This window comes from Lygodium microphyllum, chromosome 10 (assembly GCF_053477565.2).
Source record: "Lygodium microphyllum isolate KBCC chromosome 10, Lygodium_microphyllum_v1.1.10, whole genome shotgun sequence".
In the NCBI taxonomy this organism is placed as follows: Eukaryota; Viridiplantae; Streptophyta; class Polypodiopsida; order Schizaeales; family Lygodiaceae; genus Lygodium; species Lygodium microphyllum.
In genome coordinates, this window is record NC_141144.1 from 112836170 (window position 1) to 112908258 (window position 72089).

Consider the following 72089-nt stretch of genomic DNA (forward strand, 5'->3'; position numbering starts at 1 on the left):
TCACACATTGGAAAGGTTCCCTTGTCCTTGTATGATGGCTAGACAAAGAGTCTGACAGATGTATTACATGTGCCATCGATTACAAAGAATCTAGTGTCTGTTGGCCAAATGGTAGAGCAGGGGTTGCAGGTCCGATTCAATGCAAAAGGTTATTTTATAGAAGACTTTAATGATAAGTGCAAGTTGGCTGCAAAAGGAAGTAGAGTTGGCCGAATGTTTCACTTTAGATGCTGGAATTCCTACAATGGATGCTACTATGTATGCTAAAAGAAAAGGAGTAGTTGCAGATATTGAAATATAGCATAAATGTATTGGACATGCAAATGTGCAAAGGCTGAAATTGATACAGTCCAGAGGATTGGTTACAGGGTTGCCTTCTTTTAGAGTTGCAGAATTGCATAAAGTTTGTGAAGCATGCCAATTTGGTAAGCAGGCAAGACAACCCTTCTCACATGATAGAGAAGTGAGCAGAAATATACTTGATGTAGTGCATATAGATGTTTGGGGGTCTACACAGAATGTATCTCTTGGTGGTAGCAAATACTTTGTCACATTTATTGATAACTATTCAAGGAAGTTATGGGTATACTTTATGAAGGAAAAAAGTGATGTGTTTGAGCACTTTAAATCTTTTAAGGCAGTTGTTGAAACAGAAACATACTTAAAAGTAAAGTGCTTGAGATCATACGGAGGGGGAGAGTACCTCTCTAATGAGTTTAGTAGCTTCTTGAGGACTCATGGGATAAAGAGGCAATTTACTTGCACGTGTACCCCACAGCAAAATGGTGTTGTAGAAAGAAAAAATAGGCATATTGCAGAAGTTGCACGTGCATTAATGGCTGAAAAGAATATGCCTAAACATTTTTTGTCTGAGGCTGTCCATACTGCTATTTACATTATGAACAGAACTCCCACAGCTGCAGTTCATGGGATGACTCTTGAAAAATGCTTTATTGGCAAGAAGCCTGATGTATTGCACTTGAAGGTATTTGACTGTGTTGCATACGTTCATGTGCCAAATGAGCTACGAAAGAAGCTTAATCCAAAGGCAGAAAAATGTGTTTTTATTGGATACTCTTTAGAACAAAAAGGGTATTGCTGTTATAACCCTGTCACAGGTGAGTTCAGAGTGAGCAGGGATGTTATCTTTAATGAGATGGGAAGTTGGTATACACATGCTGGTGATGTTTTGGATGATGATAATGATTAGGACAGCTATGTGCAGAAAGATAAACAAGAATCACGGAGTCTTAGTGGACCAGAAACATCATTTGGTACTACACCTACAGTGAGCCCTTGGTCTGGGAGACTAAGGAGTAGCCCCACATCTTCAGGTGGATCTATAAGTGTTGCAGGGAAGAAGGACAAAGAAAAGAAGAAAGTGTTGGATGGTAATGATGCATCTACCAGTCATTTGGGATTTGATGGAGATTCTAGTGGTTCGGAGAGTTTGGATGATGAGCTTGGCATTCCTTCAATCAGGATGGCAGGTGTACAGGGAGCTCGTAGTAATGTAAAGGCTCCATTGAGTGATCTGATGGTATGCACATCCAACAAGGTCAGGTACTCTGTTAAAAGATTTGGTTTTGAAGGTTATGCAGCTCACCATTATGCTTATATGGTGAAACTAGTTGAGGATGTTGAGCCCACTTGTTTTGAGGATGTTGTTGGTCATGCTCATTGGGATGCAGCAATGGATGAGCAGATGGTTGCATTAGAAGCCAATAAGACTTGGGATTTGGTACCCTTACCTAAGGATAAGAAAGCTATTGGCTGTAAGTGGGTCTACAAAGTCAAGCATAATGTAGACAATTCAGTTAGCAGGTATAAGGCTAGGCTGGTTGCAAAAGGCTATGCTCAAACATATGGCATAGATTATGAAGAGACATTCAGTCCAGTTGCTAGGATGGCAACTATTAGGTGTGTGATTGCCTTGGCAGCAGCCAAAGGTTGGAGTTTGTAGCAAATGGATGTTAAGAATGCCTTCTTGCATGGTGAATTGCAAGAAGTGTATATGGAGCAGCCAGCAGGTTATGAGGATTTAGAGCATCCCACATAGGTGTGCAGGTTAAAGAAGGTGCTCTATGGGCTGAAGCAAGCACCTAGAGCATGGTCTGACAAGATTGGAGAGTATCTTGTCAATATTGGATTTTGTATTTCTGATGCTGATCACTCACTTTATGTGAGAAAGTGAATACAGGTTTGGTCATTATAGTCATCTATGTGGATGACTTGATTATTACAGGTGACAGTGACAATGGAATTGCTGAAGTTAAGGACTCCTTGAAGAAGAAGTGTGAGATGAAAGATTTAGGTGAGCTGAGATACTTTCTTGGTATTGAGGTGATCGGATGTGATGATGGTATATGGCTATCCCAAAGGCAGTATGGCTTGGATATGTTATCCAAGTATTGTATGACAGCATGTAAGCCTTTTTCAGTACCATTGGAGCAAGAGTGTTGATGTTGGGGATGAGATAGAAGACCCTACTATGTTCAAGATGATAGTAGGAAGTTTGATTTACATGACTATCACAAGGCCAGACTTGAGCTATGTTGTTGGCCTTGTCAGTTAGTTTATGCAGATGCCTAGAAAGGCTCATTTGGATGTAGTTAGACATATATTGAGGTACATGAAGTCCACTTTATATTATGGACTTTTTTATGAGGCAGGTAAGGACTACAGGTCTTCGGATACACAGATGCAGATTGGGCTGCTAGCATGTCAGACAGAAGATCTACAAGTGGATTCATGTTTTCCCTTGGTAGTGCAGCAGTTACATGGAGCAGCAAAAATCAACCTACATTTGCTTTATCGAGTACAGAGGCTGAGTACAGAGGTGCTGCTATGGCAGCATGTGAGGTGGTATGGTTGCAAAAGTTATTAGTAGATTTGGATGTGCAGGAAGATGGTCCATTTGTCATTCATTGTGACAGCATGAGCAGCATACATCTAGCTAGGAATGTAGTGTTCCATGCTAGGACAAAACACATTGAGGTGCACTACCACTTTGTGAGAGAGAAGGTACTTACAGGAGAGATTGACTTGGTATATGTCAGCACACAGGATCAGATAGCTGACATTTTCACAAAGGCATTGGGTGCAAAGAAGTTTCGAAAGTTCTGAAGCTTACTTGGAGTTGCAGAGATAGAGTTGAGCTTGAGGGGGAGTGTTGAGATGGCAAGCTCAACACGTGCGGACATTAATGATGGACTACCTAGCTAGATGGGTCCGCACGTCTACACTTAGCACGTTGGTGGTCATTATGATACTCACATGGCCACTGACTTATCACTTATTATATTTAGTTTGTTACACCTACCTACAGCTGGCAAAGACGTAGCGCCAGTCGATTAGTGTAGTCGGTTATGCACTGTTTGACTTAGTAGGCCACTTTCCTTTATGTTGTATCTTATCTATACTTTATGTACATTGTATAGTGTGTGAAAGAAGAAGAAGAAACCAGCAAGAAAACGTTTTGGCCTCCATCTCTCTTATTGTGTTTTTGAGTGAGCTTCCTCTTGTGTATACAGTGTGTGTTTGGCACAGCAGCTCAAGCAAGTCCCCCCACCATACGATTCTTGACAATATGGACAAGGCAAGTGTAAAACAACTCCCACATCCACTTTTTTCGGAAGGAGTTACACAAAGCCCCATTTCTTAAAATATATTAATGACATTGATTGACCACACTTCAACCCAACAATAATCCTATTTGTGGATTAATAGCATGGAGAAGATGCAAAGGAACCCACCCAATGTCTTTATATACCTACCCCTGTTTGAGAGAAGCCCCATGGACATAATCCTCCTAAAGCACATGCTTCCCTACACTTGACCAAGCTAGTATACTTCCATGGTTGGTTTAGTCTTAGAATTTTTTAGGGATTACCCATTCCACCCTCCTCCAGCAAATGGAACTCAATTGATATTTGATGTGGATGATGAATATGTACTTTTAGAATTATTTGATTGTGCTGATTTTCAAGTGCAATAAAATGAGAATGAGAGAGAATAGGAGAAAGAGAGGAATGTGCAAGTGGAGGAGATTATGTACAGGCATTCACTGAATTGCAATACTATAAGATGTGTAAAAAAAGCACATGCAAAATATCTAGGGAAGGGTGGAGTGTAGATGCATGCGCACATGTAAATGTATATGTGCACAATGGATCGAGTAACAATGAGGTAATATTGTTGTCTCAATACTAACTATTTGAACAATTTAAAAAACAACAAATATCACACGTTATTATAGTATGTGTAACAAACTGTTTGATATCGTATTCTCTTGTGGTAAGTCCACACAATAATGCTCAATTGAATGTAGCGAAAACATGTGCGATGTAGTTTCACTTATGTGTGCACAATGGAAGTGATGATATATTGGGATATAATAGCAAATCATGCACATAAAAGAGAGAGGTACGTGAATGTATATATGAATGTGGGGATAACATTGTGATATTACTTTCATCTTGATGTTAACTACTAAAAGTGTCTAAGACAACGAATCTCATGCAAACCCTTGATCCTTGCAAAGTTAAGAGGGTTGTGAAAAATGAATGCATGACCCTTGCAAAATTAAGAGGGAGGAGAAAGAGACAAGTTGCTAATTTTGAGAGAGAGAGAGAGTGTGTGTGTGTGTGTAAGAGGGGGTGAAAGAGAAAATTTGCTAATTGAGAGAGAGAGAGAGAGAGAGAGAGAGAGAGAGAGAGAGAGACACAGAGAGAGAGAGAGAGAGTAAGGGGAGAGAGAGAGAGAGTATGTGTGTGTCTTTGTGAGTGACACAAGGAGAGAGAGAGACACAGAGAGAGAGAGAGTAAGGGGAGAGAGAGAGAGAGTAAGAGAAGGAGAAAGTGAGAAGTTGCTAATTGAGAGAGAGAGGGGGGAGGGAGGGAGAGAGAGGGAGAGAGAGAGAGAGAGGGAGCGAGAGGGAGAGGGAGAGGGAGAGAGAGAGAGAGATTGCTACATGGGACTGGGAGAGAGAGAGAGAGAGAGAGAGAGAGAGAGAGAGAGAGAGAGAGAGAGAGAGAGAGAGACCTAACTTGAGGTACTTAACATAGGGGGAGAAACATGGGTGGGAACAATGGTGGTGGAAGTAGTGGAGGTGGTGACGGTGGAGGTGATAGTGGCAGTTGCAATAGAGGTGGTGGTAGTGGTAACGATAGTGGTGGTGGTGGTGAACATGGTGGTAGCAGTGGTAGGGAGTAGTGGTGCTTAATATATGCCCATGAGAAGAGGAGGAATAAGTAGACTATGTGGAACAAGAAATGGAGGTTGCCCAGAAAAGCTCTCTCAAATGCTTGCTCAAAAAACTAACTTCTCATACATCCTCCAACAAGACCTACAAGAATAGAAGGGTAGATTGCAAATTAAAATTGTTGAAATAATTATCATTCATTATATTGATCATCAAGATTTGCAAATGCTTGATTAGTTCCAAATGCATGTAAACATAGTACATGGACTAAATCGAATCTCAATTAGAGCTACCTACTAAAAGATAAGATCTATAATATCAATCATGCAATCTAATTGTGCATCCCTTCAACAAACATCAAAATCAAATTCATCATTTGTGCAAGGGCATGATCAATCATGCCAGGGATGCATGTGTGCGACAATGATGATGTGCCTCTAGGTATAAGTAACTTATGACATGATATTAAGATTCTCTTTCTATTTGGGCACGACCCGATTCCCTAAACCCTGCATCAATTGTGTAACAAGCAAGCTTAATACTATTTTGCTAATATTTCCAATCAAATCTAATCAGTCAACATGTGTATTGTACGAGCAATAATGGCAGGGAAGACCTGATCAATACTAGGAGGAAAGAGGAGGCATGACCAATCATGCTAGGGGAAGAAGAGGAGATAGGAAAGAGGTAGCATGATCAATCATGGCGGATAAATAAAAGTCAATGTGGCAGGGAATGAAAGTGCATACCTTACATTGCAATTGTAGCAGCAAAACATAAATCAATCGTTCAGCAGTAATCGATCATCAATCAAATGAAAATTAAATGGAAAAGGTGTTGAAACAAGAGAGATTACATTACTTACAACCCTAAATAACAAGATGGAGAAAATGGCCAGAAATGTAGCCGATGGCAAACGGTATCCTGCACAAACGCACGGAACCCTACAAGGATATCCTCCATGTGACAATAGGCTATTGTATGTCCTAATCAAATGGACTCTTGCATGCATATATCCATGGCTACATTCCGTTAGGTGTAGGGGAGGTCCAAACAGGCATGGCTACATTCTGTTAGGTGTAGGGGAGGTCCAAACAGGCATGTGTCTGGGTGAGAGAGTGTGTGAGAGTGTGAAAAAGAGAGGGGCAAGAAATGGGGAGAGAGAGAGAGAGAGAGAGAGAGAGAGAGAGAGAGAGAGAGAGAGAGAGAGAGGAGAAAAAGAGAGTACATCAAAATTTAAAATTAGTTCGGACAATTGCCAATCACATAACAAAGAAACACACAAAGTATTTCAAATTTTAAAAGTGGTTTGAGCATATCATCTAGGCTTTAAAAGCTCTTTGGAGGTTTCAAACTTCCCTTAGGTATAACCAAAATAATATTGTATAGATAGATAGAATAAATAGGATTGAGAATAAGACAACGTATGTACAATCATTCCTGTCCATAAGGGGTGGCCTTCATTTTATGTATTATTTGACTGAGCCAAAACATGAATAAATAACTCTCAAATAACAAAAGCATCATGGAGCATGAAATGCTTTCTCAAATTTGAAGTTTTTAGCTATCAAAGCTTCTCCTTCTAAATATAAAATAGCCATACAATATAAGACATCCTATGAAATGTTGCACATGAAAGCCCAAGGCTTTTGTGAAGCATATTTTGCATTAGGGTTTGATCATGTACCAACGATCCCAAAACACTTTTGCACCATTATAGATCCTTCAAACCATGCTAATGGCATATTCCACCTTTATACCTCTCCTCAACTTGGGTTTAGCCCATAGGCTATCCCTATGCTTGAGAAAGTGTTGAGGGCTGTAAAACCTAACACACCCACTAAAAATCCAAAATTGAGGAGATTTTGTGGCTCTTAAGTTGGTTGGAACTTGCCTTAGAATCAAGATTTGAATATGCCAAGTGTTATAGACACACGCTCATAGTGCTTGCAAGTGCTCAAAATAATCATTAGGCCAAATTCATTGGCATAGTCTAAATCCATAAGAGACCCATTCAAATTCAACCAAGGGAAAAAACATGATGTTTACCTAGTGGCAAGAGATAAAACCAAATTAAACTAACTTTATGTCTAAAAATGATTGCAGAGCACAAGAGTATGGGTTGTTGTAATCACAAAAAAACAGCCCCAAAGCAAGGATTTGACAACCTAGAACTTGACTGAACCAAGTTATCCAAGAACATACATGTTGTTTGTTTCTGTAAACCTACTAATCTTGCTTGTCAAGAAGAAATTATGAAGAGTCTTCTATCTTTAATATGGCCAAGGACTAAAAATACTCGAGGTAGATGCACAACAAAAGGCAAATAGGCACAAGATATGGAGGCTCGATCCATCTTCTTCTTCTTCATTCCTCATTAAATTCTTCTTCCATGTCTTGTTCTCTACAATGAGTATCTCTAAAAGTGGATTGATAGTATTTTGACTTAAAGTCACTTTACACATAGTATCCCTTTGTCTGATGTATGCACAAGCTATGACCATAAGCTAAGACACATTTCTAAACACCCCCCTCAAGTTAAGAATGAGCTTGCAAAATATAATACTCCAAGTGCACTTCCAAAATACTCAAACCTATCTTCACCTAATGCTTTGGTAAAGATATCCACGACTTGGTTGTTGATTTTGACATGTATCAAGCTTATCTCTCCATCCATGATCTTCTCTCAAATAAAGCGATAGGGCACTTCATGTGTTTTGTTCTAGCATGATAGTTCTTTGCAAGCATAATATCACATAGAAGTAGTCTCAGTCATGTTTGCTCACAAGCTACCAATGCTACTCCTCTATTCTCTACTTCAATGCTTGATAATACTATTGCAAGTTGTTTCTTGTGTTGCTCCAACTTGCCATGGCTAAACCAAAAGAAAAAGAATATCAACTAGTAGATCTCCTATCCATTATGCTTTCTACCTAGTCTACATCTATATATCCAAACAAAGTAGGCTTCGTTACTTTCTCATAGAACAAGTCATAACTCACTATCTTCTTCGCATGCCTTAGCACCCTTCTAAGTGTATCCAAGTGTGATTTGCATGTCTGTTGCATGACATGACTTATCACTCCAATTGCATAACTAAAATTTGGTCTTGTTATGGTTAAGTAGATTAGATTACCAACCATCTTTCTCCTGAATATAGTAATATTTTCAACAAAATCCCCATCACCAACCATCCTCACATTTTGGTCCAATCGTGTATCAAGTAGCTTACATGTAATCATCCCATACTTTTCCAACATTTCCAAATAGTATTATCTTTGCATCAGCCAAATTCCATTTGGCATATCTATCACTTCTATGCATAAAAAGTATCTTAGCGGTCCAAGATCCTTGATATCAAACTCCTTGTGTAAGCCATGCTTTACTTCTACAATCTCTTCCCTCAAGAGTGCATGTTATAATGAGATCATCAAAATAGATGACCACAACAACCATACCATCCTCGGAATGTTTGATATGAAAAGAACAATCACCCATACTCTGTTAAAATCCCATGCTGCATAGAAACCCATGAATCTTGTCACGCCAATCTCTAGGTGCTTACTTCAATCCATACAATGCCTTTATCTTGCATACATAATGTGCATCCTTTGGGTGTACATACCCTTTTGGCTACTCCATTTACACCTCCTCTTCCAATCTATCATTTAAGAATGTGTTCTTAACATCTATTCAATATAGATTTTAGCCATAAATAAAAGCCAACATAATCAATGACCATAGTCATTTTGACTCATTGGATTTGAGCTTTTGAATTTCATTTGACACTTTGCAAGCCTCAAAAATATTATTTCTTATCTAAAAACAAACTAACAAAGTGCAAAGGAAGGAAACGTTTGGACTTTTCCTTGAGCTAGGAAATGGACTTTGGGTTTACACTACCACCATGCATGGCAATTAATTCATCTACATTAAATCATCACAAATGGTCTTTCATGAAGGATAGGTAGCAAGGTTGGATTCTTGATAGAAATGAGGCTTGAGTTTTTATCAGAGTATCTTTAAGGAACATATTAAAAGTTAGTCTCTATAAGTTAGTTGGTGCTAGACATTGGATAACAGTGGGTGTGAAAACCAAATCCTAGAAAATAAATTTGAAAATGATTTGGGAAACTAAGTTCCCTTTAAGACTGCATCAACTAATTGGCCAATATCTTCCTCATACATGGAAATAATGCAACATCTTCTTTTGATGTAACATTATGAAAGATTTTTCATGAAATCTATCTACTTTGATTTGACTCAAAATCACAAAGGTGTCATTTCACACATACCTTTAGATGTTTGCTAAATAGCATGCACATTTGGTCATTTTTCATTATTTCTTTATTTGACAAGGTATTGGACTTTATGGTCTATTTAAGTTGATGTCAATCAAAGGAGTTTTGCAGGTTTCCAAATACTTCAATGATTGCTTTAGAATTCAACAAATAAATCAATCTCAACTACATTTTTTCTTTTAATGCTTTTGGTTTCCTTGTGTTTGGGAGGGGTTTACTTTACAAATTGCAAGACAAGTTTATGGGTTTCCACCTCTTTTGGGGCTTTCAATCAATGATATAAGTGTTACAAGAGAAAACAGTCGTCCCATAAACCATGTCTCACACTAATAGTACTCTTACTTGTGCAAGGTTTGGAATTATCTTATTACTACTAGATAGGGAATTGATTCTAGTCATGTCAACATTTGCTCGCATTTTGATGGGTGTAAACATTTGAAGCATCACTCACACCCGTGGTGTAAGTTTTCTCATGGCCATATATTTAGGTTTGCATGGCATAAATGATATTTTATACTTCAATACACTTGTACTATTTTTTAAGTAGGCTGTTGATGGACATATTTGACAACTTCAAGCTTTATATTGTCAAAAGCTACACCATACACATCTGTTGGATGTCACATTGCTAACTTCATATACCTAGATAACTTCGGGTGCTTTTAAGAAGTTTCACAATTTTTGAGCTGCACATGATATACACTATGAATGTTTACTTGTATCATATCATTACATATATTTCCATGGTTATGTACAATTGATCATCTATATGCTACCATCTATGCATCAATGCAATGCACATGATGTAAACATTTTGATTAGTATAGTCTTGTGGTACAAAATAAATCATGAGGAATTACTTGTAGATCATTGATTCATCATTTAGAAGATATATTTCATTCAATTAGAGGGAACTAGTTAAGTTGTTTGTTAAATTAGTAGTTTTTTTTGGGAACATGTAAACATGCTAAGGTTTTATGTTCCCTTTCCTTGGGAGCATTAGTTAAATTCATTTCTAGGAAGCAATGTTTATGGAACATGTAGATCTACCAAGTTCTCATGCACCCTTTTTTTGTGAATAGGAAACACAGCGAGGAGTCATGCCAATAAAGGTCAAGGATCATGGAAATTGAAGGGTCATGAAAATGAAAAATTTAAAAACAATGAACAGTCATGCCAACAAAGGTTAAGGCCCATGGAAAGTGAAGGGTCATGAAAATGAGAAGTCAAGAGGTAGAAAATAAAGGATTAAAATTTTGAAAACTCATTAGAATGACTAGTGATGAGCCCTATAAAAGGAGGATTAAGAGGCATACACTAAGACAAAGATAAAAGAATGTTTATATTTAAATCACTAATTTTCTTCATGCACAAGTTCGAATGATAATTAGTGATAATATATTAATGAAATAAGTTTATTTTTATTAATGTTTCTCTCTAAGGTCTTGCTTGTGAGTGCATTATTAATTCCACTTTCTTTGAGGTTTCATTAGAATTGATTAAGAGTAAAACAACGCCCATATATTTGTGCGTATTAAAAGACCCATGAAAAGCACAAGTTAGTAGCCTCCACTCATGCACAAACCTACAATGCAATCTAGTACAAAATTACACATTATAATAGCAACAAACAAGGATACTTGGAAGCACCATTGTCACAATCATTGCACGCAAGACCAACAAGAATACATGCAAGCAACACCCTTGCAATCATGTGACACATGGTGTATCTGATAGAGCACTTAAAGATTCCTAGCATAAGAGAGGAGCTTGCAAAGAGAGAAACTTACGTGTGATAATTATCATTTCTATGTACCATGTGCACAATGTATTGATATAATGTAATGTATTGATGTAATGTAAAATTTATGCTTTCAAGTCATTTTCTAAGAGGCGATTATGGCAACATAGTGACAATGCAAAAGGCATGCAAAATATATTTAATTAAATGATAATAGTAAAGAATAGATCAAACTAATGTGATTTAACAATATGAGAGAACCAAGAGAGACTAGAAACTAGATAATGCTACATTTGACCACTTCTCAATCCAAATAGACTTGGTCAGAGCAAAAACTACATTGATTTTGGGTATCTTGATGCCAGCTTGCAACTTTGGTATCTTAGAATGCATTTTATATTGGTGGTGTTGTAATTTTCTACAATGAGATGAGATGCACATTTACACCCTAATAAAATGCTAAATTGGTGATTGGGCCAACATAAATACGTTTGATGGACTACAATTATCTACAAGTGCAAAAAACTGGGGCTGAGCAGACAAGACAATAGTCTCTAACTAATGAACGTCCTCATGGGTCTTCAATCGACAATCTGTGTGGTGAGAAAAAAGAGAGATGATGGTATGATGATGATGATGGGCTTCTACCAAGCAATCTTACTCTTCACTTTTAGGCATCCTCACAAGTCGAGGTAGGATGCAAATTCCCTCTAGACAAAAGAAAGGGTTTATTGACAATGCATGATGTGATCCAGCAACAGTCCTGAATTTATCCTTCCAGCATGCTTGTCAAGACTCTCAAATTCCTGAGACTAGTAACTGATTTGGTTGAGAAAGAGCAGCGCATTCACCATTCCCCACTACTAGGATTGAAGGATAGGTACACGCTTCTCTAGTGCCTCAAAGTACCAACCATTCCTGGGTTTTGGATAAATTGCCATCAATTGCCTCTTCACAGCCTAGGCATCCCTATCTATTTCATTGTGTGCAATGGGTTGGGCTTTGTAATATCTGGAGGGCTGGTTTCTGGAGATTATCCATGCTTTCCTTCATCACAAAACTGCAGCATGTCTCTTATTTATGTGAGTCATCATGTGGCGTATTAGGTTGCTTCCTTAAGGTACCTATATGGCTTTCATGTTCTGTGGCATTTCCCTTTTCATGAGAAGGCCCTAAGGCCCTCTACCCATATCTATCTCTTAAATCAAATAATCTTCACAAATACATTAGACAGATGACTTCAATGCACACACACCCGAAATGTGTATGCACCAAGCACAAGGCTACTTGATTAAAAGATAGGCAGCATGTTAATGGACTTCTGTGTAGTGAACCTCAAATGCACTACCTTCCATAAATGAAAGTGAGATCAAAGACCCAATGCTATTGGCTGCACAATATATTAGGTCATACAATGGAATAGGTACCACATGTAGAATGCTACAAGAATAGGTACCACATGTAGACTGATTTGACTCTTCAGGATTTTAGCCCTCTACCTAGGTAGACCTAAATAACATGTTGGAGACTATTTAGTAGACATAATATAGAACTCACTTTAGATATCTTTTACAAAGACTTTTTTTCCAGTGATTCTAGCTCTTTGCATTTATATCTACCTGCACATGTTATATTGTACATACCTGATTAACTATGTGATCTACCGTACTTTACATATTCTAGCTCTTTGCATTTATATCTACCTGCACATGTTATATTGTACATACCTGATTAACTACGTGATCTACCGTACTTTACACAGTCACTAGATAGACAACTTGATGATTATAATGAACTTGGGAACAATAAATCTACTTGAAATAGATCTGTTTTGCCACTCTTTTTTTAATTGTAAAGACAACATTTTACCAAACAAGGGTGTTCACTCCAACACTTCCCCACAGCTTTACACAGTCCCAATCTTCTTGCAATTCCATGCAGCTTACGCAATCCCAACCTTACTGCATAGGAGTTCCAACCATGTCTTAAAGACAGCTTAATTCACAAGGCAAAAAAAAAAGCCGTATACACCCACCAACACAGATTGAAAAAACAATAGGTTTTATATGCATCCACATTCGGCACCCAAGTCTAAGACTGTCCTTGTCAGTATCACATCCTGCTAAATAGAGGCCTTCTTCAAGCATAACACTTATCCAGCAATATTCTGAACAAACTTCGAAACTCCTTTGGAAAGGATCAAAGAAACATTCCATGCCTGTAGATACAATCCGAATTACACATGCATTGAGAGAAATCCTGACACAGTACCATAACTATGGTATATCAAACCTCACCATCGTAGTCATTCAACACTCCAAACAAACTTTACCAGGATTCTGACAAGAGTGAGACCTTTAACTGCCTCAGACAAGTCGATCAAAAATGTTCTCACATGCAAGTCTGCCATCCTTCACCACAATATATGTTAGGCAAGTGTACAATTTTGATCTCATCATCATTGACATCCCTCACTTTTTACCCATATACCCAACAGCCCTCCCACAAGAGCTGTTCTGAGAGCTGACCTTAGTTAGAATGCGTTCAATATAAAAAGACCTGTAGTAGGCACACGAATCTATGACACCAGTGTGATGATTGGGGTCCAACTGTCAGTCAGTTGCTTACTCCCATTGACCTGGTTGGCAGCTTTATCAAATTTTGATTAGACTTAGCATCAGCTCAGCAGCTCGCTTTGTCATAGTATTTGGTTGGCAACTGGCTCGTTCATTGATAAGACTAAGGCTTTCATACACAATATCCTGGGCTCCTCAGCTTTGTCAAAGGGACCTTGGATTCAAAATAACAACCCCTCCTCCTGACTCTCAAACCCTATTAAGGGTTAACTTTTGAGACAAGTGACAAAATAAAACAGCCATTACTGCCGAGCATTGCTCATGTTGCGGCTAAGAATTTCCTGTTCCTTCAAATGGCGCTGAAATCTGGCAAGGCGAGCTTGCAAATTGACAATTCCAGCTGCTTTCCTAGAAAGAACATAGCTCAATTGTGAAACATATCGATCAATGCGACTTCCAGGTTGGTCCACCTCCGTAAGAAGCTTCATTTCCTGTATGGATACCACCCAAAAAACAGAACAAATCAGATTCTTGAAGTGCAATAAAAGAGATATCAGCAGACAAACCAGTTTATTTTGAAAATTGACTTCAGAAAGTCCTAAAATGCTTTAGCCTATGAAAGTTAACTGACATTCTTGCACAACACAGACTAGTCACTTTATGAGGCAGATTGCAATGACCATATACCCTTCTACGGATTTTAGTTATGAACATTATCTACAAAATTTACTCATGAATGTTATTTGGATAGTCTAAATACCAACATATTTATGAAAAGCTCATTCAATGGAAGTCAGTAAACGAGAACAAATCTAGTAATAAGAACAAGTCACAAATCGCAGAAGCTACCTGGTAAAACCACACATGACATGGCTCACCTTTTGTGTCTACAACACAATTCCACATCAACTAAAGGCATCATTTCCTGTAGGGGCAACGCACTCTAGCAACAGGTGTTAAGACGTACGGAATTCTACAGCATCTAGCAGTAAGCTAAGCCCAACTTTGAGTGGATATCTAATTTTTTTGGGGTTTGGGGTTCCTGGAACCATTTCTCTAGTCATCCTCATGATTGGGTGCTTGATCATGTTAAGCAAAACAAAGATCTTATCCTAAGTTAATCTCATAATTATTGGCTAATTTCTTCGGCTTCCATACATCCCTAAACAGCAAATCAAGACAATCAATTAATCCAAATGACAAGATTTGAGAAGATTTTAAAGGAAAACTGGCTCAAAAAGTTCTACAGAAGGGCATCATCAGGAGGCCTTCACACTACATTAGCCCTGTTATTTTCCCTTGACAAATAAGTAGTAGTACACTTGAAAGATCGCTCTCAAAGCCATGCACAGTCAGTGTACATTAATTCCTGTTGTATCTCAGGAGAACCTTGGCAAGAGAATTGGTAGGTACAATGTTTGGAGGAATCCAAGGGATGATAAAGAACGTTATATTTTAAACTATGCACCCACAGCATTCTAGTGACATCTACTGCAACTTCATGCTTACATTTTCTATATCCATTTCTTGATAATCACTATAACAGAGCTTTGTGACCTCACAATGTTTTCTTATCTTACTCAAAAACCAAGAGTCATGCTGAACCAGACACTCTTCACAAGTACTCTAAACATTCAAAACCTTTTAGGGAGCACAAGATAGGCATACTACACACTGCTTGTAGGTTCACTCTAAGCACAAGCACATGCAGGTGCACATCAAGACCATTGTCCATATACAAGTCAATGAAAGATGAAAACGAACACCAAACTGTGAAAACGAAAGAAAACCTTTCCAGTTGGTTCACAGTACCTTGCTATTTATATTTTTTGACTGTTCTATTCACACGTCACATGAAATATGAATGCTATGATGAGGAATTACCTCTCGAACCAACTCCATTGTGTCCTCCACTTCCAGCCTATGGGCAGCAATTAAGTCCTCTTCTTCCTGACATAAAAGAGAGAAAAGATTAGGAAGCACTGTGCCAAAGCATGCCACACATCATTCTGTGCATGGCATGTATCATTCTGTGCTTACAGAATGTTTTGAAAATGGTGCCACATGTTTTTTGCATGCTCAGTTTGCTCCATATTATTGAGATTGAAATAATCTCCACCAATAATAACACTAACATTAAGATAAATATTAGCACAACTACCACTATCACCACCACCAGTAGAATTTTGACATCTAGTTGTGCCACTAGAGGAGCCTGGATAAGGATACAGAAACAAAATAAAGCAGGTGCAAATTACTAGTCACAGAGATGAAGCAGGTGCAGATTACTATTCACGTCTATTACGAGGAAGGCCTGGATATAAAAACAGAATAAGAAAACATAGTAGGCCTACAATAAAACAAAGATGGTGCCAACTCCATGGTTCAGACAAAATTTGCATAACCTAGTCACACGCATGCCTAGGGAAAGCTGATTCAAGTTGACAGAAACATAGGTCAATAAACAACACAGTTCTACAATAGCAGCAAGTCAAATAAGACAAAAATATGTGATGTGCTAAACACAAGATCTATCAAGATTCAACATAAGTCCTTGCCTCAAGTATAGCAGTTATATGACCGTCATATCCATTTTGAGAAACCAGTACATCTGGAGTATCCCTGGACCTAAAATTGGAAATGTTTTGAACACTGTCCTCCTTGTTTGAAGCTTGTCTTGCTACTGCACCATTTTTATCAATTCTGCTTTCATCAGTCAAAATCCATGCACGATTTTTCTCTGTCTTTTCATCCCTTACAGTTTTGCGTCCGGGAGGAGAAACTCTCTCTTGGTCAACTCTGTCAGTCGAAGAATCACGTTGGTAATTGAAGCTGTTAGACATGCTATCCTTCAAAATGACTCGATCTTTATCATTAGAGGATGAAGCTGTTCTATTGTCTTCCCTGGTTATAGGACCCCGAGTAGATGCTACTGCAGACCAACCATCAAAATCTCCTTGCCAGTTTGCTTGATCAATAGGTCTCTTACTAATCTCAGCAACCCTGCTATCCATGATCTGATCAGAACTTTCAGGTGATAGCAATGGAGGAGAACTGGTTGCCAGCTCCCTTTGACTTTGCACAACTGTATTTGGGCTGGGATCCCTCTTTGAATTGCTGTTCTTAGATAAACCCTTCACCCTGCCAATCAGATATTTGCAAAGCAAATTATACAGGATTTTGTAATACTCAAATAAACTTCAGTAACACCAATCGCACCCATACAAAATTTCAATTCCATGTCATGGAAGCTCATGCAGAAACTAAGAACTATTCAATCGACTACAAACCTTCAGCAGTCAATCGTGAAAGAAACGTGCAAGTAATGTTTCCACTTGAATCATGTTCAGAGTACATGCTAAGATTAAAAACCATTCCTGTAGAGTTCCATGTATGATACTCCACTGTAAAGAATCTCAGATGGGAAAATTTATTCAGACGTGTAAGCTATCACATTGAAGAATCACTAGCGAAAGACGGCGCTTTGAAAAAGAACATCAACATTCCCTTGCTCCACATACTGAATTCACATGACACAAACTCAGCAGAGAATTTTCTTTAGACTAGTAAAACTAGCAATTACTGAAGAGTGTTAAAGAGTACAATGAAGTGTATGACTTCTGCCTGTAATCAGATATATGAGCAAATAAATCACAGAAAGGTAGAAGACCTTTTGTCGTGTGCAATCCTGCATTTTGAGATCATTACTGTTTTCTCAAAGCATGTTGTTCTGAACAACTGAGATTAGTTATTTTATTTTTGGAACTCTAATCGATATCTAGATTCATGTAACCATCAGATCATCGCAGTCTTAGTGGCTCATGTTTTGCAGCAATCATTTTCAAACTTCAACCTGACACCAATTTCAAATATTATAACTCCACAGCAAGATGGGTGTGTTCAGAAATTGTAAATTGAGCACTGCGATACAGAGAGAAGAATGAAAGAACAGGGAACGACTGAGAATCCACGAGAGCATAGATCACTGCTACATGCAACAGTTATCTTCCAAAAACCATGGGCTGAATAAAAGGGCAAATACAGTACAACCCTCCTTCCATTGTCATCGACAAGTGCTGGTTTGGACTCTGATTTAAATGTCATGGTGTCGAAGGTTGAAGGGTAGGAAGTGTAGAAGGGATGGACTAATGATTAAAAACACCAAGGCTGAAAGTTAGGCTATTACTAGCATTATGGAGTTATTTGTAACTTTGTACCATTACACACAAAGTACAGACAAGCATCTTTACAGATTACACCTCTATTAAAGCAAGAAATGTTCTCTTCAAATCAACTTGGTCCAAGTGATTGAGAACCCCCATTTACATTGGCTTGAGGTGAGCAGGGAATGGTTTAACTCTAGAAGCAGGTCTCTGACTTTGTAGATGCCTGTCATCTAACACTCGCTTCTTGCAGATCTTGAAACCACTATGGCCTGAGATCAAAAAGCGAGTACAATATGACTCTACTGCCTTAAGATGGACAAGTGCTGGTTTGCACTCTGGTTTTGACTTAATATCATGCCCCCAAAGGTGCACAAGGGAATGCACTGACATGCTGGTAAAACAGATGCCAAGATTAAAAGTTTGGGTTATAATATGCAGGCATAGTGAAGTTGTGCATTGGGAGAAGTTGTGTTTGTAGACAAAATACAAACCAAATGCTTTCATGCATATACAAATGATTCTTTCAACGGATGAATTTTTCCTAGATCAGTGTACGTCCACTATCATGAAGCAACTGAGGAGTGATATGCTCAAGATGTAGCTTATTTGACCGAAGAGCCAACTCTACTGATACAGTAGAGCATGCACCAATAGTCTCTGTAAAGAAACAGTGGGATTTGCAGGAAGGAACACAAAGTGCATATGGCAAACACTGTGACAAAGAACTCAAAAACACAAAAGAAAAATGAGCACGGATGAGCACTGAATCATGCTGATATAATGGAGTGAGAGAGAGTGAACAAGATCGGCTATGTCTCCAAGATCAATCCTGAGCAAAGCTCAAAGATGACTGCACTCTCTTGGCTGATCATGTCGTAGCACATGTGAAGGAATGCTTTGCGGAGGGAGAGAAACGCGGTCCTCTTAGCCGTGGGATGTTAAAGAACTTAGAAGACACCAATAATGAAGGGCAGCAATAGAGAGAGCAAAACATTGTTCTCAAGGGCCATCGGTGAAGGAGTGTCGGGAGAAAGCTGTAGCCAGCAAAACATGAAGTATCTGATCATGAAACAGGTCACCGACAGGTGCAGATGTGTCACATATTGATAGAGGACCATCCAGCAACAACATGCAATGTTATTGATGAAGAAGATGATGGTGATGATGATTATACGCAGCAAGGCGGCTGCTGTAGCTGCACCAAACACAAGGCTTTTGGTCGCCTCAAACTGGACAAATGAAAACACAGGTTGGCCAGCAACCTTCAATCAGGGCGGCCAGCTGGGCAACAGCTAGCTGAACATGGCAGCAGTAGAAAGGCTCCAGACGGCAGCAAACAACCACTCCCATAGGGCAGCGTCCACCAAGCATTCAAGAGGTGAAGGTAATCAACAGTTGTTGAAGGGGGGGACTAACCAAGAATGAATGAGATGGTAACAATTCCCAAACCTATAGGTGCGGCTCTATGGAGCTTGAGAGAAGACCAACAAGCTATGATGGATGGAACTCCATGGAAGAGAGAGAGAGAGAGAGAGAGAGAGAGTATACACAAACTGAAAGAGAGAGATTGATAATGATAAGTGTGATAGAAGTACAATTGATAGAGCATGAATATATAGGATAAGGTGCGTACCTAACCCTTCAACCCTTCTTTAATGCTAAGTGTAAAAGGTCGTCACACCTGAACATGCACTCTTACACGTGTGTTCACATGCAAGGATGAATAACAACTAACACCCAAAAAACAACCGTGTGAATCTCCAGCATTTATATAGGCAGCCGAAAACAGAAATGCTGATGAAGAAGATGACAATATGAGCAGCCGGATAAATCCAAAAGGTAAGCAACCAGTAGGGCAGCCTCTCTTGACCAAAAACACAGAAGTGGCAACTCCCAAAGACCTCAAAACAGTAAAATGCAGGGTTGTTGATGCAACTGCAGCTATAAAGACTGTCCACAGTGGCTGGCCAGCTTGCTGCAGCAGGGCGGCTCATTGGCCACAAAACACAGGTGGCAGCTGCTCCAGAATGGTGCCTGGCTGCAAAACACAAGACAACAAGTGATGGTGACAGCTGCTGGTGGCTGTCTGATGGCTAGATGGCAGGTGGCAGCAGTAAACACCGCTGAATCTGGTCCAAACACATAGTCATCAGCACCCAAACATCCTCCATAAATGGAACCTACGTAAGGCAAGACTAGATTGACGAGGTATATATAGCCAAGGTCAAAGTTTCCATAAATCATAAATATCTACCATCATAGGCTGCCTCAATGTGATGTGCTCTGGACATGGTGGATCCACTTACACAATGTTAATGCACAAGTAATGCAAAGGATAATACAAAGTATTATGTTCAAATAGAATGCCATGCATAATGCACTAGGACTACTTAAGCAATGCTCTCATAGGGGAATTATTCACTTGTCCAAGCACTCTTTAACAAGCATGATTATCAAGATGCAAATAAATGATGATACAAAGGTATGAATAGATCAGTAAAATGACCAAGATCATATAAGCACCAAGAGAAGGATACCTCCTCCTCTCACCACCAGATAGTGAAAGAAGAGAGAAACACCTCTTACCCCAACATATAGATGTTGATGGGGGGAGGAGAAGCACCAAAAATAGAAGAGTGAAGCATGAGTCCATCTAAAAAGCTGTGAAATGAAGAGCCTCCATGGTAGCCTCAAGGAAGGCTATAACTCGGCATCAAAAGAAGAAGCCTCCATGCTGGTCCAAAGTGTAAACCAACCAAAGAGGAGAAACCGATATGAGAGTGCCAAACTATCCGAGTCTCCACTCTAATCAAAACAATAGGTCCAAACTATCCGAGTCTCCACTCTAATCAAAACAATAGGTCCCTCCACTCTAATCAAAACAATAGGTCCCTGCACAGGTTAGCTCTGAACTAGAACATTTTACACAAGCAATGAGTGTAAGTACCACACGAGACCATACAACACACATACATCTACTTCCGTGAAAATGCCGCTTTTATAGGAAGGCACACTAGAAGATATAGGATAGTAAAGTACAAAGAGACAATACAAGCTACTAGTAGAATCTCAATCAATGTCACAATCATCTGAACGGAGTGAGGTCAAAGGCTTCATGATCCTCTTGATCAAAGAGTCTCTTAAATTAGTGGGCTCGGCCACTTTTGGCTGCACATTAGACATAGATGGTAACTCAAAAATAGAAGCGAAGGTCACATCCAATCTATCCTCAAGGGAGACAAGTGGCACTTCAAGGCCAAAGTCCATGGGAGGGTTGATGGACCAATCAAGCAACCCCTCGGATGTGGTGGGAGCAAGCTAAGGAGGTGGTCCTAAAGCCATGTGACCTCTTGTCAACACTAATCGAGACATGCACCTTGCCAACATGGATAAGCCGCAAGTGTTGGAGGATGACCCCCTCACAATAGTAGACGAGGGCTAGAAGTGCCCTCTTTGGATGAGGTTGAGTTTCTAGGTGGAGAATGGTAAGCTAAAAAGGTGCATTATAAACCTAAAACCTTCATTAGCTCTTTACAACAGCCCCAAAACTCAAAAGTACCAAACGTTATTAAAATTTACCAAAGTTTCTATGTCCCATAAGCCAACACCCAAACTTGGGAGCATGCAAATCTATAAATAGGAGGCCATCCAGCCACTTTGCCTATCCTTGTTTTGTGGCTTGGCTGTCCAAAAACAAGAGACATAGGAAGCTGATTTGATGTTTTTCCAATTCACTGTTGTCATAGGTTGAAAGGCTGATGTATAGGGTTGAAATAGATGTATTTTGGTGGCCCAGAACAAGGATTTTCATGTCTATGTGGGCTGAATAAGTTCCCAACAATTCATATGTATGCACAGGACTGTTTTTGAACTGCAAATACATTGTTTGATATCCAGAATCGTGTATGGTGTTTTGTTTGGATATGGGACTGAATATAGTCCGGTTTATGCTGAGCAAGAGTCTCAGAACTTAATGTATATAGTGGTGTATATATTGTATATGGTCTGGACACAAGCTTATATAAATTATTCATAAGCTATAGTTAGGGTTGCAATACATTGGCTCCTTGTTACTGCAATCCATTACCTTCTCTCTTTCTTTTCATCTTTTTCTTCAAAAATTCTTGTCTCTGTGGTATGAGCTCATCTTTGTTGAGACCCGGTATCTTTTGGTCATACACACCAAGTCTGTTGACACCAGTGTGTGGTGCATGTGCCAAACAGGTGTAAGTTGGTCCATCAAGCATCGACATATTAGCAAAATGTGTGGCCACCAAGGAGACAGAATGGATATTCCCTTAACCTCTTTCCATAATTGCCTCTTCTTGCATACATACCAGTGTGGGTTTGGATCTACTCGCTGCTTCTATTTAAGAAGGAGAAATCAAAAAGAACTTGCAAAATTTATACCATGCACTCCTTGAGTTACTGAAGGTACTAAGTTGGAGAGACCTTTGTGATTGTAATATTTCAAGTTGGAGGAGAACCATGTTTTGCCCCTCATTTCATTATTCATGTTTTGTGTGTACCCCTCAACTCTTTTTGGATTCTTCTTCCCAAAGATGTCATTGAAAGGAGGTGTTGAGTTTTGGGTGTACAATGTCCAACACTTTATCTAGGCACCCACTACAATGGGCACTACCCCCCACTTAGGCATATCTTGTGCTACTTATGCCATGTCTCACTTAGTGACCAGGTTGGCCATATTTATGGCACCCTAAGGTGTAGGCCAACTAGATCCACAGTCATAGTCAATATATGGCCTCCACGATAGCGCATTCACTCACTCATTTCAGCTTGCAAGCCCAAGGTTTTCTAGCTTCAACCTTCATTCCATTCTTCATTTCTACCCTTTCTTGCATTCTTCTACCTCTTCATAACACAGAGAACTAATAGAAGAACAAGAACACATGAACTTAGAAGTAATGGAATCGGGAAACAAAATCCATATAGCAAAGCACAAGAGCATGTACAAAGGCACGAGCTATAGGCAACCAGCATAGTGCTCTCAAACTCTCCCTCTCCGGTAGGATGCAGTGTGCATGTATCAAATCAATTGTGAGATGGAGGAGAGGTAGTCTTTAAATAGGTTATAGTGTTGAAAAACAATAAACAAGTTGGAACTTGGCCAACATTTACTAAGGCCAAGAATGCAACTCGGCTAGCCATAATCATTGTGCCTACTTGGAAATAAAATGCACTTACATAGTGTGCCTATACAGCTATAATATGCACATCAATAACTCTCGAATCACAGGTGAGATGTCACAGGGACGTGAAATTTAAGATGATTTAATCTTGTCGATAACATTTGATTAAGTTATTAGTCAAATGTGCAAGGTTGTTTAGCACATGATACACATGGCAATTATTTCATGGTAACAAGCCAAGGACCCCAAGGATGTAGTGGATATCAAAGGCAAAAGTTGTGATAAGTTATGCCAGTTGGGCTTTGGGGGTCAATTGGTGCCAGTTTTGATCCTAGGACAGTTATTTGGCCAATAAGTATCAGTGGTGATACTAGGAACTAGCATTAGTTAATTAATTACTACCAATCTAAAGGTCAATAGATGTTGGGGACCACTCCAAGTTGCAAATGGCCTAGCCAATTTAATTATGGATGGACACTTTTAATCTTGGCCAGGGTCAAAAGGACTGAAATTAATTTTCAAGATTATTTAATTTTGAAAAGTAATTAAATGATTGGATGATGCTAAAAAATGGGCTTATAAGGCTGCCACTTGTTAGCAAAAATGTCTTATAAACTAAGAAAACGTTTTTGGGGACTAGGTCTCAACCATTTAGTTAGTTTACAACTTGGGAGAGAGAGAGGGAGGGAGAGAGAGAGAGGGAGGGAGTTGCTGGTTCATTTTCTTATCAAAGAACAGTAATTCACTTGCAAAAGACAACCTTCTAGGAGCCTCAACAAGCAAAGGACAGCAAGGAGACACCTTTCAAGGGTTGGCAACAACATTTATGATCAAGTGACAGCATTTTAGAGGTGTATGGTAGTATGTGACTGCATTAAATTTAGGCTGGAGCAAGCAGCAAGCAGATTTTAGGGTTTTCTCACAAAGAAAATCAGATCTCTCTCTCATCTTGGCTTTCTCTCACCTTCTCCTGCAATTTCTCAAAAGATCTAGCATTTCTCAACCATTTGGAGCAGATCTCAGTCATATTTGGTGAGAGCAAGAGGATTTCCACTATAAAACCTAAATTTTTGCAAAAATTAAGGTTTGACAGCCAATCGAGACTAGTGCCAATAGAAGAAGGCATCATACACTAAATTCAACACCTGAAATTTGTGTAATTGTCAAGGAATTCAAATGCCAACCCATTCCTTGTAAATTGGGCAGCATTTGGCCAATTTGTGGTTCCAATTGTGCAAGTCCTAGTTAAAAAGTCAAGGGGCAAATGGCTCGAATTGCTTATTGATTGTTATTATAGCAAGGGGCTTTTGGAACAGCAAAGGAGATTGTGAAATCTCAACTTGTACTCGTTCCATTAGCAATCAAAGTTAAAAAAAATACCAAAGAAAGCACTAGTTTTGGAGCCAACATTAAGATAAATTGTGCATTTCAATTTATGTTTATTTGTTAATTGTTGTAATTAAGTGCTTAATCAAAGAATTACCACCCTCTCCAAAAAGGAAGACCGGTTTCATGAGAAGTAGAACAAAATATACAATGATAAAAGCCCAACCATAGTAGATATAACAATGACAATCAAATAGAAGCATGGATACCCAAGCAACGGCTAATCAAGCCATCACCAACATGCCTCAAAAAGACATTGACATCAATGTCAATCATACCAATCCCTAACCATAGAGAGCAAAATTAGCTCAATCTCAATGTCTATCACAAACCAGCTCTGCTAAAAGCACATCATGACCAAGAATTCCTCGCCTTCAGTTAGATTGGCAGTGTCTCCTCATATGGCAATAGACTACCAGCAAAGACCACTCGGACACACCTTCTTCTCGTTTTGGTCATCTTATAGATGAAGAGTTTGATGAGTACTTGCACATCACGTACAGTCGCATTTACACCCCTCCAACGAGTGCTACTACTCCATCTAGACCGATTGGTGAGACTAGCCATCTCTCTAATCTTGGAGAGACCATGACATTTGGTGCGTTTGGCGATCCATCTTCTCCATCACGACCAGGTCTTATGTCAGTTTCGTATAACCATTTTGAGTCGTATGAGCCAAAACCCTCTCCTATTTCTCCTTTTGTTGTGCAAGATCTAGATGATTTTCAGCATGTTAACTTCAAGAAAGAAGGCTCTCAAAGTAGATACCCTTCATCAAGTATACATCTACCATCTACTTCATTTGAGCAAGTAAACCACACTTCTCAACTTCCTCCCATCCCACCACTATCTTCTCCACATTTTGATCTACTCACATTTTCATTCCAAAACCTAGGATTACATTCCACTCCCACTCAAATGCCACCCTTTAACACTGTACCTTCCACCTACCCCGACTCTACTACACCCTTTCACTCTAGGACGATTGTGATGAGCATCCCCCTCACTATCCCAAACACTCGCAACCCCCCCCCCCCCCCCACAACCTTTCAAACACAAGGCTATCCATCCTCTGCTTATGGACTGTCGTCACATATCTCTTGGGTCACTCCTCCATAGGGATTTCCATCCACTACTCCACATATCCCTATCCCTCAACCTTCGAAACCACAAGCGATTACCATGCCCATACCCAATTCACCCTTGCCCACATTTCAATCCGCTATCCACACTTCTCGTATGCATGGTGGGCACTCTAGGATTCCTTTCCAAATGTACTCCACTCCCCAACCCTAATCGCTCTATTCACCCTACCCCCATTACACACCTCCATCTTCTACCACTACAACTCCTGTTACAATGGCCAAGAATGCCTTCACAAATAAGAAACGTTTTTAACAGGTCGAATTCCACCACTTGGTCGAACTTCATGCAACAAGTGCTTGAATCTCACAAACTTTGAAACCTCATCATTGGTATTGAGCCACCCTTAATTAGCTTACCTTGATCACATCCGTCCATGGAGAGTCTGCAATGCCACAACCAATGTTAAGTTAATACTGGGGTTTCTTCTTGAATTCCACTCTCAATTACAACATTTCCCCCTCGCATCAGAGCATTGGAGTCATCTCATTGACCACTATGTAGCTCAAGATCACCCTCGACATATCAATCTCGATTTTGAACTTCAAGAGTTACTCATGTTGGGTTCTTCACTTACGCCTCACTTACGCCTACACTCACGTAGGAGTGTCGATGATCACGTAGGAGTGTCGATGATCAGTAGGACATTGGGGCACTTTTTACTCTTGGTACAAGAGCTTTTTTCCCCCAAACTTATTGTCTTATTTCGTACGTCCTAATGTCACAGTTACGAGCACTTACCGTGTTCGAGTGTGAACACTCCCTACAACCCTAATGTTTAAGGGTTGTACCTTGTACTTTCAGATTACACTCTTCCAGTCTATTGCATTGGATGTCGTGCTACACTCTACACACTGTCTATTGCACTCTGACCTCAGCTTCGGTCCTCTCTCCATCTGACATTTGGTATCAAAGCAAAGGCTCTGCTCAGCCTTCGAGAGTTCCTACTCACCTCAACTCTCCTGCTCAAAAGTCCTGGTTCAATACAGATCAACCCTCAATCCACTGTCAACTCTAGGAGCTGCCTTGCTCCCGCTCAATCAGCCTGAGCCCGTCAAAAGCCGTCATCCTGTACCACCAACGCCCAACTGCCCGCCAATCTGCACCCTCCCGCCAAGGTTCTGACACCTGCCACCAGCATGGCTATGATGCCCAATGTCGCTCCTTCGTCTATCAATTCGCCTGTTGCTCCCAGGGCCTGTTGGCGCCACCTATTTGTGCCGCCCACTGCCTAACCTGTATTGCCCTCGCCCTGATCTGCGCTACTCCTTTTGCAATGGTGCCTACTGAGCGTCACTCGTCCTCCTTCAGTCCGACTCTGCCAACAACACCACGTCCACCTCCAGTGCCGCCCGCTTGCGCCACCTTGTCTTCAACGGCCACCCGTCTGAGCTCCTGTGTCCAGCACAGAGCCTGTCGGTCATTTTTCTTGGTCCGCCAACCCGCCATCAGCTCAGCTCGACAAGGTACATTTTTTCTTTTAGAAAATTTTACCTTTTTATTCCAAAATTCATCTTTGGAAAGGGGGGCTTCTACCCAAGCAAGCACAGAATTGTGAGTACATGTCTAGGACACGGTTTATGCAAATTTCTGGGCAAATTTATTAAAAATTTTGGGACTTGAAGACATTGGCACATGTACTACAATCTCAGTCAAAGGATAGATTGTTTTTTACAATTTTGGGGCAAGAAATTTTGGGGTTTTGCTCATACAGTGTTGCTGAACATCGAATGCACCTTGGACTGCATGCATTACAAACAGTTTTGATAGAGTGTACCTCAATGTACTAATTGCAGCAAGCTATTTGCTGTAATTTTTGGAAATTTTGAGATTTCCACTTTGGTCCAGCTTGGACATTGCTCATTTGCTTCTTTTGGCATTGATTATCATGGGAAATCAGGGAGGTGATGTCTTTACCTATGTATCCAAAGAGGACAGATTGAATGGTAACAATTACTCACTCACTTTGGTCCTTCATGATGAAGAATGTGCTTGTTGCGAAAAATCTTTGGGATTATGTCAATGGAAAAGAAGTCAGGCCCAGACTTGTGGCTCCTACTACTCCTCCAGGAGGACGTGGACAACGGGCACCTCAACCTGTCCAACCTACTCCACTTCAGCCACTTCCCCAAAGATCAGCAACTTAAAAAGCATGGGATACACGGGATGCACAAGCTTTGTCGTTGATTGCATTGGTAGTTCAGCGGCCCATCATCCCCCACATTCGTTCAGCAGCTTCTTCACGAGAAGCTTGGCTACCTTTGGAGCAGATATTTACTGGTAAGAATGAGACCCGCACCTCTTTCTTAAAGAAAGAGCTTGAGACATCAAAGATGGACGAGGGTGATTCTATGCAAGATCACTTGAGTAAAATTCAGGACTTGTGTGAGCAACTTATGAATATCGATGAGTACTATTCAAATACATAGCTGATATCTACTACCTTCAACTCATTACCTCCTTTGTACTTGGCTCTCCACATTGCCCTAAACCTCACAATGAGGATAGCCCCTAAGTCTATTTCCTTTCTTCAATTAGTCACTTTGCTTCTAGAGGAGAAGCAAACAAGAAGAAATAGTCGTGTGGATGTCATAGCCTCTAAGCACGCTTTTACGGCTAGACTGAAGGGCAAAGGCAGCCAAGTAAAGAATGCTCTGTAGAGCTGTCGGACTTCTGGCACCTCACAAGGAAGTAAAAAACAAGGGGGCACGCAAGCCAAAAAGGGCAAATGCCATTATTGCAAGAAGCCAAGCCACTACATCACTGAGTGTAGAAAGTGTATCGCCAAGGAGAAGAAAAAAAAGTCAAGAATATCTGTTTCTAATACTTCTTCCACTACACTACTGAGTCCCCGTCCTTTTTTGCAAACAGGGACTATTGCATTTACACAAGCAGTTATGACACTTTTTCGACTGATCGAGCATTTAGCTCTACTGAGGATGCATGCACTTGGTTTTTTTACAATGGTGCTTCTAAACGCATCACATCTCGCAAAGATTTATTTGCTTCTGTTGGTGCAGCTCCAATTGGCAAGTCTGTACAGTGTGCCAACAATGCATCATACCCTGTTAGAGGTATTGGGGAGATTATGCTCACAGCCATTGATAGCTCTATTCTCTGCCTACAAGAAGCTTTGTTTGTTCTCAGTATAAAAAAGAATTTGCTCTCTATTTCTTCTTTAGCACATTGTGAATTGCAGGTCACATTTGATGACGACAAATGCATGGTGAGAGACAAAAAACACATGACTTTGGTCTTGACTAGCACTTTATGTCATGGGTTATATGAGTTGTATGCTCTTTCAATTTATCAGTCAGTGTACATGGCATCCACTATTACCCCTGCTATGATACAGACAGAGTTATGGCATGCTCGCATGAGGCATGCAAAATTTGGTAGCTTGATGCTCTTACAACATACACAGATGCTAGATGAATTACTTCTTCTAGAGAGACCTCCTTAGTACTTGTGCAAGGGATGTATTTTGGGGAAAATGCATCGGTTTTCGTTTCCCCGTGATGTTGCTTTTAGAGCCACAGCCAGGTTACAGTTAGTGCATTCAGATGTATGTGGGCCTATACAGACAAAGTCATTGGGAGAATGTTACTATTTTGTGACTTTTATTGATGATTTTACTCCATTCTGCTGGGTCCATTCTTTGGTAAAAAAGTGTATGATGCATTCTTGGCTTTTGTTGCATTTGTTGAAACCAATATGGCTGCAAAATAAAGACACTCCGTTTGGACCAAGGGGGGGAATATATGTCCTCTATGCTGAATTCTTTTTTGAAGCAAAAGGGCATTATTCATCGGTTCACTACTGCTTATACTCCACAACAAAATGGGGTTGCAGAGAGGAAGAATCGGTCACTCATGGAGATGACCAGATGTATGTTGAAAGCAAAGAGCTTGCCACACAATTTATGGATGAAAGCTGTTATGTGTGCTTGCCATGTTTTGAACAGATACCCCACCGAAGCATTAAAGAAAATTACACCTTTCAAGGCTTGGAATAGTCGGAAACCTTCTATTGGACACTTTCGTACCTTTGGGTGTCTTGGATATACACACATTTCCTAGGTACTCGGAAAAAAGTTGGATAACAAGGCTGTCAAATGCATTTTTATGGAATATAGTAGTGAGAGCAAAGGCTACAAACTCTATGATCCTGACTCTAAAAAGGTGTTTGTCAATAGGGATGTGCTCTTTGATGAAAAATCAGAATTATGCCTTGCTAGTTTAGACACATATCAAGATGCTCGTGATGTATTTGAAGGGCTGCTGCCCATTACATTTGGTGTTTCAGCTAGAGTTTCAGCAAGTGAACTTAATGTTCAACTAGCCGGTCCATTGGAAAATGCAGAAAATCAGCCATTGGCTGATCTGAATAATCAGCAAAGTGCTGAAACTGAAATTCAGCAAGAGCTTATGCATAGTCAGGAGGCAAGACAAATGCCTAGATGGTATTTACAAACTATGAAAGATAGTCATCTGGATGCACCCATGGCTGGTCATACTAAAAGGCAAGCTCATATGCATGATACTGCATATACCATGGAGTTTGTTATGGCAACAAGCACACTTGATGATGAGGAGCCTAAATGTTTTGAGGATGCACAACAAAGTGTGCATTGGATGGCAGCAATGCAAGCGGAATTGGATTCTATCACTAAGAATCAAACATGAGATTTAGTGTCTTTGCCCTTTGCAAAGAAAGCCATTGGAACAAAATGGGTCTACAAGTTGAAACGAAATGTAGATGGATCCATTGACAAATATAAGGCAAGGCTTGCAGCTAAAGGCTATGCACAAAAGAAAGGCAGTGACTATGAGGAGACATTTGCTCCTACCTCCTGAATGGTGACCATCAGGTCTATGGTTTGTTGGGAATAAAGGGCCATCGTGCCTTTTATATGTGCACGGGTGTGAACACACCCTTAGCACGTTATACTTTCATACATATATCTATCTAAAAACCTAAAGTGGTACACTCGTCATTGTACCAAAAAACGTGTTCACTCTCTACTCTGCTCACTCGCACTCTGTTTCTCTCACTGCGCGTAATGACTATCTGCCTCAATCTCCGTGCCTAATCGATTCCTACAAACTGGTATCAGAGCATAAGGTACTGCAGACGATCGTCAGGTTGAAGCAGAAGACCAGCGTGGTAACAAGAGCTCAAAGGTACTACACTCTCAGTCGACAGTCTGGAAACCCAAAGTCTGCACAGGCGACCACATCTGAGACTACGTTGCAGACCAGCGTCGACAGGGCAGCTAGGCAACAGCTTCATCAGGTGGTAGGCGCGACGGTTGTGTGACTGGTGACCGACGCGGCAGCTGCATGACGGGCCACGGGGGCGACCAGCTGACGTGGCGTGAGGGACCGGCGAACAGGCACCGTGTCCAACGGAGCAACCAACGCGAACGGCAAACAGGCGGCGTGACGGTCAGGCGACGCGATTGCAACAGGCACTGATGAGTGCGACCAGCCGACAGGGTTCCAAGCTCATGACGATGCCTAGCAGGTCAACGGACCCGTCAGAACTTTTCAAAAATTTCCTCTTTTTTAAAAAAAATTACTTATACCTACTGACGGGGTTTCGCGCATGTAAGCACAAAATCTCAACTTTGTGCAATTTTGGCCCAGAAATTTGGGGCTTTTCCCAGATTTGGAAAATTTGATGCAGGACAAGCAATTTTGTCTCAGAAATTGCACGAATTTGTGACATTTTGTCCTCGACATTTGGGGCTTTTCATGTACATGCACAAATTAGGCTGAAATTGACCCAATTTCTTGACATTGAGGCACATTGGACCCCGTGCAATTTGGGGCTTTTGCGATTTGGGCAAAATTTGTGCAACATTTAGTCATTTTATGTACATGCAATTTTAATTCCACGCAATTTGGACATCAACACTTAGTAAAATTTGGGGGTTTTTGCTAAAATTGCTTTATTTTGGCAAAATTGGACAGTCCTGTGCATGATAGAGGAAATGCAAATGTGCGTTTGACACTTTGAGCACAAAATTTTGGGGCTTTTGACCGTTCGTGTCAAATTTTATGCCCGTGGGTACATGTACAACGGAAATTGCAGCTGAAATTTTGGGATTTCTCATGTAATGTGATGCACATGCCCTTTGGAATAGCTGTAATCAGTTGGATAATGCTGTAGCACTTGGTTTGGTGCTTCTGAAAACTTAATTACAGATCTGAAATCTTTACTTCTACGTGGTCATTTATTGCTGATTGGTACTTGTTTGTACCTTGGTCACTTGGGTGATAGTTTGGGCTTGCATTTGTTTTTTTTTTTTTTTTTTGTTTTTTTTTTTTTTTGCCACATTTGGGCTGAAAACCATGGCTGGCAGCAATGACAAAAGTAATTTGATGCATATAAAGAAGCTTGAAGGTGCACATAATTTTGCAGTGTGGCAAAAACAGTGCTACAATATCCTGTTACAAAATAAGCAGACAAACCCGATCAAAACTAAAGGGGCAAAGCCTGTGGACATGGATCAGGACGATTGGGATGAGTTAAATGAGCTTGCACGCTCAACCATAGAGCTATCGATTTCTGATGCCTTGCTCTTCAACATTGAAGGTTTGGATTCTGCATATGCTATATGGACTAGACTGGAAGAATTGTATGCACAGAAGAGTGCTGCAAGCGAAGTGTATTGGCTGAAAAAGCTTGTGGATTTGCGTTTGAAAGAAGGTACAGCAATGTCTACTCACTTGAGTGAGTTTAACTCCATTTTCAGCCACCTGATTGCCTTGAAGTTCATGATTGATGAGGAATTTAAGGCTACTTTCTTGCTTTGCACTCTCTACCAGAGAGTTAGGATACATGCAGGACTGCTATGAGCAATTCTAATGTGATCCTTTTGTATACTGATGTAGAGAGTGCTCTACTTATGGAAGAGATGAATCGGCAGAACGATGCAACCACTAAGTCTTCCAGTGCTTTGCATACTAGGGGCAGATCACAGCAAAAGGGCAAATATGATGGCAAGGGACGCAATAAATCACATGGCAAAGATGTTGAATGCCATCATTGTGGCAAGAAGGGTCACTTTAAACGTGACTGCTACAAATGGAAGAAAGAGAAAGGAAAAGGCAAAAAGATTGATGATTGCAAGGAAGAGAAGAAGGACAGTCAGCCTAAGAAGAGCAGTGTAAAAATTGAAGAGGTGAATGTAGTCACTCATGACAGTGACAGTGGGAGTGATGTACTCTTTATCTCTTCACATTTTGGTGCACATGCTCTACTTGCAGATACAGATGATCACATGCATACTTCGATTCTTGATTCAGGTGCTTCCTTTCATGTCACCCCTCATCGTGAGTGGTTTTCCGCCTATACAAGGGGTCGACATGGTGTTGTCCATCTTGGGGACAACTATGCATGTGAGATTGCAAGTATTGGCAGTGTGCAGTTACAGTTTCAGCATGGCTTCGTCTTTACACTTCAGCATGTACGGCTTGTACCTCAGCTCAAAAAGAGCTTGATCAACACAAGGCAGCTAGATGATGATGGTTTTCATATCACCTTTGGTGATGGAAAATGAAATATCTGTAAGGGATCTAGGGTTATTGCTAGAGGTTGCAAGAGTAATACGTTGTATCCACTCCATGTATCTAGTGTGTGTGACCATGTTGTTGCCGTGACCGAGCAGCCAAGTGTTTCTTTGTGGCATAGCCGATTGGGACACATGAGTCAAATAGGAATGAAAGTGCTTTCTCGTTTAGGTTACTTGCCTTGTCTTCATTATGCTGATTTTTAGCATTGTGATCATTGCATTTATGGCAAACATGCACAAACGTCTCACAAAAAGTCTCTTTCTTTGAAATCTTCTCCTCTAGAGTTAGTACATTCGGATGTATGATAAGACACTTAAGTGTCTTCGCTCTGACAATGGTGGGAAATATGTGTCCAAAGCCTTTCAGGCATTTTGTGACAGCAAAGGGATAAAGAGGAAGCTCGTTGCCCCTCATAATCCACCCAAAAATGGAGTTGCAGAGCATATGAATCGGACCATACAGGATAAGGTCCGTACGATGCTGTCTCATGCTGCATTACCCCATGGTTTTTGGGCAGAGGCTATTATGACAGCCATTCACTTGATTAATCGGTCACCAAACAGGTATTTGGGGGGGAGTTCCCCAAGAAGCGTGGTCAGGCAAGCCACCCTCATATGCTCATCTGAAAGTGTTTGGCTACGAGGCTTTTGTGCACATTCGTAAAGAAAAACGCAGCAAACTTGAGCCAAAGTCCTGTAAATGCATTTTCCTAGGATATGGTGAGGAGGGTGAAATGGGGTATAAATTGTAAGATCCCGAGAAAAGGAAAGTAGTGCGCAGCAATGACATTATCTTCCGGGAAGATCGCATGCACAAACAGCCCGAAAAGACTGAGGTGGTCCGTAGGGTTGTATTCCGGGAAGAAATACCTTTTGGACCGCAAAATGTGCCCGCTGTACAATAGCAAATACTTGCTATAAATGATCAGCCAGCTATTGCCCATGAAAATGAGCCATTACATGTGCAGGAACAACCAGGACAGCAAGCTGTTAATGCTGATTTGCAAGCTGAAATTCCAGGACAGCATACTGAAAATGGAAATTTGCAGGAACAGCCAGCAAACAATGACCGCTGGGTTAGGAGATCGTCTACGGCTACTAGACAACCTAACAGATTTGTTCCTGGTGCAATTAATGTGGCTGAGTATGTCATGTTGACAGATTGTGGTGAACCGTCTTGCTTCAAGGAAGCAATGGACAGACAAGACAGCAAGAAATGGTATAAAGCCATGCTGTCAGAGATGGAATCTCTTGAAAAAAAATGGCACTTGGGACTTGGTGCAGTTGCCTAAAGGGCAGAAAATCCTTCCATGCAAATGGGTTTACAAGATGGTCACTTCTAGTTTCTCACCCAAGTACAAAGCAAGATTGGTTGCAAAGGGGTACAAGCAGGAGCATGGAATTGAATTTGATGAGATTTTTTCTCCTGTAGTCAAGATGACTACATTGAGAACCATTTTGGGCTTGGTTGCAGTTGAGGATATGGAGCTCATACAGATGGATGTAAAGACTACGTTTCTACATGGTGATCTGCATGAAGACATATATATACAGCAGCCTGAAGAATTTGTTCAACAAGGAAAAGGAAAAATGGTATGTAAACTCAAAAGGAGTTTGTATGGGCTGAAACAAGCACCAAGAGATTGGTATCATAAGTTTGATACATTCATGCAGTCCTAAGGCTTTCATAGAAGTCAAGTGGATCACTGCTTGTACACCAAGAAGGCAGCAGATGGCAGCCTGATTATCTTGGTTTTGTATGTAGATGACATGCTGATTGTTGGTAGGGATACTCATGCCTTGGATTCACTAAAGCAAAGTCTTCATGGCATCTTTGACATGAAGGATCTTGGTGATGAAAATCACATTCTTGGCATGCGAATACTCAGAGATAGATCTAAAGGCTCACTCTATCTATCTCAGCAGGAGTATATCTCCAAAGTTTTGCAACGTTTCAATATGGAGGAGGGAAAAACAATTGGGGTTCCATTGCCTCCATATATGAAACTCAGTGCAAAGAACAGCCCTACATCTAATGATGAGAAGGCTGAAATGGCCAAGATACCATATGCTTCAGCTGTTGGCAATTTGATGTATGCTATGGTTGCTACACGTCCTGACATTGCCTTTGCAGTGGGAGTGGTTAGCAAATACATGGCAACCTCTAGCAAGAAGCATTGGGATGTAGTGAAAGGTATTATGAGATACCTCAAAGGCACAAAGGAGTTGTGCATCTGCTTTGGAAAGCAAAAGGCATCTGTTGTTGGCTTTACGAATGCAGACTATGCTAGTCATGCGGACTGCAGGAAGTCCACTTCTGGATTTGTGTTTACTTTCACAAGAGGAGCGGTCTCTTGGATCTCCAGGCTACAAAAGTGTGTTGCATTGTCTACTACAAAGACAGAGTATGTAGCTGCCACTGAGACATGCAAGGAGGCTTTATGGCTTTCACGTCTGGTAGGAGAGCTTAGCATCATAGAGTTACATGTTCTCCATTGTGATAGTCAGAGTGCTATCATGCTAGCATGGAATCCTGTCTTTCATTCAAAGACAAAGCACATATAGGTGAAGTACCACTTCATTAGAGATGTACTTGACAGCAAGAGCATTGAGCTTGTCAAAGTGCATACAGATGATAATCCTGCAAACCTTCTCACGAAGGGTCTTCCAGCAAAGCGGTTTGCTCATTGCTGACAGATGATGGGAGTTGGATAGATATATTTATTTCAGCTTTATACATACCTAGACTTAGTTGATTCTTTTCTCCTCTTAAGGCACATTGCCTTTAGGTGGGAGGTTGTTGGAAATAAAGGGCCATCGTGCCTTTTATAGTTGCACGGGTGTGAACACACCCTTAGCACATTGTACTTTCATACATATATCTATCTAAAAGCCTAAAGTGGTACACTCGTCATTGTACCGAAAAACGTATTCACTCTCTACTTTGCTCACTCGCACTCTCTGTCTCTCTCACTGCACGTAATGACTGTCTGCCTCGATCTCCGTGCCTAATCAATTCCTACATGGTTGCTTTGGCTGCCCATTATCGATGAACTGTGCATCAATTGGATATTAAAACTGCATTTTTACATGGGGAACTTCATGAGGAAGTATATGTATAGCAGCCCACTGGTTTTGCAGTTGAGGGACCCGAACACTTGGTTTGCAAGCTGAAAAAAGCTTTGTATGGTTTGAAACAAGCTCCTAGAGCTTGGTATGCAAAGATAGATGCTTTTTTGCTCAGCCAAGGGCTTATAAACAGCACATCTGAGTCTACCCTTTACGTATGTAAAGAGGGGGGATCCATGCTGATCATTTGTCTATATGTTGATGATCTCTTGCTTACAGGGACACATGCTGATCAAATTTCAGCATTCAAACAAAATTGGCAGCAATCTTTTGAAATGTCAGACTTGGGGTCTTTGCATTATTACTTGGGCATTCAATTCATACATGATGCTAGAGGTATTGGTTTATCACAATCAAGATACATTGGTAAACTACTTGAGAAGTTTGGCTTAAAGGATTGCAAGCCAGTCTGTACACCAATGGATCTGGACTAAAGCTAGCATTACATGATGACAGTGAGTTGTTTGATATACACACATATGCTCCGGCAATTGGATGTCTTATTTACCTATGCAACACTAGGCCGAACATACAGTTTGCAGTTTCAGCCCTGAGCAGCCCTGAGTAGATATATGCATCAGCCACGCATGTCACATTGGCAAGCTGTTAAGCGTGCCTTTTGTTACTTGCAAGGTACTAAATCTCTTGGATTGCTTTATGCCAAGGGGGGACCACTGCAATTACATGCTTATAGTGATTTTGATTGGGCTGATGATTATGATTCATGTCACTCCACTAATGGCAATTGTTTCTTTCTTGGGTCATCTTGCATATCTTGGCTTAGCAAGAAACAATCCACTGTTGCCACATCATCATGTAAAGCTGAATACAAGGCAGCTTTCACTACCACAGTTGAATGCGTATGGATTAGACGCTTGCTAGCTAATCTGAATGTATCTATTATGGAGCCTACTCCTTTGTTCAGTGGCAGTCAGAGTGCCATTGCAGTGGCACGGAACCCAGTGTTTCCTGCACGCACGAAACACATTGAGATACATTATCAATTTGTCAAAGAGACAATGCAGGTGATATCAGCCTTGTCTATTGTCCTACCACCAGTAATGTGGCAGACATCTTCACCAAAGCTCTTCCTCATGACAAATTTGAAGCATTTCAAAATGCTTTAAATTTGATCTCCTTTGGTGGCGGACGATCCTTGTACTTTTGATCACTCTTCACTCCAAGGGGGTTTGTTGGGTTTTTCACTTACGTCTCACTTACGCCTACGCTCACATAGGAGTGTCGGTGATCAGTAGGACACTGGGGCACTTTTTACTCTCGATACGAGAGGTTTTTCCCCCCAGACTTGTTGTCTTATTTCATATGTGCTTATGTCACACACTGGCACTTATCGTGTTCGGGTGTGAACACCCCCTACAACCCTAAGGTTTAAGGATTGTACCTTGTACTTTCAGATTACACTCTTTCAATCTATTGCATTGGGTGTCATGCTCTACACATTGTCTACTACACTCTGAGTTGAGCTTTGATCCTCTCTCCATCTCACAACTCACCCAGTTGATCGAATATAGGTAGTTAATCACCCAGTTTGCCACTATTGACTCCCCAAAGTCAAACGACAATCATGTCACGTTCTCTTTGAAAAAGTTGCCTAATAAATACTTCCATTTTATCCAACACATTATCTCACTACCTAGATGCCAACCTTCTACGAGTTTGAGTGTCAATTCTTGCATTACATGAGACTACACATCGAGTCCACAAGAAGTCCTCCACTCAAATCCATTCAAAGGGGCAAGGGATGATTGCCTCTTCCTTGGGAGGGAAAACAACCTGTAGCAAGAACTCACAAGATGCGAAGGCAAGCCAAACCAAAGTGACACCACTTTCTCCGACCAAGAACCAAAGAAACGAGACCGCTTTGGCAACAAATTCTAAAGAAAAATAGATTTTGTACACACTGCCAGAGGTCAGACCATATGGGCGAGAAGTATTGTACCGAGGCCTAAGGTCTTCCTCCTAGGAAATCACCACAAACTGCTTTAACTGCCTCCACTCTAGCTAGCCAGTCCAATGGGACTATGCCTTCCAATGCTACACCATCTGCTTCATCAGCCCTAGCAACTACTGGATATGTGGCACACAAACAATCTCAACAACCTACCTCCTTCACTACTACTCAAGGATTGGCTAACTGGTCTGCTAGTGGCTCGCCTATTGCACTTTACGCATCCAATCCTAGGGCATCCACTACACCTTCTTAAACCCCTTTTCCACCTCACCATACGCAATGGTGGCCACACACTTAGCCTTTCCCTTTTTAGACTTCCACTGCATACTTACATACTCATTGCATTGCACTTAGCTATGCTTTCTTTTATTTTTAGTATTTTTTGGAGTATCTAACTACTCACCTCTATGCTTACAAATTTTGATCTCTTTTGCAGATTTTGTATTTCAATGTAGGACTAGCATATAGGCTTGCCCCAGTCCTTTTTAAGCTAGAGACAAGAGATGCATGCCATTCCTCTCATGGTTTCATCTACTTGGAGTTTTGCTCTTCTACCACCATAGAAGCTTCTCCCGCAACAACTAACGCATTATCTCTCTTAATGCTATCATGGCAATGTCTTCTCTCCTTTCTCTTCTAGTCAAGATGTTGTCAGAGTGCAGCAATGCGGAAGTGTGGGACCAAGATTGAGAGAGAGAGTGAACACTGAGAGAAGAGAGAGAGAGAGACAGTGGAAGATGAAGATCTGCTGTATAAGGTATGTTGTATACAAAGATATGCAAATATGTACACGGGCGCAGTGCGCGTGACTGCGTGTCTCCACCTCGATGATGCAACCTGCTGTTCACCTCGAAGTACACTGTAATCTGCACGATCTCCTGCTGGAATCTGCAATCACAAGTGGGGAATAATGTGCTGACTGCCGGCTATAAATAGCCTGGGAATAGGCGATAAAATATGGCAAGTCGGTCCGACCTGCACCAGACTGCCACATGGCAGCTGATGTGGCCCTGCTGACGTGGCACTGGTCTGCTCCGCACTGTCCACTGGTGACGTAGCTGCCTGCTCCGCACTATCCAAGGGATGACAATCGCTAACACCCCCTCTCAGAGCCTGGACGGGGCATAAGGCTGAGGGATCTGGCATGTCTCCGAAGTAGAGCCTGGGGAAGCGCCTTCGTAAACAAATCTGCAAGATTGTCCTCCGTCTTGCAGTACTCCATAGCTATGGTCTCATCCAGAAGCTTCTCCCTGATGAAGTGGTACTGGATCTCTATGTGCTTCATCCGAGCATGGAAAACAGGATTCCGTGCCAAGGCAATGCAACTCTCATTGTCGCATCGCAAAAAAGTAGGACAAGTCTGGGGGCAGCCAAGCTCCTCCAACAATCTCCGAAGCCACACAACCTCACAGGTGGTGGAAGACACGGCCCGATACTCCCCCTCAGTAGAAGAAAGGGCTATCGTGGGCTGCTTCATGCTACTCCATGAGATAACACCTGCACCCAAGGTAAAACAGTAGCCTATAGTAGACCGCCTGTGGTCCACATCGCCAGCCCAATCCGAGTCGCTCCAACCTGCAAGTACAAGATCTAAACCACCTATGCCTGCTGGATAATGAATCCCTAAGGCAGAGGTCCCCCTCAAATACCGAAGTATCCTTTGAGCAGCCTACCAATGCACCTTCTGAGGTTCACTCATGAACCCCGCCAAGAGACCTACAACAAAACAAAGATCAACACAAGTGTTGAGGAGCCAAATCAACGATCCAATCAACTGACGATAGCGGAAAGCATCCGCCAAGGGAGAATCGGAATGGGAAGTGGCCTTCCAGTCCGGATCCATAGGAGTAGAAAGGGTCCGACAATCCTCCATCACAAAAGAAACCAAGAGCTCCTGTACATATCTCTGCTGAGAGATGAAAATCCCCCTCTGAGACTGATAAATCTCATGGCCCAAGAAGAAGTGGAGTAGACCCAAGTCCGTCATCTCGAACGTCTGATGTAAAGCTGCCTTCGTCTCGTTAACCTTCGGTGCATGATCACCGTGACAATCAAATCGTCAACATATAACACAAAAAGCACACAACCAGCCTCGGAAGTGTGTACATAAAGCTGCGGATCGGCCTTGGAACGCCGATATCCCAACTGGGACTGAAGGAACGAGTCAATCTTCTCGTTCCATGCACGCGGGGCCTGCTTTAGGCCATACAAGGCCTTCTTTAACCTGTAGACTTGCCCATCTGAAGATCCAAAGCCACGAGGCTGCTCTACATAGATCTCCTCCTTCAAATCACCATTGAGGAAGGCCGACTTCACATCCAACTAGTAGACAGGCCATCTCCTATGGCCAGCCAAGGCAAGAACAGCTCGAATAGTCGCCATACGAGCAGTGGGGGCAAAAGTATCATGACAGTCAATCCCGGGGCGCTGTGCAAAACCTTTAGCAACAAGGCAAGCCTTGTGCTTGTCCAAAGAACCATCGCTAAGGTACTTGGTCTTGAAGACCCATTTGACGCCAATCACCTTCTTATGAGAGGGACGAGGCACGAGGTACTAAGTGCCATTCCTCTCAATAGCCTCCAACTCGGCTTCCATAGCTTTCTTCCATGGTGCGGACTGTAAAGCCTCCTTCACGGAGGTGGGCTCTCGATCCTGCATAACACGGGTCATCAAACAATAGTTAGAGCAAACAAGCTCCGTAGTATGTGCCTGGTGCCTCCGTGACTGCCGCGGACCATCCTACGGTCCCCACTCCTCAGGGACCCCCTCAATCCCTGAATCTCAAAGTGTGTCACAGGCCCAACGAGGAGGAGGCCGGATCTCTCCTCGTCGCTCTCCATCAGTTAAAGACTCGGGGATATCCACCGGTGGTAACTCCTCGGGGGTGACCAGTGGAACAGTAGACTCTGCATCTGAAACAAAATCGGAATCAAAAGGCGCGGGCTCCAAAGGAACTGTCTCGAGAGCCCAACTCTCCCTTGGATCTCCAAGAACGGAATGCTCCTCACCCATTGCTATGGCCAGAACCTCCACGAACCGCACATCTCGACTGGTGTACACGTCCTACTTTACAGGATCATACAAGCGATAGCCTTGGGACTAAGAGTTGTAGCCAACGAACACCTGACTTCGGGAAGCCGCTTCAAATTTATCATGATGAGTCTTGGGAATGTGAACATAGGCATCACACCCAAAAACCCTAAAATAAGAAACATCGCACTTAGTGCCAAAGTAAGCCTCAAAAGGTGTCATCCCATCAACGGCCGAAGTGGGGGATCGGTTGAGGATGTGAACTGCAGTAGCCACAACCTCGGCCCACAGAAACCGAGGTGTCTGTCGGTGCTCCATCATGATGAGCGCCATCTCGATCACACTTCGGTTCTTCCGTTCAAGAATGCCATTTTCTTGAGAAATGTTGGTGTTAGCAAACTCCTGGTGAATGCCTCTATCTGCACAAAAACGAGCAAACTCATGAGAAACAAATTCACCACCCTTGTCGGAGTGCAAGGTCTTCAATCGCCGGCCCGACCGGTTCTCCTCAAAGAGAAGCCAATCCTTGAAGTGGGAGAAAGCCTCCGACTTCAACGCCAAGAAGTAGGCCCAAGTCATCCTGCTGTAGTCATCTACGATCAACATGAAGTACGAGCTTCCTTTCAAGGACTCGTTCCTCATAGGGCCACAAAGATCCGTAGATACAAGCTCCATCGGTGAAGTAGACCGCCGCGAAGCTTTGTTGGGAATCGCATCCCTATGCTGCTTCCCACGAATGCAGGAGACGCAAGGTTGCTGGCTCACCACTATGTCCGGCAACCCTCGAACAAGCTGTCCACGTGACGCCCTCCGAAGATAATCATAGTTTAGGTGACCAAACCGAGCATGCCAGAGCTCGGACTATGTCTGAGAGGTAAGAAGAAGAGTAGTGAGAGCGGCAGAAGACGTCAATTTGTAGATGTTGTTCTCCTCATATCCGGATGAGAGAACCTGCCTTGATCCACGATCAAGGACTCGTACCGAATTACTATCAAACTCCACCAAAAGTCCAAGTGAACAAATCTTATGAACCGAAAGTAGATGATACCCTAAACCTGGCACATGCAACACCTCTAAGGTATGGATACCACCACGTCCATCTGGAATAAGCTGCATCTCACCCCGTCCTGCAATAGACACTGAAGAGCTATCACCGATGAGAATCTGCCCACGCGAAGGTCGCAACTGGGCAACACCAACTAATGAAGGAGTCATGTGCCGAGAGACACCACTGTCTACGATCCACTCGCGAACTTGTGGGGCTGTCATCGCAGCATCAGAAGCCTTCGGTGTAGAGTCCTCAATGACTGCTAAATGAAGAAACGCAGCTGATGAGGGTGCAACCACCACTCCAGAATCCTTTGAGTCCTTCTTGTTGGTGTCCTTCTTGTCTTTGTCGGGGCAATCCTTCTTCCAATGGCCAGTCTTACCACAAATATGGCATGTGGATTCTTTCTCCTTGTCCTTCTTTGGCTTGTTGTCCTCCTTCTTCTTCTTTTGGTCCTTCCCCTTCTTTTGAGAGGCTTGACCTGTCAATGCTTCCGACTTGGAAGTATGCTGTCCCTTCAGTTGTTTCTCTTGGTCCAAGACCATAGAAACCAACTCTTCCCACCGAAGAGTAGACTCACGCCCCGAAGCAATAAGGGCGGAGTAAAAAGCACCGAATTGTGGCGGCAATTGGGACAAGAGTGTGATCGCCATGTCTTTGGAGGAAATCGGCTTTCCCGCATTCTGAACATGCATCTGAAGCTGTCTAAGCTTGTTGATGTGCTCCCGCAACGAAGAAGGCTTGTTCACGGACAAGATCCGCATCTGCACCTCGAAAGAAACCCTCTTCATAAGGATCATCCGGTTATACATCTGGTCAAGCTCCAGCCATATCTCCCGAGCCACCGTCAAGTGCTCGATGTGGGCTATCACGGCTGTAGTACAAGACAAAAAAAGAAAAGAACGAATCCGGGCATTTAGTTTGTCCTAGTGAGACTGGGCCTTGGCCAACTCCGCACGAGCATCGGAAGAGAGTTTGGACTCATCTCTTGCCGAGGGCCGGTCGATCTCCTTCTATACAAGCTCCGCCAAATCGTAAGACTCAAGGATGGCCAACATCATCACGCGCCAAATGCGATAATTGTCGCCATTGACCTTTTGATCTGAAGGAAGAGCTGGTAAGACAAGCACCTTCCAATCCATGATCGTCTGGAACTCCAAGTCAATCTCTAAAGACATCTTCACCTGCAATGCCTGAACAAACGCAAAAGCAACCCCCTCTGACTGTGAAAACGCAGCCTGCTAGGGCTCTTTCTTCCGCGTCTCGAACCTTCTTCAACCGCCGGAGGCGATGAAAAAGTACAACCTGCACTAAAAGCTGAAAACACAGCCTTCCTCCTCTTCAAACAACAGCAAACAGCAGCAAATTTACCAACTAGACTCCTTTCCCGCGCGCCCACGCTCGCTTCAGCCTTGTTCCGATGCGCAACCCTCCCACTCGCCCTCGAATGCTGAAAAACGCAGCCTTGTGTCGCGATGGAATCTCCTCTTCAAGCAGGTTCTTCACTCAGTCAGCCCTTCTTCACTACTCTGATACCATGTCAGAGTGCAGCGATGCGGAAGCGTGGGACCAAGACTGAGAGAGAGAGTGAACACAGAGAGAAGAGAGAAAGAGACAATGGAAGATGAAGATCTGCTGTATAAGGTATGCTATATACAAAGATATGCAGATATGTACACGGGCGCGGTGCGCGCGACTGCGTGTCTCCACCTCGATGATGCAACCTGCTATTCACCTCGAAGTACACTGTAATCTGCACGATCTCCTGCTGGAATCTGCAATCACAAGTGGGGAATAATGTGCTGACTGCCAGCTATAAATAGCCTGGGAATAGGCGATAAAAGATGGCAGGTCGGCTGCATTAAATGCAGCCGACTGGTACAGATCTGTTCGACCTGCACCAGACTGCCATGTGGCAGCTGACGTGGCCCTGCTGACGTGGCCCTGGTCTACTCCGCACTGTCCACTGGTGACGTGGCTGCCTGCTCTGCACTGTCCAGGGGATGACAATCGCTAACAGATGCTTCATCATTTTCCTCCACTTGGTTCTTGGTACCACATGAAGACTGACATCCTCAAGCTCTTCTTCGGCCTTGACATCCAAGTTGAGAGGGGGTTCCTACCCTTCTTGATATTCTACAAGTTTCGACACTTGTCTTCGACATCGGCCTTCCCCCCTCTTGTACCTTCCCCTATGCATTGCATGATTTCATCATCTTTGTACTAGGGTGCTTGGGCAAGTGAACATTCAGCAATTTTCCCATGAGAGACACTATCCAAGTGACACCTACTGCATAAGCATTCTTCAACATGTAGTAAGAATCCTATGTATCCCATTGTGCAAAGCACCACTAGACAAATCCTAAGTTGTTTCCATCGACGAATTACACCACCATCCTTCTTCCCATGATACTTTATCACCTTATCCTCGCCATTGACATCCTTGATTGGTTGGGTAAGATTGTCCTATTTTGTGATATGTTGGGGGTGTACCATCCCTACTCCCGTCTTTTGAGTCACTATTACTTGATCAACTGCCATCCCTAATAATTAACTTCTTTTTTTAAAGTTCAATGTGGTTCCATCCACCTTTGTAGGGCTTGGTAGGCCACTAGGCAGCCAACGAGCACCCTTTGTCCAATGCCCTGTCCTCTCTGGGATGACTACTTAGACTCCTTTGGTAAGATAACCGTCGCCTCTGGAGCCTTGTCAGTCCATTGGGCAATCAACGTGCATCCTTTGTCCGATGCCTTGGTTGCTTTAGGGTGGGACGTCTTGGGGTAAACATTGTCCACCTTCTAAAAGGGGATGTTGAGCTAAAACACGCTTAACAGCTTATTAGCATTTTTAAATAGCCCCAAGGCATGCTTAATTAATGAAAAATGAAATTTTAGTGTGCAATTTGAGAGAGTTTTAGTGGTCCCCCAAAACCCTAATTTTTTTGGATACCCTTCAACATCTATAAATAGAGAGGCGGCCCACCATTTAATCTCATTCTTTTAGTGCAAATTTCAGCCATCAACCTTCACCTACATGGCAATCTACTGTTCACAACTGCAGTTTTTAGCGTCTTCCTTCCTAGCTATCACCCACTATCTAGCATCCTCCTTGTTGCATTTGGACTCTTCTACCATCCCCAGCACACAATCTACCTTCTTCAGTTTGCATTTGGACACTCCTCCACCACGCGATAGTTAGCAATGACCGCCCATGCCTTATGACTTTAGCATCATCATTGTACCAATCCTGCGCTACTTCCTCATTATTGTGTTTGTTCCAATCGAACAGAAATGGAGACCGTTTCTTGCTGACACAAGGAAGAACTTGAAACAATATACTAGAGACACTTTTACACAAACCACGCTTTTATCACTACACTCCAAGTTAGATAGTCAAGGCCTTTATGCTTATCATCAGTGTTACAACATGGAGAAGCCATTGATAGATGATATACAAAGAAAATAAGTAGTTGGTTTAATAGAATACATGGGTCTCTTATGGTTAATGAACCAAATATCAAGAGCTCAACAATTAAAAGCAAGAGAAACCAGTTTGGATAAAAGACAAGGAACAGAATGTCAAGCTAGTGAGCGGAGGCACGATAATTGACATGTGTGAGCCTTCCCTTTTGCCTATAGATCAGGTTGAGTCTACAAAAATGAGAAAAACACAAGCAAGCACCTTTCCCCTTCAAAAAAAAAAAGCTGACAACAATTGTACGAAAGATGGAAATGTCGACTATTCAACATACACAATGGTAGAGCTGAACAAAATGCAAGCTATAGCATTGAAAATGCAAGGCTCAACCGAAAACGCAAGATAGACACACCACCCAACAACTATAAATTGCCACCCACCTATCAAATGAGACATCCAACTAGCTAGATCAAGCCAGCAACAAGACGCAGTGATTGAAACGGTCAAGAAGAACGAGCCCGATGTCCCCTAAAAACTAGGAATGTTTGATAATCAAAAAAACACAAACAGCATCAAAACCAAGACACTTGGGCTCAAATACCATGTCAAGTTAATGCAAATCAATGGAATGAAAAAGATCACAGAGAAGTAAATAGCATAACAAGAACACGTGAACTCAAAAGTAATAAACTAGCAAAACGGAATCCATATACCAAAGCAAAAGAGTGTATACAAAGACTCGTGTCACAAGGGCATGTATTTAGCACTTGACTAGGGCACTAATCAAATGTGCACAAGTGAGGACCACATGTGATATGCCAGTTAGTTAAGTCACAATGACAAGCCAAGGACCCTAAGTTTATTGTGGGTGTCAAAGGCAAAGTTGTAATAAGTTATACCAATCAAGTGCTAGCGGGCGTCTGGAAGCCAAGCCTAAGGTATTCAATTAACCACTAAATGTGAATGGTGACATCAAGAACTAGCTATTAAGTAATTAATTAATATTGATTCAAGGGCTAATTAATACTCGAGACCACTTGGGAGTCAAAATGACCAAGCCAATGTAATTATGGATGGACACATTTAATGTTTTGAGCAAGGACAAAAGCTGAGACTACTTTTCAATTTGATTAAATGGCTGAAAATTTTAATTAGAAGGTTGCCACTTGGCAAAAACTTCCCATGCAGTTTGGTTCCAAGGCTGTTGGGGGCTGGTTGAGTGTCACTCCACCATTTTGGAGGTTGAACGAAGGAGAGAGACTACCTTGCTATAGGCACCTATTGTGGAATTCAACCATTAGGGAGTGCATTGAATGCAGGTAACAGCTGATCAAGGTTCCCAAGGGCAAGTGACAGTAGTTTTGACTCCTCCCCAGGCTGGCGACTACATATTGGGCATCGGTCAGGGTTGGACAGCATATTATCAACCATTCACAATAGAGCAATAGTGAATTTAAGCCAGTTTTGATGATGGAATTCTGAATTTTCTCTCTCTTCAACTTCCTTTCCCATCCACTAATAATCCCTCAACAATTCTCAATCATTTCCAGTTTCAAGGGAAGAGTACTTGAAGAAATCGCTGCTGTAAACCCTAATTTACAACAAAAGTTAAGGTTTACCAACCACCTCGGGTCTCGCGCTCAAAAGATGAAGGCATAGCACTTGAATTCAGTTGCTGAAATTTGGGGAACTTCAAAGAATCCAAGAGGTCGGACTTGGGGTTTATCTTGACCAGCCAAGGGTCAATCCGAGGCCAATCCCCTATTAGATCAAGGGGCGAATAGACAAGAAGGCTTGCTGGTCATTTTTGACAACAAGTAGCATTCATTTTGAAGGGATTTGGAGCAATCTTAGTGTAATTCTTTTGATTCTAATACAAGTTAAAGAAATACCACAAGGGGAGCCATTTTTGGGGCCAATCAAGTGCCTACAATCCAAGTTTAATCAGTAGCATTTGTTAATTCAGTTTATGTGAACTTATTGCTTGCTGTGATTAGTGCTTAATCAGGTCATCTACCACCCTTTTGGAAAAGGATTGCTGGTTTCAGCACGGGCTGTGAGCAACCACCAAATTGTTACCAGTCTCCCTCTCTCAAGCAAGTTGCAGTGTGCATGTATCAGATGGACTGTGAGATAGAGGAGAGGCAGCCTTAATATAGGCTGTGAGAATTAAAATAATAAGCAGGTCAAGAAGCATTTCATAAGGCCATTCATGCAGGTTGGCAAACCATAATTAAGGTGCCTGCTCAGGAATGAAATGCTCTAACACAGTGTATCATACAGCCATGATATGTACATCACAAAAACAGGCAGACCCACAGAGTGTCTTTGCTCTTGTATTAAAGACATTCAACATTCACTTCTGTGAGAACTCCAAGACATAAAGTGAATCATTCAGATATCGAATAGCTTCAGTTTCAAATGAGAAACACATGATGTAGGTTGAACACAATTGTTGTCATGTTTATCAAGCTTGATTTAAGCAGCCTGTATTTAAAATATTTGGCTTAACCTAGCCCAGGAAATGAAGAAGCTGGACAACCGACACCATCAGTGGCCTGGTGTACAATTAAGCTGAATATGTAAATAATTCTAATCATAGTTGAATCACAACAGAGATCCAAACATCAATTATGACAATAGGTTCATCAGTAGGCAGCTTGATAGTCTTTTCAATCACTAATCATAATCGTCCGAAGCTGAAATTAAAACCCCAATACAATCCAAGGAAGGTGGAAAATACAGTCATCAGTGTTGATTATATCAAGTCTGTAATGCCCATTCACCCTTTCTTTGCAAATAAAGAGGTGTGAGACTCAACCATGTGTGTGCACGTGTTGCTTGTTGCTGATTGCAGGTGACAAGAAAATGTAGTAAAAATTAAATATTGCAAAGACCCATCAGGAAGTTTTGTATGGTTCATTCATACCTGTCTGCATATCTGAGTGTGTTAAGAGTGTGCTCACAAGAGCCAGTATTTGGAGAAATGCATGAGATCATGACAGTTCGAGAGTCGCCAACAAAAGAATCACGTAAAACTTCTGTCAATTTACTTCCCCTGAAAGGAATATGGCCTTGCTCATGGTCCAGTGCCCGAATGCACTCTTTAAGAGCAAGTAAACTCTTGTTAATTTCAGCACCCTCAATCCTACAAGCCAAGCAGGAGTCAGAACCTGTTTCCAATATTTTGAATCTACCTTTAAAGCAGCAGAAGCATTACCTTGTTTGGCGATCATTATCAGTTGTATCAGCCCCACGTTCACTACCAGCCAAGTCAATAAAAGAGAACTTTCCAACCAGCTTTCCTCCCCTTTCTTCCTTCTTGTTGGAATGCTTTTTTATCACCAACTGCAGAATAGCATGTGATCTTGAAGACTCTTCATTGGCACCAGTTGATCCTGTACTCCTTGATGCATTACCTCTTTCAATATAATCTTTTACAAGATCAACATCTGAAACAGGGAATTCCTTTAAGCCCACAATACAAACTTGCTGGCGACCATCTTCCCTCATGCAAAGCTTCCTGCACATAACATCTTTGCCTATTCAGGATGATAACATCATCATTGTCTATTCAAGATTACACCACTCCCAATGTACTTCCACTACGAAAAATTTCTAGCATTTTGCTTCAGTGATATAGTACAGCATTTGCTTTACTGAGATAGAACAACATCTACTATGAAACTGCCCTGACACAGAAGACCTACAAAAGTTATCTTCACTGCTGCATCTCAATTTTTTCCCTAGTGTGCATTTCCTTTTGGATATTTGGCAGGTATGACAGCCTTCAAGGGTTCTATTTTAAAATGGTAAAATGCATTCACAAACAACAAAAACTATGGAAGTGCCAATATAAATAACCAATTGTAAGCAGAAACTCAGAGAGTGTGCACAGGTTGTGCTCATCTCCTGAAAGATCAAACTAAAACTTTTCTGTGTCGAAATGTCCGGCAAGATATTGGTCAAAAGGTGTGAGCATGGGTCATACAATTCAATAAAAGCAAGATCAAAGCAAAACAGTGATCATATTCTTACACCATATATAATAATGTGGAATGTTGGTTGCTTTTGTTACTCAAACTGTATCAAGCAAGTGATGTCACAGTGCAGAGAGTGGATCATACCTTCTTTCATTTAAAAGATCGTACAGCTTCCCTCCATAGATCTCAAAAAAACTAAGCCATAATTGCAGTCCCTGATGCTTGTAAGTTGGGTGCTGCATTAAATCCAGGATGTCTTGGCAACCCCTTAGAGGTAGAGGCTGCATGGTGAAAGTCTTCCCACTCCCTGGAGCCATAAAAGAAGATAGTTAAACGGCCCCCCTCAAAACACATAAGCAATAGATAAGAAGCATATGTAATTTTTTGCAGTCATTGTAACTAATAGCAACCGATTAGCAAACCTGTCTGCCCATAAGCAAAGCATGTTGCCTTTGTGCGTTGGAATATGGTTGGAATAATTGGCTCCACAGTTACTCGATAGACCTATAGATATCCAAAATATTAGAACATTTTATAACCCAACATGTTAGATGCTACCATACAAGACTAGTATGGACAAACTCAAACCATGTTACAGCTCTTTCCTTGCGTAGTACATACTGATTTTGTTTCATTCTTCTAAACTGTTGCAACATCGATCTGACCACGCATCAAACTCTAAACTTGATTGTTTGGAAACATAAAGTAATCCCTTGTTTCTACCCCATTGAGCCTATTGTACAGTATAAATTTTGTTTCTGCTGTAACTAAATTTTGCACTCCAGTTTACAGCTCTTAGTCATTATATGAATGCTACTGCTAAGAGTTCAAACTGGTAAACAAGACAGACAATAAATATAGAAGCGTAGGGTGCTTCAAGAGAAGTGAGACAAATTTGATTATCAACCATCAGAAGAAGAAACCTAAACACTGTTCAACACTTTCTAATAATGACTTTAACCAGTATCTAATTCAGTGGTGCATGTAAATACAGATAAAATCCTGCAGTTGTGTGCACACACATGTGCACTTTTTGAGCAAGAGAACCTTACCTCATCGTTAGAAACTTGATCATCCAACACAGCATCAAACATAAAATCATGTTTTTCGACATAGGCTGTAAGGTCTACCTGAACAGCAAGCACCAATCAGAATATGGGACAACTAGATGCGACCAGAAAATGAATTGTGAATGGAAATTTAATAGTATTAACTACATGCAACCTTCATCCAAGCAAAATTTCACCCTTTCAGCCCATCACATTAAGGTGGCCATATCCAAATCCACTGCACTTTTAAAATATACACCAATTCCCTTTCCTAAAACACAAGGGCAAGGAAGGCACATTGCATGCTTGAGAACAAGAAGCACCAAGGTCAATGATCCAGTAGTTTCAACCATGTAGGTGCATCAGGTATGAGCATGAAATATATCACGTCACGTATGGTGTTTATAGATCAGCACCTTCAACTTGGGCTCATGAACAGTAAGTGAACATCCACTCCCATCAATTGTCACAATGTCCTCTTCTTTCCGAGCTATCTCTTTTTTGTTGAGTGGTCGTTTTCGCACCTAGAAAAGAGCATTATGTTACTTGTGTTGGCAATCATAAAATGCAGGAAATATATTGTGTTAAAAGGACCTAAGGACTTTATCTCTGAGTAGAACGCTCGCTGAGAGTATACAAGGATAGCATGAGCATAATACTAGCCAATAATCTACCAGAATCCTTGCAAAAAATCAGCATACCACAACTTTAATCCTTGCCAGGTTGTTTGTGGTGCCAGTAATGTCCTTCTCCAAGATGGCCGCTCTCATAGGACTACTTTCACCATTATTTCTTAGCTTGCTGATTGGTGGTCTGCTGGTGGACCACAGTACTTCATTTGCATAGCCTTTCTCTGAAATGGTAGCAAATGGAGAAGCCTCAAAAGGTTCATGAACAGCATCCTGTCATGTCACAAGGATGAACCAATCAAGAGCATGAAGCAGAAAGCAGAATGGTCTTTACATGCCCAACTAAAGTATTCTGATAAGATGTTTTAAAAAAAGAATATAAAAAAACAAACAGATGCCGATACTGAAAGATTCAAAGTGTACCGGTGACAAATCCAAGCAACTGCAAATTGACTACTGCAGGCTAGGCAGTCAGTGTATCAGAATGTCAATATAGCAATGACTGTCAGTAGGTTTCAACTACTAAAAAGCTCAAGCCAAAGTTGTAAGGTAAGAAAAATGCTAAGGCACAAGCCAGGACAGCTCAAAAACTGAAACACCCAGTCCAATTGCACAACGACCTCACTTGCACCATCAAGGTAGCATAACACCTGCAATACTAAAAGCAGATTTAGGGGGACCACATGATAGCTTTTCCACAAACTTAAGGCTACAAACTCTCCCAGACTTCTAGTGCTGGGGCATATTACATACATGTCCACATTGCATATGTACTATAGGGTCATAGTGATAAGCCAGAGAAAAATCTGCCAATCGACACAATTTACAACTGGCCTCAGCAGTTCACTTAGCTCACAGACACTTGCACATTCATTTCAAGTAAATTCAATGGGACTTGAACCTATGCCCAGCCAGCCACAGCATTGAGACCCCTCCAGTGACTGCAGCACACCATGTGTTTCTGCTGCCTATCCAGTTATCTGAGTGTATGAGTGAATACTCATAAACCTGGACTTTACCCCATGAAGTGTGTAATAAGGCCCTGACCTTTGGCCTTCGTTGCTTCTGACACCTGTCCAGCAAAGGCTGAACCACTTTACCCAGATGGAATGGACATAAATAATGGAAAACGCTTCATAGCTAGCTATGCATGGCAATTTCTATGTTACATGGGGAATTAGCAAGGTACACAATGTCGTCCAATGCATGTGGCAGTTGAAAGTGTCACCGTCAACATCATGTGATCACAAGAAAGTAAGAAGTCAGAAGCTTTGCAAGTATGAAACAGTAAAACATCATGCAATCGCAAGTAAAGTAAGAAATCAGAAGCTTTACAAGTACGAAACAGTAAAACATGTTGCAGAACCAACCCATTGCAGAGGGCTCACCTCAGATAGAAGCTCTATGTCATCGATGGAGTGCAGGTCCAATATCCCTGCGCTAATCTCCCCACGCAATTCAGGTGACGATAAGCCATCAACAACATTCTGTTTTCCGAAACCCTGAGGAGGTGAAGTGAACAATTCGGCAGAATGTTCCCCTCCATTGCTCATGGACTTTATAAGCCTGTACAACTTCTGTCTGTCTTCCAAGCCATGCACACCGTGCCTTGCATAATCCTAAAACATAAAACTGGTGAGCGATCCCACACGGCTGGGACAAATCATGTCTAAACAATCTTAGCTTCTGCTCGTAGTAAGATTAACACTTGCTTTGCTTCTTTGAAATGAGGAAAAAAAAAAGGTATTCAGGTGATTGGCACAGAAGGACTTTGAGTCATCTGAACAGCCCATCATTTTCTAATATGTCGAACAGTGTGATCTGAGTGTGACTGACAAGCTGCATTGTACAGCAAATGTCCAGGGAAGTGAGGGAAAGGGTGGGTGCTTACCTGCATCAGCAAGTTTGGGAGGAGGCGAGGATCCAATGCAGGGGATGTGGTGGGAGATGCCAAATGCTGCAGGCCAGCAGATTGCAACCATCTTGACATGACGGCATCAGTGGCGTCTCCGTTCTGCAGCCCAGCGGAGAAATGGCTGCCATGGAGGTTCTCGTAATAAGGCACAGTGCCAGGCTGCTGAACCTGCCCACCCATTGCACTTCCAGCCCCTGCGATTGGGCTCCTGGGCAGGGCTCTTGATGGGGGGAAGGAGGGGAGCAGGGGAGGGCAGGAAAGGGGTGATCTGGTGGTGGCCAGAAGTGTGATCAGTGGATATAAAGTTTGTTTCGGTTACCAAAAAAGCCCAACTGACTACTTCTGGAGTAGCGCCCAAATGCTCTAGCCAGCAGAGAGAGAGAGAGAGAGAGAGAGAGATCTACATTGAGAGGAGAAGGGGATACGAGAGAAAAGAAGGCATTTTGGCGCATGGGGGAAAGAGAGAGAATGGGGTGGAAGTTGTAAAACTAACGAGAAAGTGGCACACGGTACCGAAGCAAAAGAGAGATCTTATTTTGAAATTGAGAGAGAGAGAGAGAGAGAGAGAGAGAGGAGCAGGGTCAAGACAGGGGGAAGATCGCTTTTAGAAGAAGACACGCACAATGTCAGTCTTCTGAGGGGCTTTGAGATGATGGGTTATGCAACACATACATCGATAGGCAGCGAACTTCGAAGGTGTCTCTCTCTGTTCATGGGTGGTGGATTGCAGGTGGAATGTATGTGTGTGACTCGTGAGAGGGAAAGAGAGACAGAGAGAGAGCGCGCGCGAATGAGAGGGCAGGTAAAAGGCTGAGTAAAAGGTTAAAAGGGCAAGAGGATGATATGATGGCCATGAGCTCATATATACACGCAGATGAGACAGAGAGAGGAAAAGGGAGGGGGGGGACCAATTGGTACACCTAGCAGCTGATTTGGCTTTGTTAAACTCCTCCAATAAAAGATCCTAGATGTTGTCTAGGCCCGATAGTGACTGTTCACTGCCCTGCAGTTCAAACATGGCTTTTGAAAGGGGAGTATTGCTTCCTAAGATATATGCCTAGTGTAACAAAGATGAAAACCCAAACAATGAATAGAGAGAGAGAGAGTCCCACAGCAAATTGTTTACCAACATATGCCTAGCTACAACTCCCTAGAGCCAAAGTTCTATCATCTACCTATTTTGTGCATGGAGGGAGGCACAACAACATGAACCTCGTTGTCCAAGCCTCACCATAGTACCAAAACTCACCAAAAGCTTCCATTGTTTGCATGGAATCACAACAAATTGAATTTGATCGTTCAACTTCACCCTCAACAAAAAACTCACAAGTGGAACAAGATGTGATGGTTCACCCCCAGATACTTTTTCAGGAACAAAATTAACGTTTGTTTTGCATTGAATATTCTAAGAAATTGAGTTGTCATGGTCGATACTTTCCTAGATGTTGAGATCTTTTTTTAGGCTTTCTTTTCACTAAAAACCTATTTTGATTGAGTTTACTCCAAGGCACAAAAAATGTCATGTTTTGAGGCTTACTTAACCTCTACTCATAACACTATTACTGAGCTTATGCAAAGTTGTCATTCACATAAGCAAATTTAGTACCTCATGCTTTACAGATTAACCATTGGTTCTGGCGTGCCAACTCTAGTATCTCTTCAATGAATGTGCATACTATGGATAGATTTAGTGGGAGGTTCATTGAATTCCAAGCTTAGTTGAATCGACTCCAAAATTCTCAACATAAGAGTATAACACTAAGGTCATTCATGTTTCTTGCTTATTGGCTTCTAGCCTTCTAGTAGCTCCATTTTTTGTTTTCCGTCGCCTCTCTCTCTCTCTCTCTCTCTCTCTCTCTCTCTCTCTCTCTCTCTCTCTCTCTCTCTCTCTCTCTCTCTCTCTCTCTCTCTCTCTCTCTCTCTCTCTCTCTCTCTCTCTCTCTCTCTCTCTCTCTCTCTCTCTCTCTCCACATCATGGCAAACCTTCCAAGATATAATGCTCTCCTCACATATGCTTCTCCAACATGTTACATTGCAAGTGTGCATGGCATATAGAGAAGTACAATGTTTGTAAAATGTGTAAAAAGAGCATGTCATGTTGCCTCGGTATAAAGTTGCCTTGAGCTTGAAGGAAGTGTGATGTGTTTGTGTAAAAGTACTAATGGAGAAATGTTGTAACATTTTTTTATATACATACATTCTCTTTCTATAAAGCATATGTTAGTAATGTTAGTAATAATGAAGAAGTTGGGAAGTCCTTTTATGTTGGCCCCCATCATCATGTGTGTTCATACATGGTCCACCCATGCATTGGTGTCAAAACAAAGAGTGGTTGATGACCTCCTCGTGACTATATCAAGGCTTGGGTAATAGGTTAAACTACACAAATGAAACATTTATATAGTCATGTGTTTTTACATATGATCGATACATGTCCCTATATCAACCCATCATGAAAACTAAAAATACTCTTTACTATCATGGTTGTACAAGGATGGTGACAATGGAGACTAGCTAGCCACTTCACAACCACAAATCAATATCTCATAGCATGACAACTCTCTCTCTCTCTCTCTCTCTCTCTCTCTCTCTCTCTCTCTCTCTCTCTCTCTCTCTCTCTCTCTCTCTCTCTCTCTCTCTCTCTCTCTCTCTCTCTCTCTCTCTCTCATCAAGACTAATCACTCCCATTATTCACACCCTATCTAGGCAAAGGCTTCAAAAGTTATTAACTATAACCTCCTTATACCTACATGTTCTCATAACTAAGTTCAAGAGGATGGAAAATATGTTAGTTGTCAAAGGCTTGTCACAAGTACAAGTGGGGGGTAGAGCTTTGCTTCTCTCAATGCATTGGATAGGCACCCTAATAAGTATGTAGATAATGATATTCAATACAAGGCATCACCCTTCATCGGACCAAGTTTTGGCAAATGGATAGCCGAGCAATAAACTCTCAATTGGACACATGTGCCACTACATCAAATTAAAGAGCATGTTACCACCTAATGAGATTGTGCAATACGATGGAGGCTCGATTGTTTGAGCTAGAGAACAAATTGCAAGAAGAAAAACTAGTAAAGGGCTTAAATTTGTTACAAACGACAATAAAGATGAGAAGGATTAGAAAGATCAGAATAAAAAGAAGAATTGGAGTAATACATTGTGATTACCAAGAGTCACACAAGAATCAATGCCCTAAGTGTGGAGAGACCAACCAATCCTACTATGAGTGATATTGTCTATTGGAAAATGGAAATGGAAAGTTCATTAAAAAAGAAGAGTAAGAGGTGGCTAATCTACAAGATATTACAACCCCTTAATGCATCATTTGAAAACATAGATGCCAATCACATGAAGCATCTAGTTCAAGAGAATCATATGCTTCAAGAGAAGCATCTACTTCTACTCAATCCACAAAATATAATCCTAATGACTATCCCTATTTTGATAAATGAAAAACTTATTTAGAAATGATGAAGAGTTATCCTATGAGAATGACTCGTGGAGCTAAAGAAACACTAGAATTTGAAACGTGTCATACCCACTATTTTGAGTCATCACTTATGGAGGAGGCCTTGTGCCATCCTAATAGAGAAGAAGAATATTATTTTGATCTTGCTTGCATATACTAGAATACTTATGGATTCTACACAACATCAACTAATTATGAATCTGATATTAACGAGGTCAATGATGCAACAACTATAGATGAATTAAAAGATCAAGTAGTTTCTCAAATTGAAGCTGTTTTTTCTTAAAATCAAACTTATGATTCTGAGTTCCTAAAGGATGATGACAATTTTGGGAAAAGTTATTCAAAGGGAAAGCAAGTCAGTCATCCACTGAGTCATTAATGCTAGTCAAAATTGAAGCGACTACATCACGGACAAAACGTGACTCTTGACCTAATTGAAGTAGGCAGCTTTTCTATTTGGAACATTGATGGAAAATCTAAAAAAGAAAGTGAAATAATGATCCACATGATGCATGCCTACATGAATTGAAACTTCAACCATACAAACTTAATAAGCCCATTACACATGTTGTCGTGGGTACTGTAACCTATGGTGGAAAACCATCCCAACACATATCAAACAATAAGAAATTGGTGGCGACATGGATCCAATTTCCTCTCTTTGAGTCATTACTTGGAGAAATTGTTGGTAATAGAGTTGATGAGAAAGATGAAGCCAAAGAAAGTTTCCAAAAGAGCCAATATTTGAGACATCAAGAGATAAAAAGAATATATTATCTATATGAGAGCCCGTTTCTATGAGGCTCAAGGTGAACATGACTCTATCATGAAAAATGTTTTGCTAATTCTTTCCCTAAACCCATTCAGCTATGGTGGAGAATAGAATGAAGGAGGAAGGATATGACTTTGATTATAGTTTGGCCAAATATGTCAAATGGTTGACATAATACTTAAGGAAGTCTACAATCAATAGAAAGTTGCAAAGCTTCATCACATACTTCTTAAAACTATTTGTAAAGACGACCTTAAATTCAAATATATTTTAGACATACTAACAATTATTCCTAAACAAATGCTCAAGATATAATAGGTACAAGCATTGAAGGCAATATAGGCCTAAAAGACATCATCATTCTAGAAAGACTACCCAACATAAGAAGAAAAGAATATTGCAATGCATCATCTACAAAAGTAGCAAGCAATTGTCTAATAGATGTCCTCACAAATTGAGAAGATTAGTAGCCAAACCAAAAATAAGGAGCAAAATATGGCTATTAATTAAGAAGATTCATGGCCATAAGCGTGCCAAACACCAAAATTAGGGAGGGGAAATTTTAAGTTCATTGTCACCATGACTCCCCATCGAAATCAAAATATGACACCTTAAACAATTAAGGCCAAGGACAAAAGGATACAATTGCCATGTATGATTCATCCAACTCCTCCTCTAATGAATATGATTCTACCAGTATGAAAGAGTTTTCTTCTAGATATGATTTCGGTAGCTCTCTTGAATCCTACCACCTCAATGCTCATAGATACACTAAAGCTAGATAAGGAAGCTTCTTCAACAACAATCAAAGATGGGTACAAGGCCAATCATCCAACTTTCTTTTCTTTAAAAAAATAGAAGAAGAAGAAAACTCATATTCTAAAACCTGATCTGTTGCAGTCTCAATAGTAGAACTGTTGACAAAGAAAAGTATAAATATAGAAACAAAAAAAAAAAGGGTTATAGCAAGAACTGCTCAATACACCATATGCCATGCCAAATCAAGACCAATCACTAGGAAGTTTAAGCAAAAAAACACTTGAGAAAGGACAACTATTTAGATCTCATGTAATCGACTCCATGAAGACATCAAGATTTGTGCACAAGATTAAGATCTAGTCCCAGATTCAAGAAATTGGGACTAATATTGTAGAACTCACAAAAGAGATCAACAATGTTAATTTGGCTTTCTGCACTCTTATGATAGTATTACATAGAGACTTGTAGAATGACAAAGAAGCAATCAAATCCCCCATAGAAGTTGTAAACAAGGAGACAAAAGACTTTTATAAGGGTAAAACTTATAGTTGTGAGGGTATGATCAAAATAAATGCTCTTAATGGGGTAGGTTTGACACTAGCTATATCGTAGTCATTATGAAGGCTTAGCAAAAATTTAAGTTGTATGCAATTTGGTAGGCATAGGTTCTATAATGATTATTTTCCCACAAGAAATGTTCTCGAAGGAATATTAGATAAAAGAGGCCCCCTATTTTGGTTGAGCTATCCAATAATAGGGTGGCGCGAATTGACACTAAGTCGAACTTGAGAGATAACTAACTTAGAGGAGAGTGAGAGAGGTCAACAGAGAATAAGAGTGAGAGAGAGATAGAGAGTTAAGGGAGATAAAGAGGAAGATATGAAAGAAAGAAAGAAATAACAAATTATCCTATGAGACCAAAATGAAAGGTGAGAAGGATCGAAGCTTGCACTCGAGAGCTATGGTGGGAGAGCAAGAGCAAGAAAGAGAGAGACAAGAAATGGGAACTCCAACAGTCACAATGTGTGACCGGGCCTTCCTTTATTCAAACTGTCACTAAAAGAATAAAGAATAAAGTGACGGTGACGGGCGCTCGCCACTTGCAATGTGTAGTGGCGGTGACTGTCAGTGTAGTAATACATAGGCGGCTAGGTGGAGGCGCCTTTACCCCCAACAACCTTCCACTTAAAGGCAAATTTTTCCTAGTGAGGAATGAAAAGAAAAAGAAAAAAAAGGCAGTACAACATGTACACATGTACAACAGGATGAGGAAAGACGTCATCTCATTCCACGCCCATCAACCTCCTGAGGAAGGCAAAGCGCTCTGTAGAGAGCCTTTTCGTGAGCAGATCTGCAGGATTCTGGTCAGTCGAGATCTTGACAAGATCAACAGACTTGTCCTCAACGACCCCACATATGAAGTGATACCTCACCTCAATGTGTTTCGTCTTCGCATGGAAGACCAGATTCTTGGCTAACTGAATAGCACTCATAGAATCCGAATGCAGTGTAGGGATAGCATCAATACCAAGGTTAGCAACCAAACGACCCAACCAAATGGCCTCCTTGCAAGCCTCAATGGGGCTGCAATATACTCGACCTCTATAGTAGAAAGGGCCGTGCATTTATGCACCCTGGACATCCAAGAAACAGCACCTCTAGCATATGTAAATACATAGCCGGAAGTGGACTTCCTACTATCTGCATGTCCTGCATAATCAGAGTCAGTGTACCCCACGACTCCTGTATCCTGGCTGCCATAGCATATGCACATATCTACAGTGCCCTTCATGTACCTCATGATACCCTTCACGGCATCCCAATGCTTTTTGCCAGGTGTAGCCATATAGTGTGCCACAATACCAACTGCAAAGGCAATATCTAGACGAGTGGCTATCATGGCATACATAAGACTGCCCACTATGGATGCATAGGGAATCTTGGCCATCTCGGCCCTTTGCTCATCTATCAGCGGACAATCAGCCTATGATATCTTCACATAAGAAGGCAATGGATAGCCAATAGGCTTTATGTCCTGCATGTGGAAGCGCTCAAGGACTTTATGAATGTACTCCCTCTGGATAAGTAAAGGAGTCCCTGATGCCTGTCGCATCTAATGCGCATACCAAGTATGTGAGTGGCAGTAATGAAGAACCAGTATTACCTCCTGACTATCATGGTACTCCCCCAAAACAGGCATTTGAAAGACTGAAGCATGCAGTTCTAGGGAGAACATTCCTGTTAAGGAATGCAGGGGTTTTAGTTAATAAATCCTTGAATTTTAATCCTCTACCACCTCAAAGGAAACCTAAGAAGAAACACAATATGAATCAAAATCAATTGTTCAACCCAAAGGTGAGGGCATCTAAATTTTCAGGTAGGAAGAAGGAAGATCCAGATTGTCATGTAGCTCAGTTTGAAACAAGGTGGATAGCAAGTGGATTTAATCAATTGTATGGAGATCAGGTTAAAGAGCAGCAGTTCGCAGCCACTTTGCAGGGAAAAGCCATGGACTGGTTTTCCAGTTATGGCATGGCAGCATTTAACACCTATGATGAATTGAAAAATACATTTTTGGGCAGATTCCGGAAAGACAAAACACCAGGAGATATTTTGAGGAAGATAAAGAGAATTAAGCAAAAGAGGATGTTGGTGGAAGATTATGCTCAAAAGTTCAGGAACCTATTGAATAGGTTGAATAATACTGATGCACCATCAGTGGAAATGCAAATTACTTATTTCATTAAGGGTTTGTAAAGCAAGATCAAGAATCCAATTGCTAATGTATAATTGGGACAGAATGGTACACTGGATACTATGATTAGGGCTGCTATAAGAGTGGAGAGAAGGCTGGGTACTTCTCGTTCAAAAAGACATAAAGAGGATGATTCTTCAGGATCAGAGTCTGACACAGATTCAGATTCCGAATCTGAAAGTGATACTAGTGATGATGATAGTGAAAATAGTTCAGATTCAGAAAATGATTCCAGTGATTCTGATAGTGAGACTTCTCGTAGGAAGAAACACAAGAAGAGGAAGGAAAAGTCAGGATCAATCAAGTCCAGAAGGAAGAAAATCAAAGACAGGAATGAAAGAAAAGCAGAGAGACTAAACTAGATAGAAAGATCAAGCAGAAGCTGAAGGATTTAGGTCTTTCAGACACTAAGAGGAAAGAAAAGTATTGTGAGATATGCCAAAGAAATGGCCATGAAACAAGGACATGCTGGTACAATCCTAATGTTAGGATGCCACAGCAGATGCCAATGGGGTAGCCTAGGCTGAGGGCTTTGCAGTCAGTTGCAGTAAATCAGGTTATGACTGACACAGTGCCTCAAAGACCTTTCAAGGGATCTGGAAGAATACATGCAAGACAGCCTTGGGAAAATTTAAGAACATAGCATCAAACTACTCAAATGGGAGCATGCCATTATTGTGGAGGTCAAGGACACTTTGTGGGACCAAACTGTGAACTTTGGGCAAGGCATAGGATTGAGAGAGGAATGCCAGTAGCAAGGAACCGCAATGACGGGAGACCTGCAGGAGCATCTCATCTACAGCATCCACCTGTCCCACTTGCAGCAGTCCTAATAGAGTTACCTGATCGCGATGAGGAATGGCAAGTCCCTGCTGGTACAGGAGTTGTTAGTGGTAGGGGAATACATCAATAAGAGGTTCAAGAAGGTCAGGAGAGGGTGTCATGAAACTTAAATGCTGCAAGTATGCATATTCAGTGTGATTGTTTTAATTGCATTAAAGTTGAGGATTGTTCTGATGAAGCTATGGTATTAGCGGTTACTAGAAGCCAAGCAGGCCGGAAGATTGATTGGTAGGAACAAGAGGAAGCCAGGAGAAAGGTGACAAAGCAGGTCAAAAGACTGCAGAAAATTGCAGAGAAAGACAGATTTGAAGAGCCTGAGGATCAGGCAGAGTCAGGAACACTGTTTCCTAATGATCAAGATCAGTCTCCTGAAGATAAAGAATCATGAAAATTTCAGGAGGGAGGTTCAGCAGAGCTATTTTAGGTTTAGCAAAATGTTCATTACAATTAACATTGGAGCAGATCTTGGATTTGATCCTAGGGTTCAAGTAGAAGTTACTCCTGAAGATCAGGGAAAAGCAGCAGGAGGTTATTGAAAGTATATCAGTTCAGGATCAAGTACTTCCTGAGTGTCAAGCAGTTATACCAACTCAAAAGGAGGTGGTAGATTATCAAGTGACTACTATTCAAGTTGAATATCAAGGGAAGAAGTTTGATGATGTCGTGTTGGATGGGGGTTCTGGAGTTAATATCCTTTCTGAACATACATATTTAGCAACTAAGCAAGAAGAGTTGCTACCAGCCCCATTCCAGGTCAGGATGGCAGACTAGAGGAGGTTACAACCTCTGGGAATTCTCAGGAAGCAAGAAATTCAAGCTGCTGGTCTGAAGTAAGCTTTGTGGTATTAAGAATGTCAAAGATTGGAGATTCTTACAAGATGTTGTTGGGAAGACCGTGGTTTAAGTTGGCTAAATTGCAACAGGATTGGGGGAATGATTATGTCTGTATACCACGGGGATTGAAAGAGATCATATTATCAACCATTAATAAGGTAATCTTGAAGAATTCTTCTCGACTTGTGGTAGCTCAGACTATTAATTTGGCTGATGAAGTGGAAGATGATGAGGAGGAAATGTTTCTTCAAGCAAATCCTTCTGTAGTTTCAATGTTTGAAATTGATGTGGATAATATTATTCAGAAGTATCATGATTCTTCAATATCTACGAGCTATGAAGTTCGGGACCATTCAGTGGTTCAACATGCAGGAGGAAACCAGTCAGGACAGCAACCTGAAGCATTTCCTGAAAGTCAGGAACATCCTGATGTTCAGGAAAACTCAGGAAATGAAACTTATAAGAGGATTCAGGATTAGGGCAGTAGTTATCCTGAAGAATTTCAGCCAGAGCAACTTGGAAATCAGCCTAAGGATGTGGATAAATGTAGGGACAGTCTTGAAGTACTTGATGAAGAGGGACAAAAAGCAATCATTCAGGCTGACTTGAGATATGAGCACACCTTGAGAACATCTGCAAGGGTGGTAGAAGATGAGGTGCACGAAGTCAATTTGGATCTTGAAGGGAAGGTTAAACGCATTAAGGTCAGTATCTTTGTGGAACAAGAGTTCAAGCAAAACCTTGTTCAGTTGTGCAAAGAGTTTCAGGATATCTTTGCTTGGGATTACACAGATATGAAGGGTTTTGATCCAGCTGTTTGTCAACATAGAATAAATCTTAAAAAAGATGCCAAGCCAATTGTTCAGAAAAGATATAGGATGAATCCCAATTATACCAAGCAGGTCAAGAAAGAGATTGACAAGCTTCTGCAGGTGGGATTCATCAAACCAGTCAATGAGGTCACTTGGTTATCCCCTATAGTGGTGGTACCTAAAAAGAATGGAAAGATTTGGGTTTGTGTGGATTATAGGAAATTGAATGCAGCTACTATTACTGATCCTTTTCCTATTCCTTTTACTGATTCTCTTCTTGATGATTTGGCTGGTCATGAAATGTATAAGAATGGAAAGATTTGGGTTTGTGTGGATTATAGGAAATTGAATGCAGCTACTATTACTGATCCTTTTCCTATTCCTTTTACTGATTCTCTTCTTGATGATGTGGCTGGTCATGAAATGTATAGTTTTCTGGATGGTTTTTCAGGCTACAATCAAATAAGGATGCATCCAGAAGATATGGATAAGACAGCCTTCATTACTGAATGGGGAGCATATGTTAGTACGGTCATGAATTTTGGATTGAAGAATGGGCCTCCTGAGTTTCAGGGAGCTGCTCATAAGACCATTGGGCCGTATATTGACAACTTTTATGAGGGTGTTTATTGATGATTTCTATGTTTTTGGCAGCACTCAAGATCATCTTCAACATCTTAGGTTATGTTTTGAGAGATGCAGAAAAATTGGCATGTTCTTAAATCCATTCAAATCAGTATTTGCAGCAAAGAGAGGAGTGCTGTTAGGCCATATTCTCTCTGAGGAGGGTATGAGCATAGATCCAAGAAAGATTGCAGTTGTTTAGAAAGCTAAAGCTCCATCCAATGTGCATGAAGTTATGAGATTTGTCGGGCAAGTGAAGTGGCATAGCAGGTACTTGAGGTATCTATCTCATATATGTGCTCCTCTTACTAATTTAACCAAAAAGGGGATGCAGTTTGTCTGGAGGGAAGATCATGATCAGGCCTTTGGTATTCTCAAGAAAATGCTTATTGTAGCTCCTATATTGCAGCCTCCTGCATGGGATTTACCTTTCCATATTTTTGTTGATGCTTCTGATCTTGCTGTGGGAGCTGTTTTGATGCAATATAAGGTGCCTAGATGGTATAGACCTATTTACTATGCAAGTCGGAGATTGAGTATTGTTGAAAAGAATTATTCAGTAACGGAAAGAGAAACACTTGGTATGGTGTACTCAGTTCAGAAATTTAGACATTACTTGCTTGGGAATCAGGTTATATTTCATGTGGATCATCAGACACTGTTGCTCCTGATCAATAAACCTCAGTTAACAGGCAGACTTGCTAGATGGATGTTGCTATTGCAGGAATTTGATTTCAGGGTTATTCATACTCCTGGGAAAGAGCATGCTGGAGCTGATTATCTTAGTAGATTGGACAATGATGATATGGAAGCAGGAGTTCATGATCAGCTGTCTGATTTGTAACTTTTTGAAGTTCAGGCTATAGATCCTGACTCTTATTATGATCAGTTACTGCATTTCTTACAGGAAGGAGTGATGCCTGCACACCTTACAATAGATCAGAGAAGGAGATTAGCTTTGAAGAGTCGGTACTTTCAGGTTATTCTGAATCTTTTGTACAAAAGAGGAGTTGATAATGTGTTGAGGAGGTGTGTTCCTGAATTTGAGCAACCAACAGTTCTTCATGAAGCTCATTTTGGACTGTCAGGAGGTCACTTTTCTGGAGAAATTATAGGCAGGAAAATATTGCAAGTAGGTTTATGGTGGCCTACTGTGTTGAAGGATGCTTATCAATATGCTAAGGAGTGTTTGTAATGCTTGAAGGAAGGTCAACCTCTTGACAGGGATAGAATGCCGGATCATCCTGTATTACCACTTGAACCATTTCAGAAATGGGGAATTGATTTTGTTGGACCTATCAAACCAGCAGCTAAAGGCACAGGTAACAAATACATTTTGGTTTGCACGCACTATGCCACAAAGTGGGTGGAAGCACAAGCCCTCAAGGATAATAAAGCAGTTAGTGTGGCCAAATTTTTGTATACTAACATTATGACTAGGTTTGGATGTCCTATTGAGCTGGTCAGTGATAGGGGTAAACATTTTTTGAATCAAGTTATTCGGGACTTGACTATCAGGCATATGATTCTTCACAAGAAGTCAACTCCATACCATCCTCAGGCTAATGGGCAAGCTGAGAGTCCCAACAAGATTCTACTCCGTATCTTGAAGAAGATCGTTGAAGATAATAGGAAGGATTGGGATGTCAAGTTGGATTCTACTTTGTGGGCTTTCCGGATTGAATACAAGGTGGCAACTGGATTAACACCTTTTAGGTTAGTGTATGGATTGGAAGCTGTTATCCCTATGGAATTTGTGGTTCCCAGTTTAAGAGTTGCTGTTGAACATAAGTTGGATCAGTCTCAGTGCAGCATCGGATGGAACAGCTCCTGAAGTTGGAGGAAGACAGAGTGTTAGTTGCTTATGTGTCAGGAATTACGCAGCAAAGGAGATAGGCATGGGTAAATCGACACATCCGCAATAAATTTTTTGAAGAGGGGGATTGGGTAGTTGTTTATAATTCTTGATCGGGAAAATTTCCCCGCAAATTGAAGCTTAGATATGCTAGACCATTTATTATTCATAAAGATATTGGACAAGGTACATTTCTACTCAAAAATTTGCAGGGCAATATCCTGAAGCCTGCGGCCAATGGTTTTTGGCTTAAAAGACTACTGCAACCTTATTATCCACCTGTTAATTTAATTTTTCGTGTTAATGTAAGGGAATCAAATTGTGAAGGTTACATGTGTGAAGGGTCACTTGTGCATGATGCTGACATGACATTTGGCACACACCAAAGTTCACTTGTAGAAGACTTGGACTTCACTTTTCAAATGGAGAAGGAAGCAGGCATTCTTTGTGATTCTCCTCTTTCTCCATCACCGTGTGTTGTGCGCCCTGTTCGTGCCGTCATGACACATACACGCCAAAGCTCTGCTCGGAAGCTGGTTCTTCCAAAGCGTGCTCGCCATGAGGAGGAGGACGATGAGGAGTATGAGCTGTCGGAAGATGATCGACTTGGCCGACACAAGAAGGACACGTCAACACCAATGTCGGTTTCTTAGCTGTCAAGCCCGAGTGCTGTGAGTACACCGTTTGTTGATTCTTCCCTGGTCCTTGATGTGGATGATGCAGTTCATAGCACTTGGCTTCAGTGCATTGGATTATATGCGTTTGCATGTTTGCCATGGTCTATGTGGGCTGCCAATGTTAATGCATCCGCCCAATTGGACATGATGAGGCAAAGTCAGGGCATGATTGCAGGCCGTTTGGAATTGACTGCTGCAGTGGTTGCACGGGTATTTGCATTACCCATGAATGAAAATCCAACTTTGTGGAAATGTAGTGATGAGCAGATGTATCAGGCCTTTGGGAAGCCTGTTGGTCCTCGGCATGTTTACATTTTGAAGAGAGTTGATGCTGTCTGAAAATTGTAGCTCCGATGGTTTATTGAGCGTTTCATGTTCTTCATCAAAACTGACGGCATGGCAAGGGAGACTTATGGTGTTATTTATTATGCTGAGAATGTGGGTATGCCAAATTGGGCAGGTTTGATGTTTGACAGGCTTATGGCTGAGATTAATATCTCTAAGCCCAAGAAGGTTTTTCAAAAGTCGCGTATGGGATGCTATTTGGCTGCTCTTTATGAGTATGCACAATCCAAATTTCTTGATGTTGTTTTGGAGAATGTGTCTGACTCGAAGCCATTCTCTTCAGTGGATAATGCAGTGCATGTTGATGATCAACATGTAGAGTTTGATTCTCATCAAAAGGATGCTGACAGTGATAAGGTTTTTGCTGGCCAAGAGCAACAGAAGGCTATATACAGGGACTTGATGCAGGTCAGTTATGATGAAGCCTATGCTCGAAAAGTTGCCTTGGATTTTGTTCCAAAGAATTCTGTCTCTTTGGATGATGCAGCAATTCATGAAAATCAGGGTAATGAAGATTTTCTTAAGTCTGCTAGTTATTGGCATGCTAAAAAGAAACCTAGAATCAGTAAGATTTGGTTGAGAAGCATGCAGGAGCCTGAGGTTCAACAACAGACTTATTCTGAAGACCCTGTGGTATCTGCAGCATCTTTGGATGTTAAAGAGCAAGTGGATGTTGTTCAGCCCAATGTTCCCTTTGTTCCAGATTGCTCTCGGGTGGATGAAATTACTGTCAGTAGTGTGTCAGATGCTTGGACTGTCATGAAAAAGGTGATGTCATTTTTTGAGCAGGCTGACAAAAATAGTGCTCAAACTGCAGCTGAATGTCAACAGGTCAAGTTCTAGTTAGATTTTCAGCAGAAGCAATATGATGCCTTGGTTAAATAGTTGAAGATTAAGTAAGATGAGTATGATGCTTTGCAAACAGAGTCTCTTGGCAAAATTGCAACTTTACAACAGTTAGTGGATAATAGAAAAATGTCAACTACTTTGTTTGAGAAATGGACTCAAGAGTTGCAAGATAAGTGTATGCATGAGTTGCAAAGTTTTGTTGATATGCATGCTAAATTGCAGGTTGAGCATCAATTGTTGTTGGAGAGGTTTCAGCCTCTTAAACATGTTGAAGAGCAGATTTTGAAGAATTTGGAAGTAGATGTGGATGCCTCGGTTGTATTGAAGTCTGAATTTTCTGAGATACAACAAGCTTTGATTGGTGATGTTAGAAACACTTGGCAGCTGGTGATGGGAAAATTTGATACTTTGGTTTTTAGACCTTATAATATGCTAAAAAATACTTTTGTTCCAGCTCAGTTTGATGCATTAATTCAGGAAAAGGATGCATTGCTTCAGCAAGTTGCAGATTTGCAAGCTGTCAAAGTGGATCTTACTGCTAAGTTGCAGTACGCTTTGGATGAGAAGAGAAAAAGTGATGACTATGTAGCATCTCTTTTGTAGCAGAAGGATTTTAAGTTGGAAGATAAGGATGCTACTGTGCAACAAGTTGTGTATGAGGTGCATGAAGAGATTAAGGTTACTAGTAGTAGATCTGTTGAAGACTATGCTGTTGTACGTTCGGAGTGTCAGATTTCTACTTGCACAGATATTATTCTGTACACTTCTAGTTTGTTTACTACTTGACTTTGATAAGTATCTTTTTTTTTGCTCATGACATGATGTAATGACCTATGCTAACACTTAGGATCAATTATGCAACTACACAAGAGGACTATGAGTATCCTAGAGGGGCTCTACTCATGGTTGCTCAGTGTGGCTTGTCAAGGGGTGCAAGGCCTCTGGCAGGGCATAATTGTATTCTCTGGGTTATTTCTTACTTTGTATGCTTTCTGTTATATAGCTACATACTTGTGGGTTCGAGTCTTGACTGTCCCAGTCATCCACCGGGCTGTGCCAGGTGTTGAGGCTCGAATTGCACTATATTAGTACTTTTATACCTTAGTACTAGCATATATGTAGAACCAGCATATGGAAAGTGACTTAAGATGTCATATGAAGCATTCAGGTTTTTACTTGACATGCAGGCGTTTTCTTGACAGTCAAGAGTTTTGTGTCTTTTGTATTCCTGCGTGATGTGAACTGAGATCTTCTTCAGGACAGCGCCATATTCTGGTCGTTTATGTCTGGTTCTAATAATGTGTATCTGTGTCCTGAATATTTGTGATGTCTACTGCAAGTTATTTAATCAGGAGTGAATGTGATGATGATAAATTGTGTGATAGTTTTTAGGATAGTGGTTCTGCATTGATGAATATAATATGTAGTTCGTGTTTGTATATTGTTCCTAAAGATTAAATGTACAAGATGGCTGTAATTTGTGTCAGGAAGATCCCTGCAGTGCTAATTTCCTGCATCTTCTATTATGGTCCTTATGGTCCATAACAAAAGTAACAAAATACTTGGCACCACCCATAGACTAACAAGGCATGGGCCCACAGACATCCGAATGTACCAATGCCAAGGGCTCACTCATGCGTGGCCTACCAGACTTCTTATGCGTAGACCTAGTCTGCCTGCCATAAAGACAATGCTCACTTGAATAAAAACATGCATAATCAAGGGGCAGTAAGTACTGCAAACCAGAAAGCATTTTCATTCCCTTCAAAGAAATATGGCCCAAACGAGCATGCTAAAGAGATACATGTGGGATAGAACCCACAGACAAAACATGATCAAGGGAAGAAGCTGATACAATCAAGGGATAGAGGCTACCAGCCTTGGCACCTCTCGCAATCACAAGTCAGCTATGAGTGATCTTCCATGCAGAGTCTCCAAAAGATACATGATAACCTGCATCATCAAGCTATCTAGCTGACATGAGACAGCATGTCAAAGCAATATTGTGCATACATAGAGTGTATCTTTGTCATTTGCAAAGCACTAGAAGAAGCTGCAAGGATATAATCATCATCAACATCCTCAGGCTGCATAACATTGATCTCTTCAATTTTAACACTGGACTTTGCAAGCACTATGCTGCGATCAGAAGACTTATCCTGCACTTTGTCTTTCCCCTTATCTTTGTGCCTTTCATTGTGCAGTTCATGGCATTGTGGCCTAATATGGCCCTTTTTCCCACAATGGTGGCAAGTAACATCTACATTCCTGCCACGGGATTTGCTACGTGACTTCCCACGAGACTTGGATCGAGATTTTTGAGAATCCCATCCACGGCCACTGCCACTGCCACTACCATGCTCTCCATATCCATCATTCCTGCCTCTAACTGTCATAGCATGCGACATACAAGAGGCATCCAAATTCTTACGGTTAACCTCTTCCTGCAGAAGAGCACTCTCAACATCAGATAATTTCAAGGTAGCAGTAGAGGCACATAATGTAGTGCGGAATACATCCCATGACTCATTAAGAGTACCAAGTAAGAAAAGAGGAGTGACATCCTCTTCAAAAGTGTTGTCCTGCGAAGTCAAGTTCTTGAGTATAGCATGGAACTGGCTCAAGTGAGTAGACATAGTCACATTCTCCTTCATGCGCAGATCCATAAGCTGCTTCAATCAATACATCTGACTCGCTGGACTTTTCTTATCATAGAGATTCTTGATTTTATCCCACAACTGCCATGCACTCTGTTCTTTCTCAAAGACATTGTAATGAACCTGTTCTGTGAGAGATAATACAATAGTGGACTTGCATAACTCATTAAGCGCAAGCCATTCCTCATCTGGCATAGTTGTAGGCGGATGCCCGCTCAACCTCAAAGGTTTGATCTGCGATTTCTACACCAACACCTGTAAAATCTGGCTCTTCCAATAAGAGTAATTCGTACCATCAAGCTTAGTGATGTTGAAAATAGCATGTTCAGTGGACGAACTCGCCATAATGCAAGCTAGAAGACTGTAGACAGTTTAAAACTGCTTGTTGTTTATTGCAGAAAATGACAAAAAAATCACCAAAATCGAGAGAAAATGGCGAGAAAATTGTAACCAAAGTTGCTGCCCACCAAGTACTAGTGAAAGTACATTGTTTCAGAATATTTTAGTATGAAAAATCTATGTCAATCCATATATATATATGCTTGTTGTAATAAATTACAGATTTCAGTAAATGAGAGCTAACAGTGCCAAAATCGGATCCCAAGTCAATCAGATACTGCCAAGACCAAAGCCGACATCATGCGGGCATAACACAGGCATATGGCAGTCGATAAGCATGAATCCAACACCCAAACATGTCATACAAACATCTGCCAGTGTGTAGGCACACCCCCAGTCAACGGGGCAAAGTGTTTCTGCCCAAGACTTGACACAAGTAGGTGTCAGCTCACAAAGAGAGGGACCCAAAGCAAAGAGTCAGCTCATAAGCATCAGAGGAACCAAGACATATGAACCATGCATCATCCTGAAGGGTAAAAGATCCCAAATAGTCTCAAAAGCTCAAAGAGCATAGACCGCCTGCTGTCAAGTATCCAAAGACGCTCCCACTGGCACAAAAGCCGTAAATATCAAGCAATAAAGCTCGAACAAAGCATGTACAAGCACCAGTGATAAGTGTCCAAGATCAAGTATCAATGGTACATACCGGACATGTAGGTGGTAGAGCATTTGTATATAGCATCCATAAGCATGTAAGACATCAAGTACATCCCAAGATACAACTTTGGGAAGCCAATAAATAGCTCAAGTAAGCTTGGGAATCCAAGGTCAAGCCAAGATCGAGCTCCAGTAGCAATAGGCTCCAAAAAATGTAACTAGCATGTAGTAATGGCATAGGCTAAGCATGTCAAGACCGATCAGACATAAGCAACATACATACCATAAGTACATCCAAGATGGAGCATCCAAATGCTTTGCAAAGCAAGCTCAAGCTCAACCAACGATCCCGAATCAAAACCAAGCTCTATGTCAAGCCCCTAGTGTCAATACATCACCATATATGCTCGAAACATAGC

At 41.3% G+C, this 72089-nt stretch overlaps 1 protein-coding gene across 1 annotated transcript; it reads right to left on the bottom strand.

The window, feature by feature from the left end:
* Positions 1–13470: 13470 nt before the first annotated feature.
* LOC148030451 (kinesin-like protein KIN-13A) lies at positions 13471–54230 on the bottom strand. The gene is made up of 12 exons (XM_087686770.1): positions 53394–54230; positions 52891–53121; positions 51575–51775; positions 51290–51397; positions 50877–50954; positions 50247–50328; positions 49969–50131; positions 49062–49364; positions 48771–48989; positions 16380–16962; positions 15706–15771; positions 13471–14312 (listed from the first exon to the last, which is right to left on the bottom strand). The coding sequence occupies exons 1-12, from the start codon at positions 53595–53597 to the stop codon at positions 14124–14126; spliced, it is 2427 nt and encodes an 808-aa protein (XP_087542896.1). The 5' UTR covers positions 53598–54230; the 3' UTR covers positions 13471–14123.
* Between the last annotated feature and the right edge of the window lie 17859 nt (positions 54231–72089).

Bases quoted from the DNA above. Each gene is read 5' to 3' on its own strand.
- LOC148030451 (XM_087686770.1), bottom strand. From the start codon at position 53,597: ATGGGTGGGCAGGTTCAGCAGCCTGGCACTGTGCCTTATTACGAGAAC. The intron at 53,122-53,393 runs GTAAGCACCCAC...TTTATGTTTTAG, and splicing joins TCCCAAACTTGCTGATGCAG to GATTATGCAAGGCACGGTGT. The intron at 50,955-51,289 runs GTGCTGATCTAT...CTTGCTGTTCAG, and splicing joins TTCATGAGCCCAAGTTGAAG to GTAGACCTTACAGCCTATGT.